General features: G+C 29.6%; 3 protein-coding genes, 1 long non-coding RNA gene, 1 other non-coding gene and 2 pseudogenes across 12 annotated transcripts; 4 read left to right on the plus strand and 3 right to left on the minus strand.

The window, feature by feature from the left end:
- The first annotated feature begins 2,893 nt into the window (after positions 1-2,893).
- Positions 2,894-7,458, plus strand: LOC111287352 (E3 ubiquitin-protein ligase RGLG5-like). 6 transcript variants are annotated; one of them, XM_089759936.1, is made up of 12 exons: positions 2,894-3,209; positions 3,925-4,346; positions 4,926-5,010; positions 5,094-5,234; positions 5,328-5,441; positions 5,544-5,641; positions 5,817-5,896; positions 5,971-6,076; positions 6,240-6,367; positions 6,472-6,700; positions 6,780-6,836; positions 6,971-7,458. In XM_089759936.1, the coding sequence occupies exons 2-12, from the start codon at positions 4,092-4,094 to the stop codon at positions 7,049-7,051; spliced, it is 1,374 nt and encodes a 457-aa protein (XP_089616062.1). In that variant the 5' UTR covers positions 2,894-3,209; positions 3,925-4,091; the 3' UTR covers positions 7,052-7,458. The 6 variants fall into 6 exon arrangements, with proteins under 6 accessions (XP_089616062.1, XP_022733594.1, XP_089616063.1 ...); XM_022877859.2 differs by having other exon boundaries at positions 2,894-3,167; XM_089759937.1 differs by having other exon boundaries at positions 3,080-3,209; positions 4,028-4,346.
- A 1,000-nt stretch (positions 7,459-8,458) lies between these two features.
- LOC149519343 (mRNA export factor GLE1-like) lies at positions 8,459-11,132 on the minus strand. The gene is made up of 4 exons (XM_089759938.1): positions 11,046-11,132; positions 10,363-10,446; positions 9,086-9,208; positions 8,459-8,903 (listed from the first exon to the last, which is right to left on the minus strand). The coding sequence occupies exons 2-4, from the start codon at positions 10,432-10,434 to the stop codon at positions 8,835-8,837; spliced, it is 264 nt and encodes an 87-aa protein (XP_089616064.1). The 5' UTR covers positions 10,435-10,446; positions 11,046-11,132; the 3' UTR covers positions 8,459-8,834.
- Positions 11,133-11,539: 407 nt separating this feature from the next.
- LOC111289014 (uncharacterized) lies at positions 11,540-28,395 on the minus strand. Of its 2 annotated transcripts, XR_016341722.1 has the most exons (5): positions 28,274-28,395; positions 28,000-28,171; positions 27,740-27,896; positions 27,500-27,617; positions 12,271-12,382 (listed from the first exon to the last, which is right to left on the minus strand). It is a non-coding gene; the product is annotated as an uncharacterized LOC111289014 (long non-coding RNA). The 2 variants fall into 2 exon arrangements; XR_016341723.1 differs by lacking the exons at positions 27,500-27,617; positions 27,740-27,896; positions 28,000-28,171; positions 28,274-28,395 and adding exons at positions 11,540-11,674; positions 11,834-11,904; positions 26,717-26,854.
- A 2,109-nt stretch (positions 28,396-30,504) lies between these two features.
- On the plus strand, positions 30,505-33,843 carry LOC111288286 (sieve element occlusion protein). The gene is made up of 7 exons (XM_089759939.1): positions 30,505-30,810; positions 31,152-31,259; positions 31,332-31,777; positions 31,911-32,020; positions 32,126-32,253; positions 32,405-32,893; positions 32,992-33,843. Exons 1-7 carry the CDS (start codon positions 30,634-30,636, stop codon positions 33,592-33,594), a joined length of 2,061 nt encoding a protein of 686 aa, XP_089616065.1. The 5' UTR covers positions 30,505-30,633; the 3' UTR covers positions 33,595-33,843.
- A 6,186-nt stretch (positions 33,844-40,029) lies between these two features.
- On the plus strand, positions 40,030-44,512 carry LOC111288230 (protein SIEVE ELEMENT OCCLUSION B-like; annotated as a pseudogene). The gene is made up of 7 exons (XR_016341280.1): positions 40,030-40,321; positions 40,433-40,525; positions 40,966-41,445; positions 42,002-42,080; positions 42,245-42,387; positions 42,605-43,098; positions 43,433-44,512. The product of XR_016341280.1 is annotated as a protein SIEVE ELEMENT OCCLUSION B-like (transcript).
- Positions 44,513-46,124: 1,612 nt separating this feature from the next.
- TRNAT-UGU (transfer RNA threonine (anticodon UGU)) lies at positions 46,125-46,196 on the minus strand. The gene has a single exon. It is a non-coding gene; the product is annotated as a tRNA-Thr (tRNA).
- A 3,178-nt stretch (positions 46,197-49,374) lies between these two features.
- On the plus strand, positions 49,375-50,483 carry LOC111288468 (transcription factor UPBEAT1 pseudogene; annotated as a pseudogene).
- Positions 50,484-66,262: the final 15,779 nt, after the last annotated feature.

Here is a 66,262-nt window from a genome sequence, read left to right on the forward strand (position 1 = left end):
CGTTCGACTCTAAATTAATAGAGATTTAAAATGATTATCGAATATCGAAAATCTTAAACTCAAAAAAAATATGTATATATATATATGAATATACACACACGATATCTTGGTTGAGATATATTAATTACAAGTTTCAAATTCAATTTGTATTTTGTTGAATGATTTTCTATAAGGAATTCTTATAAGCTTTATAAACATTACCTTTAAATTGCACCACATTATCTTAGAATATAGATATACCTTTCAAAGTAGATGAAGAGCATTTATTCTTGGAGTGTTTGGAGCCATGCAACCTAAGAAATTTCATCATAATTAAGCATTTCTGTTATCTCATTTCATCATACTTGTAAACTTCATTTGTTAGTGTATGGGAGCCAGCTAGTTTCTTTTATTTCTATTAAAAAATTGTAACCCTTTCAAAAAAAAAAAAATTAAAATTAATTATACATAAAGGTATTTTGGTAAAAGAACATATTCTCTCTTTATTTACTTCAAAATATTATAATAATGTACTTTAATTTGATCAAATTAAAATCATTGATATGACCGAAACCTATCAACATGACCTCTTAATTAAAGATGCCTTTCATTGTGTGATGTGATTATAATTGTATTTTATGATTGACTTCTTTAAAAATTTAATTATAAACACAAAATTAATTTCTTCACGCATTAAGTTTAATTTTAATATATCATTGACTATGAACATGACAAAACTAACAAACCATGGACTAAATAGATATGAAGACATTTTGTAAGAAAGTTTAGTAGGAATAGCAACATTTATAAAAAAAAAAAATTAATTTTCATTTGAATAATTTTCCCCTTTGAATAAATGAAAATTGAGCAAATCAAAAAATGGAGTGTAGACTTTTTCCCCTTTTTTTTTTTTTTTTTGTAATGAACTTCGTCACAAATTTAAAAACAGTGGGAAAAGAATTAGCTAGTCCAAAGCCAAATGATGAAAACTGAGAAGTAAGAAAGGAAAAGTCATTCATCACTGTCCTAAAACCTTTTGACCCAGAACTAGCTAGGAAATTTTCATCCGAGAATGTTGATTTTTTCTCCTTTTTTTTTTTTTTTTTTGAATATGGAATGCGATGCCTAGGTCAAGTCTAAAGTCTTGAACTCAAGTCTTGTTCATTTTAACTTTGATAAATTAGGCCATGATCTACCCACAAATTAATTAATTAATAGTCAATAAATGTGTCCGATTTACTAATAAAATTACTGTTTAAAGTTTAGGAAAAATTTAAATGAAATTTGTGAAGTATTTAATTAAAAATGATTAAATAAAAATTAATATTGAGATTTAAATCTGATAAATTAAAAGATTTGGTAAAATAGATCAATTGTATAAAATTTGAAAAGATTTTAATAAACTTTAATATATTTTTTAGATATGTAATTTTATTAAAAATTATTAATATAATGAATAGTTCTTAAATTACAGTGAAATATTAAATATGATATCTGAACTTTAAAATTATTAATATGATACTTGAATTATAAATTTATTAATTAATATGATATTTAAATAATTATTTGTTCATCACGTATTATTATTGAAAGTTAGTAACACTAGAAGTATCATATTATAGATTCATAAGTCAAGTGACATATTAAAAAATTTTAAATTTTAAATTTCAAATATCATATTATATATTTTACTATAATTGAAATATCATTCATGACATTAAAACTATTAAAAATTTTGATATCTTTTCATCATTAAATGAGTAGTAATTAAAATTTAATTATAAATAATATTTTTAATAATTATTTTTACATATTGTAGATCTTCTTATTCTATTATTCATAAACTCTATTAATTTAAGTTTTGATTTTTAAAATTTTTTTATGTGATCGCTTTTAATAAAAATATTTCATCAATTTCATCAACAAAACTTCATTTAAGTCTTATCTTTAAATTTAATCAACTTGATTTTTTGTACTAAAAAGCAAATAATTTGGACATGGTAATGAGAGAAAATATACAATTCCTATTCATATATATACTAAATTACTTTTTGGATGAGAGCTGGGCTATTTTTTTTTTTATATAATTGAGATTAATAGAATTTGAATCATAGTCACGAAAATTAAAATTTTAATATTTTATCAATAAATTACATAATTATTAATGAATTAAACTATTTGATATTGAAATTTTTTTATATTATATAATATTAATAAAATTTTTAAATTTTGCGAGCAACACAATGATCAAAGTTAACAAATAATGATAATTGATATAACAAAGATACATACATGATTAATAAAATGTTAGATTTTAATTTTAATAATAAATTTCAATCTCAAACAATCTTAAATATAAAAAAAATAATTAAAAATGAGTATTACTATTCTTTTTCTCTCCATTCCTTTCGAACTTGGGCTTTAAATAATCAACACAATGATCAATGCATGTTGTCATACCTCACTCGGAGGTCGAGCATATGGAAATGCATTACAACACCATAAACATACGTACGATGTTTTTTTTTTTTTTTTTTTTAATTCAAATTGAATGTACACTTTGCATTTATTTAATTAAACTTAGTAAATTTTGAGCATAATTTTTTTTTACAGCGTCGCATGAAATTAAAATTTCAAGAAAAAAATTTTGATAGGAAAATTTTGAGATTAGAATATTTCAAAACTTATTTTTGAAATTTTAATTACAATAAATATAATAAAAATAATTATCAAAGGTTGTTGATAACTCTGTATGGAAAGGAGATTAAGATTTGTGCCTTCTCTTTTTCACTGGTGAAAGCATTGTCGTTTTCGGACAACGTGGGGACAACTTTGTATCTCACAAGTTACCATTGCAACCTAAATCCGGATCAATATCTTCTAATAACAATCCTGTGGATCAATAAGGTTCCCCAGGTCCATTGACTTAAAGTCATCGACCGCATGGATATTTCGTCGCAAATGCACTTGGAAAAGACACGTTCACACTTGTCGTTCCACGTGCCGCAACTTCCCGCACACCACCCACCCTGCTGACCTTTCATCGCAACCCAACAATTCCATTGATAATATTGAAAGGGAAATCCTTTCATAAATTTTCGGCTCAAATTCATTTCTGTAGCTTTTCGTAACTAGCATATTGATACATGGAAGTGTCCTTCGATTACAGAGTAACTAAATCCGAACCGGTAATTCTCGCTCGAGCATGATGATTTTACACTTCTTGCTTCGTAAGTGTTTGATCATTATTTATTCATATTTTTTTTTCATTAAAAAAAAAATTACTTCTCAATTAAGCAAGACGAAGACCCAGAATCGAAGGGTCGTTGCGCAATATTAAAGTCGTTTGTGGCCTATGTATTCTAGCCATTACGGTGGACTATGGTTGGCGTGTAGATAAATATGATTTTATAGACTAAACTAATCAATTTGCTATAATAATGAATGAACGCAAAAGTGACCAATAGAATGGCAGCTGAGTCCTTTGGAATTGTGGATTATCTTGCTGATGATGTTACGTATATAATTCATATATATCACTTTCTTCTATTTTTATGAAACTTTACTTACCTATAATCGTCTATTGCGTGTTCTTCTCTGGAATATCCGCCAGGAATTTCTCCTCTTGTTGTCTTTTCTTTGAGTTTCTTGAAGTGTTTAATCATCAAATCTACTGTATTGGAAAATATTCTTTCTTAATAATCAATTTGCAAGAGCTTTCCAAGGTTGGGTAACCCTTGAACAGGTCCTTACCAGGACCAGCAGTCTTTCTGCATTTTGTTAGAAGTCTTTATTTCATATCAGTAAGTTACCATGGAAATTTCTTTTATGTGGAACAGTTAAATACTTTATTTATAGAATTACATTTTAATAACTGCACAACCATTCATATCCTTCGCCCTTTTCATTTGCCAATTCCTGATTAACGAATCAAGGTTATTTCAGGTAGCAAGATTTTGAGCATATACAATTATATATAGCAGCCATCTGGTGATTCTTGTTGTCCAGCTGGCAACGACTTTCAGGATGGACCTTATTTGGTTTGCAGGAGGTGATATCAATTTCTGTCAGTGAACTTTTGGAGTAGCTTAATTTTTTAGATTATATTGGTTATGGGAGGCAAAAGCTCAAGGGATTCCAGTGGAAGAAGGTATCGAACAAGCAGGTCAAGTGGTTCAGATGCATGGAGTCATTACGGGTACCCACCACAATCTGGATATCCTCAGGAGAATTCTTACTATATGCCACAGCATCACTATGCTCCACCTCCCTCGCATAATTATGGATCACAAACGACCCAGCGCGCGCGTAAGATTATGGAGAGGAAATACTCAAGGATAGCTGATAACTACCAAACTTTGGACCAGGTTAGCTTGTTGTTGCTGCAGTTCTTTTGAGTTTTTATCTCGTAAGTTTTTATTTTGGTTAATATGAACATGATAAATATGAACATCTGTCAGCTGACATGAAAGCCTAAAGAAGAACACGACCGTCAAACACATAAAACTAGTTTAGAATTGTGGAAAATTTGTTGTTTATTGAACTATTTGGATCGAAGCAGGGCGTTCGTCTTAAACTTTTCTGCCAGCTATATATGTTGCGGTTGAAAATTTTTTGAGCCTCTAGATGGATTATGTAGAAATTAAAAATGGTATCTGGATAGACTGCCAAAATTTAGTTGGAGTGACTGATAAGAACTGGAAAAGGATCAGCTCGTGGTTTTTCAGTTAGGAGATTCAATTAATTGACAACAACAATGTATTGTCTGTCTGCCTTGTGACAAATTTGGCAGTGGTTGCCAGCTTCTTCTTTAATTATTCTTCTACCTGGATGTGGCTGCTTTAACAACCCTGTTGCAAAATATTTATTTATCTATGTAGAACAGTTTGTACTCCACAATATTATAAAGTAATGACATGTTCAGACAACAAAATTGCTGATCACAGGTTACTGCTGCCCTTGCACAAGCTGGCCTTGAGTCCTCTAACCTTATTGTGGGTATTGATTTCACAAAGAGCAACGAATGGACAGGTATTACTTATTAATTCAATCTGATGCCCATAACCTTTTTAGATGACCTGCTATGCACCATGCTTAACTTCCCTGGAAACCAGGTGCGAGGTCATTCAACCGCCGAAGCTTGCATCACATTGGGAATGGTCAAAATCCCTATGAACAAGCTATATCGATTATTGGGCAGAGCTTATCTGTTTTTGATGAGGATAACTTAATTCCCTGTTATGGATTTGGAGATGGTAAAGTTCATTAAAAGTGTTTTCTTACTATTCTACATTAATTTGATTTCACTATTTGGATTATAAGATGATATTCACTTCATATATTTTCAGCATCAACACATGATCAAGACGTCTTCAATTTCTATCCAGAAGAGAGATTTTGCAATGGATTTGAGGAGGTGCTTGCACGATACAGAGAAATTGTTCCCCAGCTTCGACTTGCAGGTGCTTGATTTTGCTTGATCCATTGGATTATTCTTGTTATATACATCTTGAAGTTGAAACAGTTGGTTCTTACGGTAACTGCTTTATATTGGCTTATGGCAGGACCAACATCTTTTGCACCCATCATTGAAATGGCCATGACCATCGTTGAGCAAAGTGGCGGCCAATACCATGTTTTGCTGATAATTGCTGATGGACAGGTAATTCAACATTCTGACCATTCTGATGTTGGTTGGACTAAGAAATGTCAATAAGAGACAGAACTTAAATTTTACTCTTATGATGAATCATCTATAATACTGCTGATTCTGTACTTCAGTCTGGGTGAAATCTAGGTCTCAGTTTGCCAACACTTTTGTCTCATCAATGTTTTAGGTGACAAGAAGTGTTGATACACAGCATGGTCAGCTTAGTCCTCAAGAGCAAAAGACAATTGATGCAATTGTTAGAGCAAGGTAACTGTCATTTACTTGCCTCTTGCTTTAGATTGTCTAGCACCATATATCCTGACAAGGTCATTTGGTTGCAGTGAATTCCCGTTGTCAATTGTCTTAGTTGGGGTTGGTGACGGGCCTTGGGACATGATGAGGGAGTTTGACGATAACATCCCTGCTCGTGCCTTTGACAATTTTCAAGTGAGCAATTTTTGATGTCTTTTGTAACTTTTGAAGGCTATAATTTACTGCTATCTTCCAGTGTTGGTTTTTTTCTTTTTTTTGTTTTTTTTGGTACCGTTGAATGTTCTTAGATGTTAAAAGCCACTTCATCTAAAAGCCACTTTCTTTTTTGTCTTGCTAGTTTGTGAACTTCACGGAGATTATGTCAAAGAACATGGATCCATCCAGAAAGCAGGCAGAATTTGCTCTTTCAGCCTTGATGGAAATACCTTCTCAGTATAAAGCAACTATTGAGCTTGGCCTATTGGGGTAGTTATTGAATTTGTTATTTGACTGATGTTGCATGTTCATTTCTATAATTGTCATTAATGTATCATTAATTTCTATTTGTTTTATTTTCATTAATAAATCAGAAGAAGGAAGGGAAATACTTCAGAAAGGTTTCCTCTCCCTCCTCCCATTTATGGTACCTCTTCTTTCAACACCTCAAAGCCTTACTCTCGCTCAAGTAGTTTTCAGCAGAATGCATCTCCTTATTCTCGCTCAAGCAGTTTTCAGAACAATGTACCTCCTTATTCTGGATACGATACCCCAGCTAGCGCAAACACAGGTCCATCTTCGAGCTCCCTTTACGATAATCAGGTAGGCAAAACATTCCATTGAAATAACATTGTTGTTACTAGCATCATCATTCCACTGATACTACTCGCAAACTTGACAGGTTTGCCCCATTTGTCTTGGTAATCCCAAGGACATGGCCTTTGGTTGTGGACATCAGGTGAATTACTCTATTTCCCATTGCTATTACCAGGTTATAATCTACATATATATATATATATATATATATATATATATATCAAGTATTGACATCATTTTTTTTTCCTCTACTTTTTTTATCCTTCAATTTGACAGACTTGCTGTGACTGTGGAGAAGACTTAGAACTCTGCCCCATATGTCGGAGCACTATCCAAACTCGAATCAGGCTTTATTGATCAGCCTCCCTAATCACATTTTTCGTTTGGCAACAGCTGAATCGAGTGCTCATTTTCCAAAAGCAGGGAAAGGATAGCCATTATATGACCTGAAAGATTGATGAGCTTAACGTGATAGGAGAGGGTTATATCTCAACCTGATGCGTTCCCTTCTGGAGTGGGAAATATAGCTGCAATTAACAGGTGAAGTATGTGCTGCTAGCTTGGTGGATTTGGATCCATTTGGATGAATGGTGAAATGGGTATTAATGAAATCTAAAATAATAGTGGTGGTGAGATTAGTTATTATATCTGTAAGATTAAATATTATAATAATGAGATTAAAATTAACAATGAAAAAAATGTTTGTATGTAAATATAACGGTGAGTAGTAAAAAAAAATAATTATTAAGTATATTAAATTAAAATTTATGTATAATTGAATTTATATTATATATTTAATATTTTTAAAATTAATAAATTATTAAAAATTATTAAAACAAAGTAAAGAAAAACAAAGGAAAAAAATGATATGTAAATTCTGGATGTAACAAGAATATTATAATCATATAAGTATATATTTAGGCGTAATATAAAAGTAAAATGTAAATAATTGGGGTAATGTTGTTCATGAGTGTCATGATGAGCCACTAGATATGTTTTGTTCAGTGTTGATTGAGGGGAATAACGCGATTAAGATGCTCCATAATGCTGGTGGCAAGTTTGCCAAAACTCTTCCCGTGGTAAGTTTAACCTAATAAATAACTGTACAGTACCTCCGTTTATATCAAATGAAGCCTGGGACGTTGGCGTTATGACCAACAATTTAAAGCTGAAAATATAAGGGACACAGTCCAATGGAGGATTGTAGAAACATTGAAGCTCTCTAAATAGTGTAAAACTTATGGAGGGGGGCTTAGATGAGGATGATAATTTTGCACTGTCAAAGCAATTTGAACATAAACCTAAAGCCATACATTGTACAGCTGCTTATTTTGCACTAGGAAAAAAAACGTTTGAATTTATTCTCAAGAAAATTTTAATAAGAAGTAAAGTGTGAATATGAAATTTCTTCCACTTTCTCTCAGCTAATAATGCTTATTTTATATGGATTTTAAAATAAAATTTATATCGTAAAAGAAATGTGCATATAAAAAAAATATAAATATAAAAATTTGAAAAAAATTCTGAATGAGCTTGAGAATTTAATTTAAGACTTAAAGCTGTAAAATTTAAATTTGATAATTAATGCGTTCTGTGTTATTATCAAATTAAATTTATATCAATACATTAAATATAAACACGTTTTTATTTTTTTTAATTTATATATAATTTTTATTAAAATTTTAAAATCATATCATTTTTTTATTACCTTTATATTGTATAATTATATCATCATATCATATTTAAAATTTAAAATGATCAAATCTCGTAAATACCTATTTTTGTTATGTAATTTTATTTCTTAACCAAATATTTTTGTATACCAATACCATGAATACTTTAACATTATATAACTACATGAGAAGCTTGTTTCTCCTAAGTCACTTCCGCCTTACTTTTAATAAAAGACGAACAACAAAAAAATCTCAGTGCAGTCATTTAGTAGAAATATCTAGTTGGTTGATGATATTTATTTTGGTAATCTGAGTGAGACACCATGACACTTGATGGCAAAGAACCTTTCAAAGCCCTACCTTCCGGTTTTTGAAGGAATTTCTTGTCTTCTAAGTAAGACTCAATCTCGGCCATAGGAGGCCTTAGCTCACGATCTTCTTGTGCTCTCAAGGCATTTAGAAAGTTCTCAGAGATGATGTTCACTACCTTCTTTTAACTGAGATTTGTATTTTCTATAGAGAGCAAAGCCTGCCATCTGTAAACAATTGATCATAGTCTTAAACCAACGGGAATGCTGAATTTTGGCCATTTAGGTTCTTTAACTTGGATAGCCAAACAAGAGTTAATTCCAATTTTAGTAACTTTTTCCTGCATGTTCCAATTTCAGTGATTGCCGGTATTGATGCAAAAAGTAAATAGAGCAATGCATCAGCTTACTTGCAGGAATGCATTCAAAGCCACAGCAGTATAAATATTTGCTGGGAGTGCATTTAGGAACCTAGCAAGCCATGCCCAACCTTCCTTTAGACCGTGAACATTTAGGCCACCTGCAACATCAGTCTGCCAATAATGAAAAGTCTGCATTAGCTGATTCCTTGTTAATGACTCATTACACTACAGGAGAGAGGGCAAGAGCATCCACATCCATAACTAAGAATGAAGCATTAATCTCTTTTTGGATTAACAATTATATACCTCAACCAGTGCCCCATACAGCTTCATATAAGATTCTAACCATTTCAAATAATCCTTGGTACTTTCAATCTTTCCATCATCCTCTCGTTATCCAATAACCTTCCAGTAAGCTTCTTTGGATTCAAATGCTGACTGATACAGCAAATTACTACTTAGAATCCATATAACAGCAGCAGCAGCAGCAAAAGGAACAGAGGAGAGACACACTGGACACGATTTCATTTATCCACATTCTAACTTTTCAGAGAAGAGCCCAAGATCTTAGGCAATTTTTTTAATAATAAAGGAGTGTTAATACTAAACAAAACTTGAACTCAAAAGTTCAGCCAAATAAACATCATAATGTCAAAGGTGTAAATGTTTAACTGGATTCATTGAAACTCAAATTATACATTAATAAGGATATACAATAATACTAAAATAAAATATATTAAAAATTAGTAATAATGCAGCATTTATAAGATTTTTATAAGTTACTTCAAACAAATTCAAAAAGAAAACAAGCAATTTGAGTGATTTTTCACATCTTAAAACAGTATACCTACATGTTTAACTAATGAAAACACTTTCAAAAGGTTTTCAAATTAAAAGTAAATACCATATATGCACGATAATAGTCTAATAACGTAAACCATTGGAAAGAAAAGAGAGATGTGGTTCACATAAGAAGAAATGGGACGCTTGATGGATCATTTTAAACTTAAGTAGATCAATTGTGCATCAAATTGTCCAAATTTGTACGAGTTGCTTTAATATTATGAGATGTTCAGAAAAATTTATATATAAAGACCAAGAAAAGTACACACAATATATTTTAATTAATAACTTCATGTGATGTACTTATCTCGCCATATACAATCATCCATGGTCAACTTGAGAAACAAGGATGAGTTTGACTGCCAGTGGTTTTATTAATGCATTTTTACTGATCCATAAGAACATTTTAGGCTAACCAGTGCATGGCACATTGGAATGCAAATGAATAATAGATGCCTTAAATAAATTGAAAAATGAGATACCTTTGAGTATGATATATGCGTTGGGATAGTGTAAATGCAAGCTCTTTGTAGTTCAGCAACATGAAGATCCATCGCTTGTGGGAACTGGTAGCAAGGTTTATATTGCATTAGTAGTTAGAATAAGCCCAAAAATAAAAGTATATTGTTATCATAATAAAAAGAAAACATACCTTAACTTAGATATTACAAGAGACCCTGTCTAAGTTAAAATCCAATTTCTAATTCTAAGATCAGAGGAAAATCCCCCAAAAACCAACTTAGATTAAAGCTATTTAATTTGGCATAAGTATTTATGTATTTTAAAAATAAACTCTAGTTTCCTAAACCAACTACCTATAGGATATTCAGGTTTAAGAGTTTAGCTTGAGTCATTATTACATCCCAACCACTAGAGCACCAAAATCATTGATACAACCTAGGAAATCAAGGCTTCTAAAAAAGTAATTGACTACAAATATATACTCCTCGTGACTCTACTATGAGATGATAACATTATAGTATGTCAATGCCTAGTCATAAACTTCACATTACAGCACAGCAACTTTCTTAGTATCTAAGTCTGACTGTGAAGGGGGAAAAAAGCATATTTTTTATGGGTATTATGATTCATGTGCTCCCTCTACACCAACCTCATCCTTCCAAAACCAATAAAAAAAAAAAAAAAACTGTAAAAGAAGATGTACCTGCGATGTTACAAGGTCAATGGCATGACCACAGGCAAAGGCAGCATTATCAGGGCTTTCACAGTGAGAAACAACCGGATGTATCAACAATAGAAATGCATGACCATAAAATTTTTTAAAATACAAGCTGAAAGCACAATTACTGTATGTTGCAGTCAAACACTAAAGAACGAAAATTGGTGATCTATAGGAAATATTGTGACTTGAACCAATTTCTGAGATGTATGAGAAAAATATATATGTACCATTAACATATGGTGATATAAAGGAGATTTGAGATTGTAATTAGGTGCATACATGGCCACATTACTTTGTCATTTCATTAGAAAACAGAGAACTTTCTCAAGATATGCAAACTTGGCTTCATTGTAACAAGTTCTGTTGCTTTTGAGGTAAAACCAGTTTCCAACTTTGCATTTCTATTGGTTAGACTTTTTTATGTTTTGTTAACTTTATGAACATGTAAAAAAAATCATTTTTCTATAATGAGAATACAAAAAAAGGTTAAAAATGGCACATCATTTAGGGCTGAATAATTGTGATTACCTTCTTAGCAAAAGATGCAATGCCTGACGGTTTTAGGGCAGCAAGGATTGTTGAAAATATTTATAAGCTCACTAGCTTTTGTTCTGCAAAAGATGGTTTACATATAGGCTTATCAATCTAACAACATGAAACCTTGGAAACTAAAATTCAAGTATAGTTGCAAACTTGCAGTGAACATCAGCCATAATGCAGAAAATTATAACAAAAATTGACTAAGAGATAAATGGACATGTCCAGCTTACCTGACATTATGTTTTGTACCCCTTAGTTGTCTTGTCAACCTAGCAATATGCCATTCAGTGCTGCCAAAATCCTAAAAACAAGCAACACTAACCGACTGATGCATACAAACAAATCAACGCACTGAAAATAAAATTCTGCCAAATACTACCTACAAATAGAGAAAAGATGGTAAGGAAGCTAAAGTAATTTCCAATAATATCTATAACTTACATATAGCATAACAACCCTCTTTTTTTAGTAATTTATTTTTTCTTCTTTTGACAAGTACGAAAATAATAATATTCTCTAGTAGGGGCACATTCTGATATTTCCTAAAGGTAAGTAATTTACAGTTCAATATCAGAAAATGCAGGAAATTAGGAGTTAGAAAATATTTGTTAACTTACAAGGCAAAAGAATCCACAAAGTACAAATCAAACATGGCTGGGAGGAATACCTCATTTGAACTAGATCTCACTCTCAGTGGTTGGTTTCCTTCTTCCAACTCTTTTAACTTTTGTAGCCCTTCTCTAGGTTTAAAGCACTCTCTGCAGCCCTGAGCGTGTTACCTGCCATAATTGACAGTTGGCACTAAGATGAGCATAACAATGTTAAGTCAAAGAACTGAGATACTTGTTGTTTACCACCTTGAACAACAATCTCATATTCCAAAACAAAGAAACACATATACATATGCATTTACACATAAGCCATGCTGGTGAATGAGATCTATCAAGTGCTAAAACTCAAATGAAATATGGACAGTATAAAGAATATGCCTAGCAAGCATTCATTAGTAAAGAATATATATATATATATATATGTAAGCATTTCTGCATGTTTGTTTAGGTTCAGGGGTAAGTTCATATGCAAAAATGCATGTGAGTGTTTCTAAAACTGAAGATTCCCTCACATGGAAAAAGAATATACCTGCTGAATGTGATTTCTTTGTTTTATCAGTTTCAGATCCCTTGGCCTGAGCATTTAAAACTAGCCATTGGGCCTCCTAAAGATTCTGTTTGAGTCAACTTCAGAAGTATTAGCTTTCAAGGCTTTAGGTGCTTCACTTTCTGCTGCCTTGTAGAAATCTGATTCTCCTACATTAGGCAGCTTGATTTCCTAATTTATTTTGGGAATAATTCTCATTTACTCTTCTGAATTAGTCAACTATTCTGATTGTCAAGTTTTTAGGGATTTGTTTCTATTCTAGAATAGAATAATCTTCCTTCATTTTATTATTTTTTGTTTTCTGTTTCATGTAAGTTGTTTCCTAATAAGGAACTTCACTGTTCCTATTTATTTAGATGTACTCCTTCATTGTAGATTGAATAAGAAGAAATAAGGACAATTGTTCTTTAAGTTTTCTAAATGGTATCAGAGCAAGTCGGCCTAAACCATTAGTTTGTAACCACACGAGTTTCCGTTATGGCTAGTAGGAGTGAGAACTCTTCTTCTGCAAAGGTATGGCATGAGGAAAGTCACAAAAAGGTGATACTTCAACAAACCCTTCAAAACAAGTCTGCAACCTTTGGAACTAGTTTACTAGCACAAAAAAGTAATTTTCTAAACATGTTAAGTGTTCAACGGAAAAATACACAATTTTGGATTATTGATTCAGGAGCATCAGATCACATGACTGGAGATGCATCCTTATTCAACATATATAGATCTTGCTATGATAGTTTTGATGTAAAATTTGCTGATGGCTCTCTCAAAGATGGCAGGAACAAGTTCTATTATAATTTCAAAAGACATAACACTCAACTCTGTCCTCCATGTCCCTAATTTAAGCTGTAACCTATTTTCCACCAATAAGCTTACAAAAGATAGATGTTGTGTCACTAAATTTTTTCCCAACTTGTGTGAATTTCAAGAATTGAGCTTGGGAAGGATTATAGGCAGTGCTAGGAGGTATGTAGTGCTCTACCTTCTTCAAGATGATGCACTTGAGAGACCACAAAATTCTTGTACAACCTTAGCCTTTAGCACTAGTAAGGATGACCTTATCATGTTATGGCATTATAGATTAGGACATCCAAATATTTCATACCTAAAAAGGCTATTTCCCTCATTATTCAATTACATCTCTAAGGATTTTCAATGTGAAATTTGTTAACTTTTCAAGTACACTCGAAATACCTACCCTAGCATTTACTATAAATCATCTCAGCTTTTCTCAACGATTTACAGTGACATTTGAAGACTGTCAAAAGTTAACAATATCACAGGTTCTAGGTGATTTGTTACATTCATCGATGATAATACTCGACTCACTTAGGTATTCCTTATGAAAGAAAAATCTGACGTTAGCCAAATCTTTCAAAACTTCAATAGCATGGTACAAACCCTATTCCAAGCCAAAATCCAAGTCCTAAAAACTGACAATGGAAGGGAATACTTTAACTCTGTTCTCGGCTTTTACCTCACCAATCATGGCATTATCTATCACAACTCTTGCATTGACACTCCACAACAAAATGAAGTTGCTGAACGCCAAAACAGACATTTGATAAAAGTGACCAGATCTCTCTTGTTGACTTCTAATGTGACTAAATATTTTTGGGAAAAAGCTATCCTCACCACAACCTATTTGGTTAACCGAATGCCTTCTCAAGTTCTTGGCTTTAAAACACCTTGTCAAACTCTCTTTGCTTCTTACCCACAAACTTGGCTAATCTCTTTCATTCCCATCAAACTCTTTGGTTGCATTGCCTTTGTTCATATTAGCCAACAAAACCACAGCAAGCTTGATCCCAAAGCCAATATGCATATTCATTGGTCATTCCCCATACCAAAAGGGCTATAGGTGTTACTCACCCATCACAAAAAAATTTTATAGCTCTATGGATGTCAATTTCTTTAAGAATCTTCCATACTACAACAAGAATGATATTTCGGGGGAGAATACTACTCAGGAATATCAATTCTTAGCTGTTGACTTGCCAATTTCCCAACCAACCCCTTCAAAACCAAATTCCCAACCAACTCCTTCAAAACTAGAATACCAACCAGCCCCTTCAAAACCAAATTCTCAACCTACCCAACCTATCAGCTTTGCAGATTCTCAAACCCAACCCGTTCAAATGATTTTTAACTCTACAAACCCCAAGGTTATGCAAAAAAAAAAACAAAAGAACTGATAGTCTACTCAAGGAAACAAAAACCAGAAGAAAAAGTGGACAATTGTACACAACCCAGCACAAAAAATCAACCTGATTTGAATCTCTAAGAACTTGAAACCAACATAGATAATGTCCCTGTTGAATCTGAAACTGAAACTTGTGAGCTAGTTGGTGACCTTGACATTCCAATTGCATTAAGAAAAGGTGTAAGATCATGCATCCGTAACCTATTTGCAAGCACATCTCATATGACAGGTTAAATCCAAACTTTCGAGCCTTTACTACTAATCTTGACAATGTGCAAATTTCAAAAAATATTCAAAAAGCCCTCAATGAACCAAATTGGAAGGTAGCAATTCTTGAAAAAATCAAGGCACTAGAGAAAAATAGGACATAGGAAATTTTAGATTTGCCCAAAGGGAAAAACTTGATTGGATGTAAATGGATCTTCACAATAAAGCACAATGTAGATGGAAGTATAAACAAGTTCAAAGCTAGATTTGTTGCAAAGGGGTTCACTCACTCCTATGGGATAGACTATGAGGAGACATTTGCTGGATAGCCAAACTCAATTCAATTAGATTTCTATTGTCACTAGCAACCAACTTGGATTGGCCTCTCCACCAACTTGATATCAAGAATACATTCTTAAATGGTGACTTGGAGGAAAATGTCTACATGGAAATTCCCCCTAGTTTCGAAAGGCAAGACAACATGGCTAAAGTGTGCAAAACTCCGAAAATTTTTGTATGGACTTAAACAGTCTCCTCGAGCTTGGTTAGAACGGTTGACCAAGGCAATGAAGAGGTATGGACTCCTTCAATGTCAATCTAACCATACTATGTTTGTTAAGTTCACCAACAAACGAAAAAAAGTTATTCTTATTGTTTATGTGGATGATATCATAATCACCAGAGATTACAAGGAAGGAATAGATGATTTGAAGAAACTCCTTGCAAAGGAGTTTGAAATAAAAGACTTGGGGTTTCTTAAATATTTTCTTGGGATTGAAGTGGCTCAATCTAAGAATGGAATATCAGTGTCTCAATGTAAGTATGTACTTGATCCACTCAAAGAAACCAGCATAATTGGATGCAAACCTGCCGATACACCCATGGACTCAACTAATAAAATTGGAAATGAAAATGGAAGCTCTCTCATTGACAAGGGGCGATACTGTGGCAAAACACTTATTTACAGCTAGTTATAATCTTGTAATCTGTATATTTATATTTATATCTCTAGAATTAAGTATTTATATCCCTAGAATTAAGGACAAAAAATTAAGATAGACAATCCCTCAATTATAGGATCAGTTTTTTAGGAAGATTTAATTTCCTAGTTTAACCCTTAGTTAGTTGTATATAAACCTAAGGTTCTTGTATAATTCTTAATGAACAGTTTTTCAATATACATTCAGTTTTATTCTTAGTTTTTCCACATGGTATCAGAGCTTTAAGCTCTTCTTGACTTCAATTTTAGGCCTTCATTGCCGAACCTTGTTTAGGCCTTCATTGTCGAACCCTATTAAAGCCTTCATAACCATTCTATTTCTCCCTTCTTTAGCCTTCATTGTTAAGAGTCATTTCTGGTTATATCTTAAGACTTGTTTTAGTTCAAAGAAAGATATCACTACCATCTAATTTGAGGAAATGTCAATTGAAAAAATCACTGGAGTACTACAGATGTCTCGAAAACAAGAAGAGTTCGACAGAGAAGAGATTGAAAAGCTGAGAAACCTATTAAAAACCCTTAAAAAGCCTACTGTGGTATGTTCCTTAAGTAAGGTCTCTAGTTCAGGTAAAGCTTTTGGTTCTCATGGATTAAATATCTCGATTAAGTCTATTACGAATTCTTGGGTCATTGACTCAAAAGCCACAGACCATATGACACATTCTTCACAGAAGTTTAGTACATATACCCTATGTCCTAGTAATAGGAAAATTATTGTTGCAGATGATTTACTTACTACAGTGGCAAGATTAGGAGATGTTCAAGTTAATCCCTTGTTTATTGTCAAAAATGTTCTTCATGTTCCTAGATTGTCTACTAATTTGATATCTATACAAAAACTTACCAAATATATGAATTGTAAAGTGACTTTTTATCCCTCTTATTGTGAATTTCAGAACCGGAGTTCGGGAAAGAGAATTGGACTTACTAAGGAGAAAGATGGACTATACTATCTTGAGACATCAAATAACATAAGTAATATCAAGAATAGTTTACCTTTGTCATTTCTTTCTAAAAAATCTTCCAATAAAGACAAAATCTGGTTTTATCATTTTCGTTTTGGACATCCTTTTTTTGAAACTTTGAGAAACGTGTTTCCTTCTTTGTTCAAAAGATTAAATGTCAAAGATTTTCATTATGATGTTTGTGAATTTGCAAAGCACAAATATGTGTCTTTTTCAATTAGTAAAAAAATGAGTTCTACTCCCTTTTACTTGATTCATGGTGACATTTAAGGTCCTTTTACAATTCCTAATATTTTTAGTACAAGATGGTTTGTTTCATTCATAAATGATTGTACCAGGGTCTCTTGGGTTTTTTTACTTAAATCCAAATCAAATGTGAATAATGTATTTTTAAGCTTTCAAAACATGATCCAAAATCAATTTAAAGTGAAAATCAAGAGATTTAGGTCGATAATGCAAAAGACTATTTTAACTAGAGTCTATCCACCTATTTTCAAAAGAAGAGGATTATCAATGAGTCATCTTGTGTTAATACTCCACAGCAAAATGGAGTGACAGAGAGGAAAAACAGCCATTTACTAGCCACAACCCAAGCTTTCTTTTTTTAAGCAAATGTACCAAAATCTTACTGGGATGAAGCTATTCTCACTGCCACACACATTATAAATAATTTACCTTCAAGGGTTTTGGGATTTAAAATTATGAGAAAACACTTATTTACAGCTAGTTATAATCTTGTAATCTGTATATTTATATTTGTATCTTTAGAATTAAGTATTTGTATCCCTAAAATTAAGGACAAAAAATTAGAATAGACAATCTCTCAATTATAGGATTAGTTTTTTAGAAAAATTTAGTTTCCTAGTTTAACCCCTAGTTAGTTGTATATAAACTTAATGTTCTTATATAATTCTTAATAAGCAGTTTTTAAATATATATTCAGTTTTTTTCTTAGTTTTTTACACAGTTTTATTTTTTAGTTTTTTCACATGGTATCAAAGCTTTAGGCTCTTCTTGGGAAGCAAAATTTTTCAGCCTTTATTGTTGATTTCTATTTTAGGCCTTCATTGCCGAATCCTTTCAAAGAAAGATATCACTACCACCCAATTTGAAGAAGTGTTAACTAAAAAATCACTGAAGTATTACAGATGTCTCAGAAACAAAGAGAATTCGACAGAAAAAAGATTGAAAAGTTGAGAAACTTATTGAAAATCCTTGAAAAGCCTACTGTGGTATGTTCTTTGAGTAAGGTCTCTAGTTCAGGTAAAGCTTCTGGTTCTCATGGATTAAATGTCTCGGTTAAGCCTATTACGAGTTCTTGGATCATTGACTCAGGAGCCACAGACCATATGACACATTCCTCACAGAAGTTTAGTATATATACCTTGTGTCCTAGCAATAAAAAAATTATTGTTGCAAATGGTTCACTTACTACAGTGGCAGGATTAGGAGATGTTCAAGTTAATCCGTCGTTTGTTCTCAAAAATGTTCTTCATGTTCCTGGATTATCTACTAATCTGATATCTATACAAAAACTTACCAGTGATATGAATTGCAAAGAGACTTTTTATCCCTCTTATTGTGAATTTCAAGATCAGAGTTTAGGGAAGATGATTAGACTTGCTAAGGAGAAGGATGGACTATACTATCTTGAGACATCAAATAACACAAGTAATATCAAAAAGAGTTTATCTTTGTCATTTCTTTCTAAAAAATCTTCCAATAACTACAAAATCTGGCTTGATCATTTTCGTCTTTGACATCTTTCTTTCGGAACTTTGAGAAACATGTTTCCTTTTTTGTTTAAAGGATTAAAAGTCGAAGATTTTCATTGTAATGTTTGCGAACTTACAAAACATAGACGTGTGTCTTTTCCAATTAGTAACAAAAGTTCTACTCCCTTTTACTTGATTTATAGTAACATTTGGGGTCCTTCTACAATTCCTAATATTTCTGGTGGAAGATGGTTTGTTTCATTCATAGATGATTGTACTAGGGTCTCTTAGGTTTTTTTACTTAAATCAAAATCAAATGTGAATAGTATGTTTTTAAGCTTCCAGAACATGATCCAAAATCAATTTGGAGTGAGAATCCAAAGATTTAGGTCTGATAATGCAAAAGACTACTTCAACCAAAGTCTATCCACCTATTTCCAAAAAGAGGGGATTATCCATGAGTCATCTTGTGTTAATACTCCACAGCAAAATGGAGTGGCAGAGAGGAAAAATAGCCATTACTAGCCACGACCCGAGCCTTTCTTTTTCAAGCAAATGTACCTAAATCTTACTAGGGGAAAGCTGGTCTGACTGTCACACACATTATAAATAGGTTACCTTTTAAGGTTTTGGGATTTAAAACTCCTATGGAACTACTCTTACAATTTTATCCCAACTTTAATACCACAAACAATCTCACACCTAAGATATTTGGTTGTACATCATTTGTTCATGTTCACAATCATAACAAGGGGAAAGTTGGATCCAAAGCAATTAAGTGTATTTTTGTGAGGTATTCCTCAACTCAAAAAGGATATAAGTGCTATCATCCTCCTACCAAAAAATTTTGTGTTTGCAGATGTCACTTTTGAAGAAAGTAAACCATTTTTTACTCAACCTTATCTTTAGGGGGAGACTTAATTCATGGAAGATAAGGATAAAGACTTTTTTTTGTTTGATTTGTCCTCTTCTTCAACATTTTCCCATTAATTCTTCTGAGTCGAAACCTATTTTTGCTGAGCCTAAGTCAAACACTGAATTTGAGTCTATACCCATTCCAAATACTGAAGATGTGACAAAGGATAATATTGTTCTTGATTCTATGAAGGAATTACAAGTGTACTTAAGAAAAAAAGCTCCAGATCCTGAACCAATGCTAGTCCAAGAACCTGATTCTACTCTGAAAATGAGGTAACTACAATTTTTGACTCTGTTTCTCAAAATGAACATGAATCTCCTAAAACTATAATTAGTGATTATGATCTGCCTATTGCCATTAGAAAAAGAACCAAAAAATGTACTAAGCATCCACTATACCCAATCTCTAATTTTGTGTCATTTGAAAAATTTTCACTATCCCACAAAAATTTTCTTGTGAACCTAAATATTATTTTTGTTCCAACTACATTATCCAAGGCATTATCCAATGAGAAATGGAAGCAAGCCATGAAAATAAAAATGAAGGCCTTAGAGGAAAATCAGACATGGGAACTGGTAGAGTTGCCTAAAGGAAAAAATCCAATGGGATGTAAATAGGTTTTCACTATAAAATACAAGGCGAATGGTACTGTTGAAAGATATAAAGCCAGGTTAATGGCTAAAGGCTACACTCAAACCTATGGAGTAGATTATCAAGAAACTTTTGCTCTAGTTGCCAAAATGAATACAGTTAGGATTTTGTTATCATTGGCTGCAAATTACAATTGGCAGCTTCAACAATTTGATATAAAGAATGCTTTTCTACATGATGATTTGAAAAAAGAAATATATATGAAGATTCCACCAGGATTTAGAGGTTATCTAGAAGCAAACAAAGTATGCAAGTTAAAAAAGGCTTTATATGGCCTTAAACAATCTCCTAGGGCTTGGTTCGGGAGATTTGCCAAAGTGATGCTAGCAATGGTTTATAAACAAAGTCAAGGAGATCACACATTGTTTATCAAGCACTCTAATTCAAGGAGAGTCACAGTTCTATTAGTGTATGTTGATGATATAATTGTAACTGGAGATAATGAAAAAAGAGAGAATCTCTAAAATAGTGTTTGACTAGAGAATTTGAGATAAAAGAGCTAAAGAGATTGAAGCATTTCCTAGAAATTGAAGTAGCTCACTCACGGCATGGTATCTTCATCTCACAACAGAAATATGTGATGGATCTTCTGAAGGAAACTGGGAAGCTCGCATGTAAACCTGCAACTATCCTTATAGATCCTACTCATAAAATTGGAAAAGCTAATGAAGATGCTGCTATAGATAGAGAGATGTACCAAAGATTAGTTGGAAAACTCATTTATCTCTCACATACTAGACCTAATATAGCATATGTTGTAAGCTTGGTAAGTCAATTTATGCATAGTCCTAAAGAAGTGCACCTACAGGCTGTCTACTGTATATTGCACTATTTGAAGGCCAATTCTAGAAGAGGTATCTTATTTAAAAGAAATTCGGAGCTAGTTCTAGAAGCATATACAAATGCTGATTATGCAGGTTCAATAATTGATAGAAGATCCACATCAAGCTACCGCACTTTCTTAAGTGGTAATCTTATAACTTGGAGAAGTAAAAAAATAAAATGTGGTGGCAAGATCAAGTGCTAAAGCAAAGTTCAGAGCAATGGCTCAAGGAATTTGTGAACTACTATAGTTAAAGATTATCCTAGAAGACTTGAAGATCAAGTGGGATGGACGAATGAGACTCTACTGTGATAACAAGTCGGTAATAAGCATTGCACACAATCTTGTGCAACATGATAAAACAAAACACATTGAAGTAGACTGGCATTTCATAAAGGAAAAACTAGAGAGTGGGTTGATTTGTACACCTTATGTATCAACCAAAGGTCAACTTGCAGATGTGTTGACTAAAGGTCTCAGCAGTACAACATTTCAAGAAATTATTTCCAAGCTGGGGATGAAAAACACCTATTCACCAACTTAAAAGAGAGTGTGACGAAACACTTATTTACAGTTGGTTGTAATTTTGTAATCTGTATATTTATATTTGTATCTCTAGAATTAAGTATTTGTATCCTTAGAATTAAGGACAAAAAATTAGGATAAACAATCCCTCAATTATAGGATTAGTTTTTTAGGAAGATTTAGTTTCCTAGTTTAACCTCTAGTTAGTTGTATATAAACCTAAGGTTCTTGTATAACTCTTAATGAGTAGTTTTTCAATATATATTCAGTTTTTCTCTTAGTTTTCTGCACAGTTTTATTTCTTAGTTTTTCCACAAAAACTCCTATGGAACTATTCTCACAATTCTATCCCAACCTTAATACCACAAACAACCTCATACCTAGGATATTCGCTTGTACATCATTTATTCATGTTCACAGTCATAATAGCAGAAAGTTGGATCCAAGAGTGATTAAATGTATCTTTGTGGAGTATTCATCAACTCAGAAAGGGTATAAGTGTTAACATCCTCCTATCAAAAAATTTTATGTGTTTGCAGATGTCACTTTTAAATAAAGTAAACCATTTTTTACTCAACTTTATCTTTGGGGAGAGACTTCATTCATGAAAGATAAGGATAAAGACTTCTTTTTGCTTGATTTGTCCTCTTCTTCAACATTTTCACCCATTAATTCTTTTGAGTCGAAATTTGTTTAAGTTAAGCCCAAGTCAAACATTGAATTTGAGTCTAAACCCATTCCAAATATAGAAGATGTGACAAAGAATAATATTGTTCTGATTCTACGAAGGAATTACAGGTGTACTCAAGAAGAAAAGTTTCAGATCCTGAACCAATACCAGTCCAAAAACTTGATCCTAACTCTGGAAATGAGATAACTACAGTTTTTTATTCTGTTTCTCAAAATAAGCATGAATCTCCTAAAACCATAACTAGTGATTATGATCTGCCTATTGCCATTAGGAAAAAAACCAAAGAATGTATTAAGCATCTACTATATCCAATCTCTAATTTTGTGTCATTTGAAAAATTCTCACCATCCCATAAATTTTCTTGTGAGCCTAAATACTATTTATGTTCCAACTACATTATCCAAGGCATTATCCAATGAGAAATGAAGGCAAACCATGAAAATAGAAATGGAGGCTTTAGAGAAAAATAAGACATGGGAACTGGTAGAGTTGCCTAATAAACAAAACCAGTGGGATGTAAATGGGTTTTCACTGTAAAATACAAGGCGGATGGTACTGTTGAAAGGTATAAAGCCAGGTTAGTGGCTAAAAGCTACACTCAAACCTATGGAGTGGATTATTAGGAAACCTTTGCTCTAGTTGCCAAGAGGAATACAGTTAGGATTTTGTTATCATTGGCTGCAAATTACAATTGGCAGCTTCAACAATTTGATGTAAAGAATGCTTTTCTACATGGTGATTTGGAAGAATAAATATATATAAAGGTTCCACCGAGATTTGGAGGTCATCTAGAAACAAAGTATACAAGCTGAAAAAGGCTTTATATAGCCTCAAACAATCTCCTAGGGCTTGGTTCGGGAGATTTGCCAAAGTGATGCTAGCAATAAGATATAAACAGAGTCAAAGAGATCACACATTGTTTATCAAGCACTCTGATTCAGGGAGAGTCACAGTTCTATTAGTGTATGTTGATAATATAATTGCAACTGGAGATGATAAAAAAGAAAGAAAATCTCTAAAATAGTGTTTGGCTAGAGAAATTGAGATAAAAGAGCTAGAGAGATTAAAGTACTTCCTAGGAATTGAAGTAGCTCACTCACGGCATGGTACTTTCATCTCACAACAGAAATATGTTATGGATCTTTTGAAGGAAACTGAGAAGCTTGCATGTAAACCTGCAAATACCTCTATAAATCCTAATCATAAAGTTAGAGAAGGTAATGAAGATGCTACTGTAGATAGAGAGACGTACCAAAGATTAGTTGGAAGACTCATTTATCTCTCACATACTAGACCTAATATAGCATATGTTGTGAGTGTGATAAGTCAATTTATGCGTAGTACTAAAAAAGTGCACCTACAGGCTATCTACCGTATATCACACTATTTGAAGGCCAATCCAAAGAAAGGTATCTTATTCAAAAGAAATTCAGGACTAGTGCTAGAAGCATATACAAATGCTGATTACGCAGGTTCAATAACTGATAGAAGATCCACCTCAGGCTACTGCACTTTTTTAGGTGGTAATCTTGTGACTTGGAGAAGTAAAAAACAGAATGCGATGGCAAGATCAAGTGCTGAAGCAAAGTTCAAAGCAATGGCTCAAGGAATTTGTAAACTACTATGGTTAAAGATTATCCTAAAAGACTTGAAGATCAAGTGGGATAAACCAATGAGACTTTACTGTGATAACAAGTTTGCAATAAGCATTACACACAATCCTGTGCAACATGACAGAACAAAACGCATTGAAGTAGACCTGCATTTCATAAAAGAGAAACTAGACAGTGGGTTGATTTCTACACCTTATGTATCAACCAAAGGTCAACATGCAGATGTGTTGACTAAAGGCCTCAACAGTGCAACATTTCAAGAAATTATTTTCAAGTTGGGAATGGAAAACACCTATTCACCAGCTTGAGGGAGAGTGCGGCAAAACACTTATTTACAGCTAGTTATAATATTGTAATTTGTATATTTATAGTTGTATCTCTAGAATTAAGTATTTGTATCCCTAGAATTAAGGACAAAAAATTAGGATAGACAATCCCTTAATTATAGGATCAATTTTTTAAGAAGATTTAGTTTCCTAGTTTAACCCCTAGTTAGTTGTATATAAACCTAAGGTTCTTTTATAATTCTTAATGAGCAATTTTTTCAACATACATTCAGTTTTATTCTTAATTTTTCAAACAATTTTACTTTTTAATTTTTCCACAGATACCAAAGACTAGTTGAAAAGCTTATTTACCTTTCCCACACACGACTTGATATCAAGTTTGCAGTAGGGATGGTGAGTAGGTACATGAATAATCCAACCAAGAAGCATCTTAATGCTGTTCATCACATCCTACAGTACTTAAAAAGGAGTCCTGGTGAAGGTTTATATTTTAAGAAGTCAATGGATAGGACAATCGAGGTGTACACAAATGCTGACCAGGCTGGATCAGTAACAGATAAAAGGTCCACTACTGGATATTGCACTTATATTTGGGGAAATTTGGTCACTTGCAGAAGTAAAAATCAAGCTGTTGTAGCTAGGGGCAATGCTGAGGTTGGGTTTAGACCAATGTCCCATGGTATTTGTGAAGGAATTTGGCTGATGAGGTTACTTGGAAAATTAAAAGTTCAAACTGTGACATCTATAACATTGTTTTGTGACAATAAGGCTACTATAAGTATTGCCAAAAATCTTGTTTATCATTATAGGACCAAGCACATAGAGTTGGACCAACATTTCATAAAGGAAAAGATAGAAAATGGGTCAATCAAATTGGCCTATATCTCTACAAGTTCACAAATTGCAGATAATCTGACTAAAGCTCTTCCTAGAAGCATTTTTTACAATTTAAAATCCAAGCTAAGTATGATTAAAATTCATAACCCAGCTTGAAAGGGAGTGTAGAAATCTGATTCTCTTACATTAGTGCAGCTTGATTTCCTAATTTATTTTGGGAATATTTCTCATTTACTCTTCTGATTTAGTCAACTATTCTGATCGTAAAGTTTTTAAGGATTTGTTTCTATTCTAAAATAGACTAATTTTCCTTCTTTTTATTAAATTTTTTTTCTGTTTCATGTAAGTTGTTTCCTAATAAGGAACTTCACTATTCCTATTTATTTAGATGTACTCCCTCATTGTAGATTGAATAAGAAGAAATAAGAACAATTGTTCTTTAAGTTTTCTACACTTTTGCAGCTTTACTCTCAGCTTCCAAAGCAACTCTATTGATTTCCTCAGCTTTAAGTTTAGTCTACACCTAATACATAAATTTCTAATAATAAAGAAAATATCTTCCAAATGAAAATCCTAATACACTGGGTGTACTTGCTTAAAGGATAAAAGTAATTGAAAAATATAGTCGCTAGCAAAAAAATTCATCTATAAAGAAATAAGATTTCTTTTGTCAATGTCAAAATCTAGAAAATGGATCACAAATGGGAGCAGAGATCTACTATCAGGATTCAGGAAGCATAACAAGAGCATTAAAATACACAAACACAGAAAATAAAATTGCAAAATAACTTACTTGAACTCTAGCAATTACCGAGTTCTCTAAAGCTTAATTAAAGAATATTGGTCTGTCTCTAATTTTATCCTCCCAAGCCCAATGGTAAACAATAAAGGCTTTTTTCATGAAGTATGAGCAAAGTAATGAGGCACCTAGTTTTGTGGTTTTCTAATTGAAAACCTAAGCGTATGAGGGCGGAGCCTTTGCAGTACTAACCAGTCCAATTATCATACTGTCATTATTCTTATGTACTTTGGTCAAATTAAAGTGGTCTAGAGATATTCAAGAAGTAAGAAACCATGAAAGGTTATTGTGTTCTCCTTTTCTCCAAATCTGTCTCTCCATGGATGTATATCAAAGAACTAAACCATGGAATTTCTCCTTGGTTTTTTCTTGTTGTCTTTTATGGCTTGCCACTGCAATGAAGCATAGCTCTAGTATAAAGGAAGTACAAAGAGCATCAAAAGTACAAAGAAAACAACAAGCAAGGTGACAAGCCACATTTTTTTTAAGTCTGGCAATAGCCAAGTCCTTTTTAAATTCTATCAGACAAGTTTTCTTAAAAAATTAGATGCATGAGAACCTATCAAAAGAGAACTTCAACTGCCTACAGAAAGCCAAGTTAGTTCATGAATTAAAGTTAGCAGAAAGTAACCCTTCTAGCTGGATGAACCAAAGATACCAAAAGGTGTAGTGCCACATATGCTGTAGGGCTAATAATGCTACATCTAATGCCTGCAAACAAACCTCTGTCTCTGCTTTGGCCTTTTCTTGGCATAGTCTTTCTTCTTGAAGAGCTTTTTCCCTTCTCCTGGCTTCTTCATGTGCTGAATCACTTCGTATTCTCCTCTCTATTTGTGATTTGAGTTCATGGTCCCACTGGACAGCAGTCAAGTAATTATCAAGCCCTTCTGCACTGCAGTAATTTCATGAATTTAAAAAAAAAAAAAAGAAATTGTTTTCAGAACAGCAAGCACCAATACATGGTCTTGGAATCTCTTTAAAGCTTTAACAAAATTAATCCATTATAGTCTAATCCCAAAGTAATTCTACCTTACTGTCATTCTCAATTACTTTTAAAAATAAATATCCTAGTAATTATTAACTATGAGGATCAGTTAGCATGCCGATAATGTAGTTTGAAACAGCATCAATAGATATGACCCATTTCTAACTTCTAAGGAAAAAGGAGCGCAGTGGTGAAAGAGCAAACAATCCAACTCTGGAAATTATTTTTCCAAAACTGAAAAGTAATTGAGTGAAAAACAATGAGAAACAGGAGATGCCTGCTAACATTATCCTGTGCAGAGGAAGACTTTTCACTCTCACTCATCAAATCTGCCTCTAATGCAGAGACTCTGTTCCTAATTTCTTCCTGAAATGAAGTCCATTCCAATGCTATATCATAATCCATAAAACGATGATAAAAAACAAAGGAATACACAAGAAAGAAAAATATCAAGTTCATAAAGAACACAAAACAAAAGCAGTAGACTCAAGCACTGCTCAACTCGAGCTAATCCAACACACCTTAACTCCAAGTTGATGCTCGTGAGTTAATTCAAATAAACCACTCTCCACCAACCCCACCTCATTCATCAAGTAAGTTTGGACTTCAAGACATGGCTAATTGTCAGAATCACTATTGCTGCCATTGAAAGTTAACATTTTTACAAGAAAACCATGAAAAATTATCTCCTTGACTGTGCATTCAAATGAAAATCTCCATATTTAATAAAATTAAACAAATGGGTTAGCATAATCCCATACCTAAAATATCATTCGTCGCAATTAAAACGTGTAGCTTTCACTAAACCTCAATCATGAACCTCCTCAGTCACACATTCACTATCCTCAAACTCCTCATCAGATATTCTCATTACAAATGCATTTGGGCTCCTCTTGATGCCTTTTTCCCCATAAAATTCTGTTTTTTTTCATAGATTAAAAGAACAAAGAAAATCTGCTTAATTCTACTGACACAAAACAGAAAATTCAAAGGTGAAAAAGAGAACAAAAAAAGAAAATACCTTGATTTGGTTTTTCAAAAAAAAAGGCAAAGGAACAGAAAAAGAGACATTGAGCTTCTTTTCCAAGGAATCAAGCTCCGACAACAAAGCATCGAAACTCCAATCTGAGTCGAGTTCAAGACCGATACCTTTAACGGTTTGAGGGCACCGAATTTCCAACTTAACAGCTCCCCTGAAATGTCATGCATTTTATAAATTAAATTAGCGAAAAAAAAAAAAGAAAGACCACAAATTGAAATTCAAAATAAACACAAGAGAAAAAATTTTAACTTACATTGTGAAACAATCCAAAGATTTTGGGAATTTATAAATTTAAAACCCTTATGATTCAACTGGAAGATGAAAATAAGAGTAAAACACTAGAACCCCATTGTTTTTTAATTCCCAAAGCGAAGCGCCAAGGCCGATTTCACAGTAACATTTTAAACATCTTTTCACTCCAGCGCCAGATTCCATGGATCCACTTTACGGACTACCACGTTTGGATCCGTTGGGTCATAAAACCTATGGGTTTGAACCCAAAGGTGTCCAATTTTTATTAGGCTGGAAGGAGTGAAAAAAAAGTGAAAAATTTAAAAATTGAATTAAAATTATAATATTTGATTCAATTTAGATCGATTTTTTATTTAATTTGGATAAGTTTAAATATTAAATATATATATATATATTAGGTTCGGATAAGAGATAAAAAATAAAAAAGAATAAATCAAATTATATATTTTTTAAATTTTTTAAAATAAAAATAATAATTTTATATTAAAATTTACTTAAATATATTAAAATTTTATATTAAAATAATATATAAAAATTAAAAAAAATTAAAAATTAAAAGCCAGTAAATTAATCTAAATCGAATTGGTAAAATTTGACTCTATTTAAATAAAAGTTTGATTCAGATTCGAAATAAATTTTAAATTTTCATAATATTATACAATATTTCAAAAAATCGAATCAAATATAATTCGAACCGAATTATTATCATAGATACTTCTAACACTTCCAAAAAATGGATAAAAAAAGGAAAAGTACAATAAAAAGTAATAATAAATTAGTAATAGAGTTTTTTTTTTTTGGGTTATAAAGCCACACTCATTTAATAAAAATTATTTTTTAAAAATAATTATATAAATTAATTAAATAAAATTTTAATAAAATTTGTATTTAATACATTATTAATGTATAAATTTTATATAATGATATAGTCAATACATCATATGCTATCATTTTGTTAATTTATAAATTTAAAAAATTATAAGTCTTAAAAGATTAAATTGAAAAAATAAATAATTATTTTTATTCAAATAAATAATTTTTTGTACTTATCTTTAAATGTTTTTAATTATATAAATTTATTAATTAATATAATGACATCATATAAAATATATAGAATATATAAATTTTATACAATAATAATAATATAGTTAATTCAAATCTAAGATGGTTAATTAAGTCAGTTGAGATACTGTGGTGAATATATTTTACATGATCAAATTGCAATGGTAATTTCCAAAAAGTAAGTGGAACCTTTATTCTTCTCATGATCTCTTCACATACAAGATAATCATATATAAGAATTTTCATGCACTTTACAAGAAAAGCAATCTCGATGTGGCAAAAATAAATCTGCTTAGCACCTACAAAAGGAAAAGGAAGGCTCCCATAATTTCGATAGAATATTTGGTCCCCACTGTTCTTCAAAGCTAAAGCTCACCATAGACTATAAAAGATCGATCTTCACCATTTAAAAGTAATAATAATATAATATTCTTCTCTACCAAGCCACCTCCTTCAATTAATTCAAAGCACCAATTTCGACAACCAAGAGAATATAAAGAAAGCAACATCACGGTAGCTCAATTCTTTGTGTCACGCAGCTTCTTCTTCTTTGCTCTATCGGGTAAACAAGCTATTAAGAACATTAAAAGGAGATCTCTTTCTCTTTATAATCCTCTGTAGGACTGAACTCTCCTGAGACATCCATTGTTGCATGGTCCCCTTTACGCTTGAATGCTTAACCCTTGGCCGTTACTACAGCTAATATCAACATATCTTTGGTTTTATAACATGCCTTCTTTTTACGCGTTTTCTATGTTTACTACGGATAATAAATAACGAAAAAGTTTGTAACCTGAAGTTTAAGTGGTCCTTGCAACAATCCTTAAGAGATGACAGGTTTAGGGTTTAAATCCCTTCTCAGCACTTAAAGTCCTTTTTTTCAATTTTCATACTAAAACCTTCTTTATTTAAGAAAATTCAGAAAATAAATAAATAAATTACAGTATACATAGCTGTTGGCATTTGTAGCTACTGTTAACATGACTTGTCTCTTCAGAAACCAGGACAGGCACTTTTGAATCTGCTTTGAATTTGATTCGGTCCACATTTAAAATTCTTTAAGTGATCTTTAGTTATTTCAACAGTTTAAAGGAGGAAACATGGTAATAGTCCTATCAGCATTCCTTTATGTTAAACTCATGCGGAAGACCTTGATTATATATATAACTGCAATTTGGAAAGCAAAGTATGTTTATCCCTTTTTTTTTTTTTTATCACAGAAACTAAAATAACAAGCTTATACAACATCTTACCTCAACTGATGTATCCTTTTGCCTTTGATTCACCATCACCTAAGCCATGACCTCAGTTGAAAGTGGTAGCTTCTGGCAACGTTCCAAATCAAATTTAGATGATGGAATCCTGATAAAGAAGCTCCTCCTTAGCCATGACCCTGATGGCCGTCGCCTTGATTCTGAGATGCTACTCTCTGCAGTGGAGAACATCATGTTTTATGCGACTACATCAGAAGCACTAGTAACTTCCTGCCTGGTTACATTGTTACTTCGAATTTAGATGTTTACTCAGATGGCTTGCTTGAATACTTATAGTTTGAATCACAACGTATGAATTTTCAGAGATCCAGGCAAAGAAGTTTCAGGATATAGAATTTTGTATTTGTTCTTCATTTTGATAACTCTGTCAAACCCTTGAAATAAACTGAGCCAAAATGCTTTATAATGTGTAATATTCAAGAATTGACATATCATTTGTGGTCTGATCCCTTTTGTTTCGAATGTATGATGGGACTAATTGTCTTTTGGTATAAGGAATTCAAGTATGTTATTAATGACCTTGATCTTGTATTCCTGGCACAGGTTTCTGAAAGTCCTAAAGAAGCAAATTTAAAGAGTCATATTAGCAACATTGAACTGATTGGATCACAAGAACCACTAGTGCATACCATCTATAAAATTGCACATGAGGTTATTCTCTCTCTTTTTCTCTGGTTCCCTTGCATTTAAAAATGTATTAATTTTCTTTTATTGTGATTGCAGATGCTTTGCAATTGCCCTGGTAAAGGAGATCTTCATACACGAGCGATGGTCTTGTTCGATTTGCTGGGAAATTATAGATGGGAAGCAAAAGTGGCATTAGCACTTGCCGCTTTTGCAACAAGCTATGGTGAATTTTGCCTGATAATGCAGCTACGCCCTCGTATCCCCTTGGCAGAATCAGTTGGAAATTTTAAACAACTTCCTAGTAACATAAGCATGTTGAAGCCTCAATTGAAGGCCTTAAGATTGCTTTTTAAGACAATGGTGGATTTGACAAAGTGCATTATCGAGTTTGAAGGTCTGGCAGTTGTACCCGTAGAACCGGATATTGAGAACCTAGCTGCAATGAAGTCTGTAATCTATGTTACCGCTTACTGGATCATTAGAAGCACCTTGGCCTGCTCTTCTCAAATCACAAACTTGAGGGCCATGAAACCTGAGCAAGTGCATGTTCTGACCTGTCATATAATCTAAGAAAATGCTGATTTTCCCTTTATATGTTCTAATGATTTTTTCTTCACGTATTGAGGCCACATAGTTCAAGTTTAACAACTCTACTAACTTCAGTTACTTCTGCAGATATTCCAATATAATAATTGCGGCGTGGGAGCTCTTAAGTCTGGATTACAGGTTGAGCAGCATATACAGTCGCCTTAGGCAGTCGGTGGATGCTTTTCGTCAACAAACAGGTCACCGTCTGGATTGTTTAGAATGATTTGGAAGCCTTTCATTGATTACGAGAGTACATTTTTATGCAATAGTAATTCTGATACATGTATTAGTATTGCTTACAGGAGCAAAGCTGCAGCAGAAGCTGGTGAACCTTTTTAAGGAGTCCCATGTCGACAATGAAGAGGTGCTTCAGATGTTATTTTCTCTAAAAGATGACTTTCCGCTTAAGGATTGTTTTGCACAACAAAAGGTAAAGTTTTCTTTCTTACATCATTTAGTTATAATGAAGAAGAAATCATGGCGTTCTTCTTTCCCTTCACTCTAAAATGATTTCATCATTTGGCATTTTATGATTAAAAACTCTGTTTATCTTATTTAACAACTCTTAGATTCATTGACAGTTACGTGTCTCCGAGTTGAAAAGCAAGGTTGTTCTCCTTTTGGTTTCCAAGCCAGATCTTCTTCCACTAGAGCAGTTGTTTTTTCTAGTCCACCAAACATATGATCATCCTCACAGAAAGAAGGTAGAAGGAAGTTACGCCATTATATGGGTTCCCATTTCAGTTTCTGATACATGGACTGATGCAGAGGAGAAATGGTTCAACTTTTTATCAAACTCAATACCATTTTACTCAGTTCGACAACCATGGTCTCTAAACTCTGCAGTGATTAACTTTATGAAACAAGAATGGAAGTATGGAGATGAAGCCATTATGGTAGTTTTGGATTCAGAAGGGACGATTACTAACTTGAATGCGCTTGATATGGTATTCATATGGGGTTCTGAGGCATATCCCTTTTCGCTTTCAAGAGAAAATGAGCTGTGGGATGGGCCGCACTGGACAATGCAACTTATGACCAATGAAATTCACCCTATCCTTACTCAATGGGTAAGATACTGAACACCAACTAACACATCTCTTAATGCATATATATTAAAATAAACTTTTTCTTTCATGTTCTACTCATTGCTTTGAATTTATGTCAGGTTGAAGAAGGGAGAAATATTTGCATTTATGGAAGTGAAAACTTGGATTGGATTAGAGAATTTAGTGCAAAAATCAAAGAAATAAAGGATGCAGGTGTGCAGCTTGAGATGATATATGTTGGAAAGAACAACCCAGATGAACATGTAAAAGACATTTTAATCACAATCATTGGAGAAATACACAGCAACTTACTCTCTTTCACTAAGGTACAGCTCTTCTGGCTTCGTTTAGAGAGTATGAGAAGATCAAAATCCCGTCTAGGGAAAACTGCCAGTACCGATCATATTCTAGCAGAGGTGTTGGCCTTGCTGTACAACGATGATGACAATGGCTGGGCGGTAATTGGGAAAGGATTGTCGACAGATCTTGTAAGGGTTCAAGGGGGTGAAATCATTCAATGCTTGAATCTGTTTGGACAGTGGGGAGAAAATGTGGCACAGTTGGAATTCGTTGGTGCTCTCAGAACTGTCCTTGAACCGCCTCTCCTTGATGGGCCTTGCAATCACACAGAAGTTGTTACCTATTCTCAAGGATTTATTGAAGGAAGCATAGTATGCCAGAAATGTAAGCGGCTTATGAAGAAGTTTACCATCTATCAGTAATTGTAATAGAGATTTTCTGACTGAAATAACATTTGTTTAAAGGAATAATAGTGATTTAATCAGCACATTCTATGATTATTTTTGAGGCAAAAAATCAGCATTGCAAATCTTTTATAAAGGAAGGAAAGGGGAAAAAGAGGAGTTACAGATCATTTTCTTCCTCTTTAAATGACTATGAGGGATTCAAGTTAACCAGCATAGTTTTGTTAGGATTAAAATCCTATTTTTCAGAAAACTATAATAAAAAAAAGTGCAAAAAAAATTTTTTTTTTTGAACTAATTCATCCTCAACATGTAATTCAAGTCCATTTTGCAACTATTGAAGAGTTTTTTATTACGGCGAAAGAGAGATTTATACTGTTATTCCTTTAAATATAACATAAATAAGATGATCGTGTATTTGTTCCAGACAATCGATGTCAGGATAATAATTAAACTCCATGCAACTCAACAATGCCCAGTAGGTCCTTGAAAATGTGAAAGACAAGCCCTTCCTAGTTTAAAAATGCATTCAACTACAAACATGGAATTAAATGTAGGTACGTACGCTACTTCATCTGCATTTCAGAAAGCATGAAAATTTTGTCATCTGTAAACTGCACGCTAACTTTGGAAGAAGGAAAAATATACTCTACTTACTAAAATTTCTATTACTGGACAAAACAGACCTAGAGATTTGTCAGTACATTTCAAAGGAATTAGATTGATATTGACGCATTATCCCGAGTTAAAATTTTATTATTATTTTTATTTATCGATTTTTTTATAAAATTTATTCAACTAGAAAAAGGATAAAAGTTTTTAAAAAATTACATAGAAATGATATGTGGATATAACCAAAAAAAAAAAAAACTCATAAAGAGTACTAAAAAACATTACAATTGAATTTAAAATATTAATTTCTTAAATTAAAGCATCATATAATAATTTTATTAATATAACATACATATATAAATATAAAATTAAATAATAATAAAACATATACTTTTATATATATCTTAAAACAAATTTGAATAAAGCACTCTAAACATATATCCATCCAATATCATATCTCATAAAAAACTCTACCTATGCCAACTCGATTTTAATTTTTTTTTAAATAAATTGTCCATTACCAGATTGGGATGGATTGAAATCTATTAGATACTTATTGTTTTGTCATCTCTATTGATTAATTTTTTTATTATAAAATTTATATAATTAAAATATACAAAAAAAAATAAAATAGAAAAAAAAACAAATTTATTGGTTCCTTTTGTTGCAAAATTTATGTAACTAAATTTTTTTTTTTGAAGTATAGCGTGACACCTCCATTGGATTTTTTTTAACAAATTTATCTAATTAAAAATATAAAATTTTGAAAAAAAAATAACGAAAAAAGAAAAATAATAAAAAATAAAACAAAAAAAAAAGGTGTCACATTGAACCTTAAATTAAAGATAAATAAAAGTTAAAATGAGTAAATTTATATGATGGATGAATGAATTACATTTTAATTATATATAAATCTAGTACTTTTATTATATTAAAATATTAAATAATAAATTTATTAATATAATAATATATAAATATAAAATAAAATAATTAATTAAAATATAATTATATATAATGGGTTAAGACAGAAGACTCTAAGCCACTCTAATCCAAATCGGATTTAAAAAAAGGAAAAACATTGACTCAATCCCAGATTTTTTAAAAATCCACACATATTGAATCGGTCAAATTGAAAGATATGTGATATGAGTTATTTTGTCGTTCTTACATTTATTAAATTTTTTATTACAAAATTTATTTAATTTAAAAAAATCAAAATTCTTTTCTTAAAACAAAAGAAATGACTGAAAAAATAAAAGAAAACTAAATGGGGATTGCACTTGCATTTATTAAATTGGGGTATTAAATATAATTTTATTAATGTAATATATATAATTAAACGAATAATAAAAATATATATTTATATATAATTGGGCAGGATGAAATATCTTAAACTTGTATCTAACATGATCCTAATTTAAAAAAAAAAAAAAAATTGATCCGATCTCAAATTCAAAAAAAAAAAAAAAAACATCTATAGGATCAAAAAATCAAAACTCATCAAATACAAAGTCGTTTTGTCATATATGCTTCTCTTGACATTTTTCTTTAAAATTTTACTTATCAAATTTTTATACAAAATTTATCTAATTAAAAAATAAATAACAAAAAATATGAAAGACCAAAAATCGAAGTATGGTTATATGTGCACACATTTCTTGGCTTTTTATACAAAAATGGTTTAATGTAACAAATGAATACAAAAAGAAAAAGAGAAAAAAAAGAAAGAAAATTGAGCTGTTATGCTATATCAACAACGATGGCTTTTTTTTTTTTTTGAAAATTTATATCATGAATTTTAAAAAGTAAGAACAGAAAAAATGACTAAAAAAATTTTTAAAAATCAAATTTGAATGTAACATTGACACTTTTGTTAATATCATTTTCTTTAAAAATTATCAAATTAAAAAAAAGTAACCAAAAGATATATATATATATATATATATGTTTTTAATAATAATATCAAACTGGCTGATATTTAAAAAATTTAAATAATTAAAAAATATTCATTAAATATAAAAATAAAAAGTAAATAGAAAAGAAATAAAAAAGCAAAAAGTAAAAAAAAAATCAAATGATTTGATTTGTGATATATTCTTAATATAAAGTGCATCAAAAAAATAAAATCTAAAAATTATTTGTTAAATATATAAAAAAATTTTAAAAATAAAAAATAAAAAATCCATGTGCATACCATTAGTATTGAGTAAGTCTCAAATAAAAAATTTAAAATTTAAAAAACTATTTATTAAATTTTTATATAAAAGAAAAAAAGTAAAAGAATGGTAAAAATAAAGTAAAAAAAATGGTATAACTGGATCCTACACACAAAAAAATAAATATTTTTTTTTAAATATTTATTTTTTATTATTTTTAGAAAAATTAATTAAATATAAAAAACCCAAAAATAACAATAAATTAACAATAAAATCAAATGGGACCCACATTAATTTATTTTTAAAAATAAGATAATTAATTAAATACATATAAAAAATAAAAGGAAAATAAAAATTAAATAACAAAAAAGAAGAAATGAAAAATAGAAAAACAAAAAGGAAAAGAAAAAAAAAGGAAGCATGATTGTGCCACTTGTACATTTATGTGTAGGTCAAAGGGTAACTCAAAGTTAATAAAATTAATAATATGGATTTGTTTAATAATGTATATTGATAGAAAAATTTTTCATCTGCTCAAAACTTTCCGTTTATGATCAGCATATTCCAGCGCTGTTGAAAAGACATATTCATTCTTCCAGATAATCTAATAAAGGTTGCCCTGCATCACCCAGTGGCCTGAATCAAATCTATTATACTTTCCTATGTAGCGTGAACTTCAACCCTTGAGGGCTCGAAGCCTTTAACTTAGACGCCAAATCTTTTTTTCCCTTTCTTTTTCTCTTCTTCGTTATTGCAGGCGTCTAACTGTGATTAAGCTGACAGGTTCTTTTGCTTGTCTGTGCAGTAGATGGATGCCTTATGGTAACTGCTTTGTTAGGCTTTTTCTTTCTGGATTCCACGTTGTAAGGAAAGTTATTTACCTGACAGAATAAATTTAGGTGGCTAATCTTTAATAAAGTTATTCCTGGCAAATCAACATTCTGCAGCTCCTTGTAGCCTTGGGAATTCTCCATCTTCAAGCCCTATAACTTAAGAAATCTTTAATATTTAAATTCATTATCAAATAACAAATCAAGATTTAACAGCAAATTATATATCAAAGGATATCAGAATTGTTTTGAACGGTACATATCATATACAATTTTTTTTTACTACAATCCTATAATTATTCAATCACAACAAAAAATTAAATGCACCACTTATAACTATGGATTTCATATAAAATTTTGATTAACCCCACACAATTCTAAATTAGCATTGAGCTGTTGAGGCGGAAAAATGTGCTACTACTAATTTACAACTTGAGCACCCAGATCAAGAGCTTCGTATTCTCGATCATGCTTATAACAAATCAGGAGTGCACTCAGAGAGTCAGTACGAGGTGATTTGGATCCCAATTGTAAACAGATCCACTCCATTTGATGACACAAAGAGAAAGCAATTTGAGTCTCTACATGCAACCATGCCATGTTACTAAGTTGGTCATCATTCCATGATTGAACCAGCGGTGATGAGGTTCATTTTGTTACTGATATGATTTCAATCAAATGTTGTTCGTTTTCTCCATTTTGTTTTCTCAATTAGGTAATTTATATTTTATCAAGAGCAACCTAGTCATATATAGCAGAACTAACCAGGCAAACTCAAAATCTCTAGCTTTAAAGATCAGTCTACAAGATTCATAACCTATTATTTATGCTGTTGAAAAAGCTCATATTCATTCTTCCATATAAGCTATATATACAATCCAAAATCAATGTAACACTGAATCTGCTCAATTGTAAAAGTCAGAAAGAAGATGAAAAATCAATAATGATCAGTCTACTTGTGCGACTATTGCCTTGCATCATCTGACACCTAGATCAGATTCAATTCAAATCTACTATCTATGTACTACCCCCAAAGAATTTGAATTTGCTGTATTTTTTTTCTTTTTAATTAAGAGTGGGCTCCCTACCGACCACCGTGATCAAGTCGAAGTCTTTTTTATTTTTAATCAAAGCAGTAGACACGACCTTAATTATACCAACGTCTACCATGGGTCCGTGGGCTTTTTCTTTTCTTCTCTTTATTACTTGACACTGCCAGGCTATAAAGCTGCTTGAAGTCGAATGCATCCTTATGTTTTTTTTTTTTTTTTAATTAATTTAGGATTAATTTAGATGAGCAATAAGATTGATTTTGGTGTGATTAGAATTAACAATAACAATAAAATTAATTAATGTCGTTAAGAAATTAAAATCAATGTGTTTAGATGCAAAATGACAAATATGATAAGATAAATTGTAGTAAACAATTATTAAAAATATTAAATTAAAAATTACGTATAATAAAAATTTTAAATTATTTAATATAAATTTATTTATTAAATAAATTTATTCAAATTATTTATTAGTGTATTAACTAATAAAATTTATTATGTTAAATTAACAAAATCATTTAATAATTTTTAAATAAAAAAAAGTTATAGATATATTTTTGTCATAATAATAAAATTGAAAAGATAAAAATGAAAAGAAGAAAACCTACTGGTAAGTCACCAAATAGATAAAACAATAACTAACTGATGACCGATCATTTGCCATACGTGCATTTAGATGCAAAAATTGTGATAGGCGCACCTTTTGATTGCAACTACAATGATGCCTCAATCAATTGATTTCATTAAGATGATCCCAGAATCATGAAAGTTGTTCCAAAGATTACAACAACGAACACAGGGGGGCCTGATAATAGAAAATAATCCTTGAAAGATACAGGCATATCCTGATAATATTACAAGCAACGAAACAAGTGGAAACAGGGTACGAAAAGCCATAGCTGTTGGACAAACAATTTGCTTCCAGGTCTCATTCCTCGCATTATAAACTTTTATTTTTATGCCTTAAAAGACGCAAGGTTCCTTTTGTAATGATGCCACAACAGGAGGACTGGTCAATCACGTTGGTGGTATTCTATGTTTTGAAAATTAATATCAGTCTCCACTGGTTTTTCTTTGCTTTATTTGCAAGGAAAAGTTATGGTGTAAATATTTTGGGATTTCCGGTCTTTTCTGTACTTAGATTCTTTTTTATTTAGTAAAAAAAGGTTTTCTGATTTTGTCAAATATATATTTTCTTTAGATCATTTTATACAAATTTATTTATGTTAATTCAATAAATTCATGAGAAATTAACTCTTTACAACCTCAAAATTAGGATATACTATGATTAAGGATAATAACAGTTTGAATTAAATCAAATTTGATTTTTTAAATAATTTATAATATTATGAAATTTTAAAATTTGATTTAAATTAGATTTTTTTTTAAATCGATCTAATCTGAATATAATTCTATCAGTTATGTTCGATTCATCAGTTTTTAAATTTTAATTTTTTATATATTATTTTAATAAAAATTTTAATATATTTAAATAGATTATATATAAAATAATTATTTTTATTTTATAAAAATTTAAACTTTTTATAAAAATTAATAAAAATATATAATTCAATTCGATTTTTTTTTTAATTTTTTACATTTTGATCTGAAATTAATATATACAATTAATATTCGACCTTAATTCGAAACAAATAATAAAAATTGACCCAAACCAAACCAAATACTATAATTTTAAATTAATTTTTTATTTTCTCTATCGTTACTATAATAATTAACAATATAATATATATTGCCAAGCCCATATCCAAAAGCCTAATGCTTTACCTTTTCCTCTTACAGGAACTATATAAGGAACTTTGAGCCATAGTAAAGGTAACCCAACCGAAACCTTCATTTTTAATTTGCTCTCTTAAGTCCTCGACAGAAACCGAACATTAACCCAAATGGAAACCTCAGCTGTGTCTTGCAAGATGCAATCTCTAAGGAGGGATAGACGCAAGTTCTTGACCTCGGATGATACACCGATGATCAAGCAAATCATGTCCACCCATTTCCTGATGGTCGTGAAATTGATGCGAAACCTATTCTTCATATTGTTGAGGACATATTACTCCGTATAAACGATGTTCCTGCGGTAAAATAAACCGTACTGCTCCAGTATGCTTTTTCAACTATACCTATGTTAATTATGGCGTGGCTGATGATGATCAACATTAACATTTTTGCAATCTGGAAGCACATGCAGCCGCTGGACTCACTGGATGAAAGGGCTCGCTCTTCTGGCTTTGAACAGATGCTCGAACTTTTGTCATTCACCATAAGCCAAATTTCATGCGAGGTTGTGTTATTCTAATTATTATACATAACTTGTCATTAGGAAGCGGTTTCATCTTTCACGTCAGCATGGTCTCCAGGAAAAATGTCCATCTTTTTTCTTTGCTAAACGAGGCTTTTTATTAATAGTTTTAATACTAAGCCTGCCTAGTAAGGTTTTGGGCCTCAAGCTTGGTATTGTAAGCTTATAACACATATGTCTATATGTATACACACACGATGGAATTTGGTATTACAGACGGAAAACTTTTAGATTTTCATTTTTTAATGGAAAATTTTCTTTCTAAATTTCTGACCGTAAAAACTATTCCCGACGAAAATTTCATAGGTAAAAACTTTTTTTCTACTGTGAAAAAGGAAAGAACTACTGCTAGAAGCCTACAATTAGAGTTTTAATTTTCAGTTTTTAGTTTTTTTGTAACATTTTAGAACAATATATGACAGATAACCTACAAGTGCTCCGTCGGTGGAGAAGCACATGCAGCAACTGTAGATATCTGTAACTTAATTAAAAGCTACACGTGGGATGCAAAGGTAGTTCTAGCCTTGGCTGCATTTGCTGTGAACTATGGTGAATTCTGGCTGGTTGTCCAGCTTTACGCTGCGAATCCACTTGCCAAAAGAATCGCAGTCCTCAAACAATTGTCAGAACTTCTTGAACGAGCTGACCTTTTGAAACCGAGATTTGAGGCTCTTACCAACCTCGTCAACGCGATGCTTCAAGTGGCCAAGTGCATTATTGACTTTAAGGATCTTCCCTCGCAGTACATCAGCCCTGAAGACTCCGCATTCTCAATCGCCATCACCCTTATCCCTACAGCCGTTTATTGGACCATTCGGAGTATAGTGGCTTGCACATCACAAATTCAGGGCCTTGTTGTAATGGACCACGAGTATGTCATGCCATCTCTATTTCCTTTTCTTGTCTTATTTTTATTTAAGCTTTTTTATTGTTATAAATTTTTTCCCTAAAATTGTTAAAAAGTAACAGTTAAATTTATTATTATGAATAAAAATGAATAAATAATTTAAATACAACAGCAAATCTGATAAATAAAACTAAAACCATATGTAATAAGTCTTCTACAAACAATTGCACAAAATTTTAATTATTTAATGATATATTATTTTCAGTTTTTTTATCATGCTAAAAATTTAAGGAATAAAAGGGAAATATTTTTAATATGGTTAGACCTAACAATTTTAAACACATATAAAAAGATACATGAGAGCAAGATAGTTTAAAATTTTGATAAAATCATATGGGTTTGGTAAAAAAAAAAAAGTGTTTTAAGTGTGTTAATATAAATTGTACCATTATAGTTTAATTTTCGTATTAAATATGAAACAAATGTAATCTGAATACATAAATTAAACTTATTAGTAGTGAAAGAAGAAAGAAGAAATATATATATATATATATGTGTGTGTGTGTGTGTGTGTGTTCGGGTTTTCTTTTGTTTCCCTCGTCAGGTTCGAGCTGTCAGGCTTAGCGCATAAAGTCAGCAGCATACACAGCCATCTGATCCAGCAGCTCAATCTGTGTCTTCAACATGTTGGTAAATATATCCTTTCACTTCAATTCCTAGGTTTCACATCGAAGTTCTACAAATAGCAGCTGATATATAGATGGTGTCATCACTTCATTCTTGTCACTATGAATATAATTAACTATGATCTTGCAAGCATTTAACCATGTTAATGAAATTGATCTTTGGTGCAGATGAGAAAAGGCATATGGAAGCATATCAAACGCTTGTGCGCCTCTTTGACACAACCCGCATTGATAATATGAAGATTCTTAAGGCTTTGATTTACGCCAAGGATGACTTACCTCCAATTGTGGATGGAATGACCAAGAGAAGGGTCTGCTTAGTCTTTCTTTTGCTTTCTCCCTGAATTGAAATATTTCGTCCACATGACTTGAAAACACCATGTTTCAAACAGCTCATAAAACTTTGATGTCGTAGTATATAAAGTATAGACTGTAAAACCACAATTGTGTCCATTTAAAAGTTAAAACAAAGACTATATTAAGAATGTTGTGAAGAATTTGCTTAAGACCCATTTGTGATGGAAACAGGTTAGCCTTGATTTGTTGAGGCGGAAGATTGTGCTACTACTAATTTCAGACCTTGAGGTGCAGCAAGAAGACCTTTCTCTTCTCGTGCAACTGTTTAACGAATCACGACTACATCCAATGAGGCCAGAAAGTCAGTACGAGTTGGTTTGGATCCCAGTTATAGAGCGGTCTACTCCATGGGATGCAGCAAAGCAACATAAATTTGATTCTCTTCAAGCATCGATGTCGTGGTACTCGGTTCATCATCCTTCCATAATTGACCCAGCGGTGATTAGGTACATCAAAGAGGTTTGGCGTTTCAACAAGAAGCCTTTGGTTGTGGTGTTGGACCCGTTAGGAAAAGTCGTGAATCCTAACGCCATGCACATGATATGTTTATTTGGGGAAGTCAGGCATTCCCTTTCACTAGTGCCAGGGAGGAAGCACTTTGGAAGGAAGAGACGTGGAGGATAGAATTGTTGGCAGATGGCGTTGATATGCAGTTGCTCAATTGGGTATGTACGGTCCTAATTATTTGCTACAATAGTAAATTATTCGTAAATATCGTTATTTTTTTCATTTGCATAAGTGAGATTTTATTTAGGCAAGAAACATGTAAAATACAATTCTAACCACCATTTACATGATCTATTAATGGAATGTTGGACTTTTAGTTTCTGTAATTAGATTTAAATTTTAAAAACCTCAAGCATAAAAAAATATAATTCTAAATCATTTGTAAAAACAAATACATGTTTGAGTGTTCAACTTAGTAACTTCTATTTTAATTAATTACTTTTTTTTTACTAACATTTTTAACAATTATATATTGCTCATTGGGGATTGCAGATAGCAGAAGGGAAATACATTTGCATGTATGGCGGAGAGGATAGGGATTGGATCCGCAAATTCACAAGTAAGGCACGAGATGTTGCAAACGCTGCCCGTATCCGATTAGAACTACTCTATGTGGGAAAAAGCAATGCTGGGGAAAAAATTCGAAGTAACTTTGGTCTCATCAACGCCGAGAATCTTAGCGATGTACTTTCAGACCTTACGCTTGTATGGTTCTTCTGGATGCGGTTAGAGAGCATGTGGCACTCCAAAGTCCAACAAGGCAGCACCGTAGAAAACGACCCCATTATGCCAGAGGTAGTAAGAATGCTTAGCTTTGATAGCAGCGATCAAGGTTGGGCCGTAATAAGCAAGGGATCATCTGAAATTGCAAGGGCAAATGGGGAGATTATTTTAAAAAGCTTGGAGGAATATTCAGAATGGAAAGAGCATGCGGAAGCGAAAGGTTTTATTCCTGCACTAATTGATCACATCTACGGGCCCCACACCGAGCATCACTGCTCTCGCATCATAATACCCGGCACTTCTGGAAGCAGCCCTGAAAGCTATGAAGCATCAACACAACTCCGACCTCGACGTATTCTTGTCAGATACGTGTCCGACACGGACACCCGTTCGACTCTCTCGGCTACGTATCCGATACTGCTGGATACGTTAGAAAATTTGAAAAACGAAATTGCTATTTTGGACACGGAAATGAATGAAAATTTTCTTGCTACCGGCGATGAAGGCACAAACAGTTGATGCCACAGTTTACTCAGCAGAGAAATTGAAGAAGAGAAGAGAGGGAAAGATTTAGAACAAAGCAATCTTTTTTTTCTTTTGACCTCAGATTGTGCCGATCTAATTGGATGAGTCTGCAATTGATGGAAAAAGAGTTCATGAAAAGATGATGCAAGTAGAGTCGGCAGGAGATGAAAGGGGAAGAACAACCAAAGCGTTTATTTGAAAAGGAGCATGGGGATATTAGGGGGTCAAACTCAAACAGGAATTTGTTTAAAAAAAAAAAGTGCGGCCTGGGTCAAATAATATATTGATTATATAATATTATAAAAGTTTAAAATCTCAATTAGAATTGGATATTCTTTTAATTCGAATTAAAATTTTCGATTTGGTTCTATTTGATTTTACTGATTTTTAATTTTATTAATTATTATATATTATTTAAATATAAAATTTTAATATATTTAAAATAATTTTAATATAAAATTATTAATTTTATTTTATAAAAAATTAAAATATATATAATTTGATTTTATATAAATTTTTTTATTTTTCATCTATCCAGTAAAATTTGATTCAAATTTAATATATATTTAATATTTAAATTAAATTAAATATTATAATTTTAAATTAAATTAAATATTATAATTTCAAATTAAATTTTAAATTTTTTGATTTTTTTTCACTCTTATTTAATATAAGCTAAACTATAATATTTAATAAAATGATTTTTAAATTTTGGACAGGTGTCTCTTCAAAAAGTGTTTATAATATGATAAAAATATATATAAGTTAATATTTAATATAATATAAAATTATTTTAAAAAGTAACAATAGCGAAATATTTTTTAAAAATATTTTAGTGCATGGTGGTTGTTTTTCATTAAAATTCATAAATATTAATATATATTTATTATTGTCTTAATTAACGTATCCTGCCGTGTTTTGTCTTAATTTTTTAAAAATGATTATTTATGAGTAGTGTTTTCGAATTATAAACAAACGCCTTTTTTGGAGAGTATTTTACTTTATTTTTTTAGTTAATGAATTCTTCAATTCAGAATTTAAAACATGAAAAAAAAAAAAAAAGGCAAAAACACTGATACTACTATTTTAGGAAAAAAAATGTAGATATGAAAATATATATACATAAATATAATTAATAATTTGTGATTTAATGATAAAATGTTAATAATAAAATATTAAAAATTTAATTTTAGTATAATCATAAATATTTAAATCAAGTGACAGGTAGAACATTGTAAGATAGAATATAAATGATATATTAATATTCGTAAATTATTTGAATTCGATTAAAATAAAATTTAAATTCGACTCGATTATTATTAAGTCGAACTTAAATAATTTGATTAATCGATTAAATCAAATTTAATTATTTTTATATCTAATTTAAATAATTCGTGAATTTAATTAAATTTTTATATTTAAATATATTTTTATTATTTTAATTAATAAAATATCTAAAATTTTAACTCAAATATAAATAATCGAGTTCGAACTCGAACACATATAATTAAGATTTTATCAAATATAAGATTCGAATATATTAATTAAATTTAATTAAATGAATTTAAATAACTCAATTTTTATATTTAATCAAACTCAAATTAAAAAAAATAAAATTTAAATTGAATTTAAATTAAATTTTAAATTAAATTTAAATTTAATATTATATCTATTCTTGATCGAATAAAATCAAACACACGTCGCTGTTTAAACCTGGCTAAAAATAATTAAATCATGCTTCGGAAACATGAACATCCCTCGAGAACTTTGAAAACAGATCTGATGGAGTTTTATGCCGGTGGATGTGGCCGAGGGCTGGAAACCCTATATTCATAGAAAATGACTAAAAGGCCATTGGACTTGAATTTGGTTTTGGGTCCTATCACGGGCCCAAAACTTCAACGCACCTGAACAAAATGAACATATAAAGCGTAAATGCCCCCACGCAGGATCGAACTACGGACCTTCAGTTTACAAGACTGACGCTCTACCACTGAGCTATAGGGGCAGTTGGTAAATTAGTTAGGATATAGAATGTAATCAATCAATCAGCTGTATTAATTGAAAACCTTTGGCCTTCATCCTTTTTTAGTTTATTCCTTTTTATGTTTATTTTATGTAGGGAAAAAAAAAGGAAAAGGATATGAACACTAAATACTAAAATTTTACTTGTCCTGCTACTTAACCTGATAAAACATGCATGTTATGGATATGTATAAAGTCAAGTAGAAGTAGATATAACCAAAAGGTAAGTTGTTTTACTGCTAATTTTCTCAATAGGTAGCAATTTATTAGAAATTCATATTCTTGAGATCTTAGTCACGCAAATTCTACCCAGAAAAAAGATGAGAAAGCTCTAATGAAAGCTGTTGCAAACCAACCTGTGTCTATTGCCGTAGATGCTGCAGGTGGCAAGGATTTCCAATTCTACTCGGAGGTAATTAAATTTTCAACCCATTAAACAGATAAATAAATGCAGTTTGGTGTCCTTTTAGGCATGCAAAATGAAAATGCAAAAGCAGAGCCGATGCATTGAAAATGCCTAATAAGCAAATATTATATTCCACATAACTGCAAAATTTGTTGTAGGGGGTATTCAGTGGAGACTGTGGCACTGAGCTGAACCATGGGGTGGCAGTGGTAGGATATGGAGCAACCCTAAGTGGGACAAAGTAAAGGATAGTATAGAACTCGTGGGACGGTGACTGGGGAGAGAAGGGTTATATAATTAAGAATGCAACGAGACATTGATGCAGAAGAGGGGCTGTGTGGTTTTACTTTGGAGGCCTCTTGCCCTGTGAAATTGCATTCTACCAACGTTAGAAAGGCTTCCCTCAGCCCAGCCCCAAGGCCGATCATGAACTATATAATTCAGTCAATCGTTTTGTTGGTCTTGGAACACGTATGGACTTTATAAGCTGCAAATTCTTCAAGCTTTTATCAATCAGCCCTTTCATTTGGGTTTTTATCAAATATCTCTGATGGATTATTCTCTAAGATTCATGTTTAATTAATTAACTAACCAAAACCCAATTATCTAATCACTTTTGTTGGATTAATTTTATATTAGACTTATAATTAATTGCCTTAACCCAAATTAATTTTAGTCCCAACACACACATTATTATTTTATGTAAAGGATATCACAATTTAAAATAAAAAGAGTTTTTATGTGTTAAAATTTCAATTTTAAATCTGTTAAATATTATTTTTTAAAAATAAATTATATAATCTGTATACTTTTACCTCTACAAATGCATCTTCTCTCTACTTTTAAATGAAGGCACATGGAGAACCTGCATGGCAGTGGCCGCCACTCTTCGCTTCGTCTGGGAATATAAATGATAAAATCTAAGAGGATGAAAACAACTTTCATGGACCAAAGAAAGCCCACCAGTATCGTTTGAGTTCTCTTCTGTAGGCGATCATTTTCTGCATGGAGTTGGTCTACTTGGGTCCTTCTTGTCATGCCAACAGTTTGCTAATCCTAAGTAATCGTCACGGTTTCTCTTTAATATAAGTAGTCAATTTTTACTTTGTTTCAAAAGTATAAGCAGATAAATTGATTTAGACTGCATAAAAAATTTATTTGGATCGATTCGAAGGAGAAATATGTTAGACAAAATCCAAAAATTCTTGCCGATTAAACAAAAAATACAATTAAGATGTTAATTTGATTGTTGGTTAAAATTTTATAATAACATAAATGAAAAAGTTACCTTTTTAATAAAAATAGTAAAATATAATATAAAATTTTTTTTATATGAAATAGTATAAAATTTGATTTATAAAAAACTAGTACTATTTTTCATTTTGTTCCTTAATTTTTTCCCTTTACTCTACTTACATCAACATGCATTCAAGCAATATGTACTGTTTTCCAAACAAGATCAAGTTTACTTGTATCATGTTGACAACCTTAAATGTTTATTTCATTTTGAACCAAAACTGTAGTAAGAGAATTATAAATTTAAGAAATCAAAATCAGTAATTTATGCAAACCTTAAAAAAATATACTAACACATGTTAATAACTGGTGCTGTCGCATAGAAACATATCATGTGTTCACAATTATAGCTTTAACTTAGCAAAGCTTTACGGATAATCAATTAACAATGTATATATAGTTATGTGGCGAAGGATTCATCCATGTGCCATAGCCGTCATAACAATTGTTTGTTTTGTAATTAAAAATTGAGGGGGGCTGGAAATTAAAAAGTATATATATATATATTTGTAAAGATATATATATATATATATATATATATTTATATGCGCATAGGCATTTGGATAACATGCTAACAGCAGGAAGAGTCCTATGAGCTGTAGCTCAATGATATTAGTGTCGACTCTGAAGCTGAAAGTCTTGAATTCGTGTCTCTAGTAACTTAAAACAGGCAAGAAGAGAAAATGCTACAATGTATGCTGCCTAATCAGATAATGTGGCACATTAAGTTCAATTTTGAGTGCAAGTTAAGCCCACCATTGCCAGAAACTCATTCGAAAATGAAACATGTCTTAATCTATACAGTCAGGATTTCATGTTTAGAACCATGCAATCTTAGGCCTTTCATGGAAGTCGATGTTTAAAATTATTCCTTTTCATTCAGGGTTTTCTTTTTCATTTACCTGATGATTTTCTAAAGACGTTAATTCTTGGTTAAAATTTTGAATGGCTCGAAAAAAATTAAATGCTGTAGCTAGCTTGAATAGTTTTCCTGTAACTTGTGTGGAAACAAGGCAAAATTTTAGCCTCAATAGATTGAGGATGTCGTCTAGAGGATCGGCGGCCGTGATAGATGCATGCATCTTTGTCCCTAAGTTTTGTGTACGTGATCAAGTTTTCATATGTGCTTTTTTCATCAGAACATGTTCGAACATGATCTTTAGATACTTCCTTAAGAAAGCAATCATCATGGTGATGGCAAATGTGGTTCATGAATGTCAGAAGAAAACCTACATTATCCCAACATTGGGATCTAAAATGTCTACTTTTGTTAACGCATATTTTGACAAACTACATTAATCTTCAGCCGCATAAATTCCTCATATAGTTTATGCGTAGCGTAGGTTTCCTGTCTGGAAACACGGGCTAACCACCATGAAACGGCCTGGAGGCTGGAAGTTTCTATAAAGTGGAATGCCAATGTTGATTGAGCTGGAATGAAGAAATTAAGGACCCCAATTCACATTATCCAGCTATGCATTGAATTTGGAAAGTGGGGAGGAATAATCCAGGGTGTTTTGATGAGATAAGGGGTGATGAAAGGTGGTGGTTTAGAGAGGAGGTCTGGGGTTGGATGCTGGTGTTGTAGAATCATGTGGTTGCATGTGCTTTTAGTTGGAGAACATGCCCAAAGCATCAAGCAACACCCACTTGGCTATCCCCTTTTCATTTATCCCATTCCCTAGAAGCCTTCCATGAAATTGTTCCCCTGTCCCTACCCTTTTGGGCTATCATTTAAATTATTTGAATTATCCTGATTGCCCACCAACCCAGTACCCCCAAGGAATCATATAAAAGCTCCCAATGCTGCCGTTGCTGCTGTACAAGGTCTTTGTCTAGGCAACAAAAGGTTGAAAGAATTTTGAATCATGGGAATTTCTCCACTTCCCCTCCTTTCATTTGATTCGAATGGTATCCATAGCAATGAGGAAATGTCAGTATCCAATGGTTCTCTGTGGAGCAAACTTTTAGAAGCGCAGGCCAAGAGAAGGATGAGAGTGAAGAAGCAGAGAATCAGCAGCACCAGGAAAAAAGTAAGGCATGTTAGGCCCAGAAGTATTTTGATGAAGCTGAGGGCACGTCAAGAAGGTTCTAGAAGGCCCGTGAACCATATTGAAGAGAAGGTAAAAACCCTGAAGAAGCTAATTCCGAACAGCGAGTCCATGGGCTTGGATGGGCTTTTAAGGGAGACGGCTGAATATATTTTGTCCTTGCAAATGAAGGTGAACGTCTTGCAGATTATGGTGAGACTTTTGACGGGTCCTAATGAGTGAATAGATGATATTCATTTGTAAAAGGCTAATATATCATATTCTTATTCTTTTGTGTTTCATGTTGCTTCTTGGCTTCATGTTGTTAAGATTTTAACTATAGCTTGGCTCGTTCTATTTGTATGAAAAATGGCTTGAGATGGACACCTGAATTTTCTATTTGGATCTGTTTGTTCTTCCTTTACACAGCTAAAGCAAAACAAAAATATTTTTGCCAATTTTTAACCAGCCTAATTATGTTGCGGGCAAATTCGAACTCTTGCCCTCGCTAACGAGAAAATCATAAAAAATAAAAAAAAAGTTTTGCCGATGACTTCCCTAATTAGTAGTATAATTGAACCAAGCAAGTGAATACATTACCAAAACCTGCCGTTAGTTCGATTTTAAAATTTGAGACTTCAAACTATACTAGACCGTGTTTTATTTTTCATATTTAAATTCATCTCATAATTTATTCAAACAACTTGAGTTCAAGTCAGTAAAATTGTAAATATAAATATTAAATATTATATTTTTATTATTTATTTATATATATATTAAATATATTAAAAAAATTGATTATATTCATAAATTTATCATACTTAAACACTCAAACTCATTTAAACTCATTACTTAAGGAATTCAAATTCACTTTGATTTGATAATGAATAATAAATAATTCAAATTTAAAATAATTTAAATTCGTACAATCAAATTCTAAATCTTTTGGAACTCGTATCAAAAATTAATTCTAATTGAATACAACTTAAATAAAAAAAACAAATGGAAACCACCCAAACCCGTCGAATTACCACTTGCAAATGGTAGTGATGGTTTCCAGCTATATTGTACTTTTAATTTCAACTTTTTATTGGGTTCCAAAATAAATTCTGATTAAAAAAAAAAATGGGAAGGGTCGAAGTGGCCAACCGTGTGGCATTGATAAGCTCAAAAGGTATACTCCATCCCTCACACGCACGACAAATTTTTTACCACTGACTTATCGTTCTCTTCGTCTTCGCCCTATTCATCAGTCAAACACATTCTTGGTTACTGCAACAGCTACACTTGGGAAAGGGTAAAGAACTCCTGGTTATGCATTCTTTTCTTAGATTTTAGAGTTATGGGCCTTCTTCACTCGTATCTTTGTCAGTCTTTAATTTATGACAAACAAATATATAATACAAGTATACAACCTGAGTAATCGAAATATCTCACAGTTGAACAAAATTACATTATCCAAATTACCCCCTGAGGTATAGTTTTTAACTCAACATTATAAATAAAAACCGGGGTCAGGGAGGCTTCCTGAAAATGGAAAACAACACACAGCTGGAGCTGATCCTGAAACATGGAGATATGATTCATTTCGATCTTGTGTCTGATTGCATTCAGAATATAAATTTGTCTTGCATGGAATAGGTCAACACAGTTAAAACTGTCAGTATTTTTTGACACCAACAATACGAGGTTGAACTGCGTTGGCAAACAAAAAAAAGAAAAAAAAAAAAACAACCCAAATCCAAACCGGCACCAAAGAGTGGCTGGATAAATGAGAGACGTGAAAAGCATTACGTGGTCCACGTGTCGAAACCCCAGGTTCATCACCAAAGCTGATTGGAACAGATTGTGGCAGAGAAATGGAGCTACAAGACAAAGACAACAATCAAAATTTGAAAAGCTTCAATGCCACATGATAAGATCAGTAGCCATGGACAAAGGTTCACATGGGTCATGGAGATGGTGTCGCGAATTTCTTTTCTTTTTTGGTTCAGTTGTTGTGTAAGTTTGAAGTTTGGGTTTAGCATACGAATACAAAGATTGGATGAAAGGTGGGATTTCAGGTTGGAGTGGGAAGTGAAGGTCAAAGGCTCTTCTTCTTCTACGGCCACGGCCACGTGACCATACGTAGTCGCCAGTCGAACAGGTGAAAGGGTTTCATTCTTTACTTGTCAGCAATTCACGTGGTCTTGAATTACTTACTGCAGCTACTACAATTCACGTAGATAACCGAGCCAATCTCTTTCATCTCAGGTGATACTGTTTAGAACGATTGACCTCACTACTCAATAGCTACTACACTCCCTTGTTTTACCTCTTTGCTTTTTACCCTCTTGTTCTTTTCTTTTCTTCTTTCAACCTCTCTATCAGCTTCTTCGCATTCGTTGGATGTTATCAATTGTCATGTAACAAATAACTACGTACGCGCAGCTAAGTGGATGTTACTTCCTCCATCTCATTTGAAATAGAAATTCATAATTAAAAAGTTGCTTCTGAAATTGACAGTGAAAGTATCAGATTTGATGTAACAAGAAAATTACTCCATCCATCTCTATCTATCTATAATATAAATCTTGCTAATGTACGGTCACAATCTTCATCTTAAACGTGTCGCATGATGCTGTCACATTTTTTTTTCTTTTTTCTTTTTTGTTTTTTCTAAAGTTTGTTTTTTCATATTTTTTAATTTTTGTCAAAGTTTTTAAAATTTTATAAATATTTTTAAAAATTTTATAAATATTTAATTTTTTATATTTTTATATTTTTAATATTTAATTAAATTTTTAAAAATTATCACAATAAATAAATAATTTTTAAAAGATTTTTATTTTTTAAGATCCACTTATGTCAAAATTTTTTTTTATTTTTTTACCCTTCTTTTACTTTTCTATTTTATTGTTTTTCTATTTTAATTTTTTTATACATACTAAAGTTATGCCACATATGTATTTTTTTACTTTTTCCTTTTCTAAAATTTTATATGCTTTAATAAATAAATCTTGCTAATGTACAGTCACGATATTTCACTTTAAAAGTGTCACGTGATGCTTCGTATTTTTCTTTTCTTATTTTTATAAGTTTTTTTTTTCCATTTTTTATTTTTTTTCAAAATTTTTAAAATTTTATAAATACATTTTTTAAAGATTTTTTAAAGATTTAATTATTTTTATTTTCCATTTTTTAATATTTAATTAATTTTTCTAAAAATTACTAAAAATAAATAAATATTTTTAAAAAGTTTTAATTTTTGTGTAGGATTCACTTATAATAAACTTTTTCTTTTTTACTTTTTTCCCTTCATTGCTTTTCTATTCTTTTATTTTTTAAAAAACATTAATAAATTTTTTTGACTAATTGGATACCAAGGGCGTGTCACGTGTTTGTTTTTTTTTCTTTTTTTCTAAAATTTTATATATTTGATAAAGATTTTTTAATTTTACTTTTTTTAAATGGTTTTTCTTTTTTTCCTTTTTCCGTTTTAATATTTAACTTACTTTTTTAAAAATACAAAAAAATAAATATTTTTAAAAATATTTTACTTTTTAGTGTGTGGGACCTGATAATACTAAATTTCATTTTTTTTTGCTTTTATTTTTTATGTTTACTTTTTATTTGTTTTTCTTTTTATAAAAAATTTAATAAAACTTTTTTGGGATTTTAAAATTTTTTTGTGAGACCTATTTTATACCAAGAATATCTCATGTATTTTTTTCTTTTTCTTTTTTTTTCTAATTTTTTATATATTCAATAAATATTCTTTAGATATTACTTTTTTTTTTAGATCCACTTGATATCAAAGGTATGTCACGTGTCAAGCCACTTAGTTTTTTCTTTTCATTTTTAATTTATTTATTTATTTATTTATATTTAATAAATATTTTTAAAAATATTTTAAGATTTTTTCACATGTGTCAATTTGATATTATTATTAAAAATATATTATTTTTTTAAAATCTAATAATTTTAAAGATAAGGATATTAGTAAAGATATCGATGACACATCTAAATTTGATATTTTTTTAGATTTTTATCTTTTTGTTTTTTTTTAAAATATATGATATAAATTTTCAAGAGAAGCTTATCATTACTAATGTTGGGTGTCAACTCAACTTTTTCCCATTTTTTATTTTGTTTTTGCTTTTAATTTTTTCTCTCTTTTTTTTTTAGTTTTTTATTTTTTTTATTTTTTAATTAAATCATTCTTTTGAAAAATAACCAATGAATGTGTATATATAACATGCTATTTCATTTTTTCTTTGTCTTTTGCTTTTTTTATTTTTTAATTAAATAAATTTTGCATTAAAAGAAACTAAGAAATAAATTTTTAAAGATAAATGTTAATGTACATATATATGACTAAACAACCCTGTATTCGATGGTTTTCAATTTGTATGGATCCAATTGGTGCATTTTTTTATTTGGGATTGGATTGAGACTTTTTTTTTTCAAAAATCAAATGTCAAGTCAAATACGAGTTTAAAATGTTTCATTTTGTCCAAGCATATATAAATTATGTTTTATTATTTATTTAATTTTATTTGTATTATATTAATAAAATTATTATTTAATATCATAATTTAATAAATCATTATGACATCTCAAATCCATTTTCTTTTCTTTTTTTTTACTATTTCCTTTGTTTTGTTTTTAGTGTTGACTTTTTTAATTAAATAAATTTTATAAGAACAAAGTCAATAGAGGTAGGAATGTCAAATCCAATGTGCTTAAATTTGCCTTGAACCAGTAGGTGCATTTTTAAAAAAATTCAAGATTAAGTTGAGATTTTTTTTTAAAAAAAAATTTGATTCAAGTTTGATGTAGGTTTCAAGTGTTTTGCCCCTCAAGTATATATAAAAAATTGTATATTTTATATTTTATTATTTATTTATTTTTATTTTTATATAGATTTATATTAATAAAATTATTATTTAATATCTTAATTCAATAAAGCATTATATTTGTAGTTAATTAAGATATATTTATATTAAAAATAATATTTTTTTATGAATATTATACTGATTTAAAACCATTGAATTAATTCAGATCAATTGCAAGTTATAGATTTGGGTGTCGATTTGGAATCAAGTATAAAAATAATAACTTGATGTTAGGTTGAAATTAAAGTTATGTTGAAGTATTAAAAAGTTAGGTCGGAGTCGGGTGAGCATAAACCTATCTCAACCAAACCTGTTTGGCTTTTTTTTTTTTTTTTCTTGAGCATATTCTTTTTTTTTTCATTGTTTTACCTTTCAATTTTTTTGTATTTTAGTATTTCTTATCAATTTTGGAAAGATAAATGGAAAATAAAAGTATCCATGTGATACCCTTTTTTGGCTTTCTTTTTTTTCATCCATTCCCCCCCATTTTTGTTTGTGCTGTTTTTTTTTTTTTCAATAAGATAATTTTTTTAAGAAATGGAGTCAGTGGAAGTAAAGCTGGTAAAGCATATCGTATCTGACAAGTTTTGACTCGCTAATCCAATAAAAATAATTTTTTAAATCGAAATTGATTTGGGGTGAGATAATATTTCCTTTTTGAAAATCATAAATGAGTCGAAAACAAGTTTAAGGTATTTCACCCCGTCCCGATGTTTATATAAGCATATATTTTTATTATTTATTTAATTTTAAATTTGTATATCTATTATATTAATAAAGTTATTATTTAATACTTTAATTTAAAAATACTATATTTATAAATAGTTAAAATGTAATTTATATTAAAAAATAACATTTTAATAAATATTATATTATTAAATTTATTTTTAGTCAAGTTGGGTTAGATGTAGGATATGTATATATATATATATCTCGGGTCAGGCTCGAGTATAAGAAAATAATAACTTGATATCAAGTTAGAGTTGGGACGAATATAAACTTGTCACTACCTAACTCATTGTCATTCTTAAGTAAAGAGGCTCACGTAACACTCCATTTGACTCTCTTTCCTTTATTCCTTTTTACTTTTTTTTTTAAATTTTTTTTAAAATTATTTATTTTTATTTTTTATTTATTTTTGTAAAGATAAATTTGAAAGAATATATTTTGATTTAATTTGTTATATAAAATATGAGAATAAATTGCATACATTATTCATAAATTATTTAAAAATTTTTATTAATGATTTATTAAACTCATCATAAACATTGTTAATTATAAATAAAAAATTTGGAACCACAGCAAAGTGCGATGCTAGTCCAATACTCAATCATATATAATAGTAAATTACAACATACATAGAAACCAGAAACCTAATAAAATTTTTTTATGTGGACATTTATGTAGATGATTTCTTTTTTTTTTGACACGTAGAAAAATCTCTAAATTTTTTTTATGATGACATGTAAGAGATTTCTTAATTTGGAAGACATTTGTCAAAAAAAAATATTTAAAAAATATTTAATTATCTAAAACATTCAAATATATGTGGAAGACCAATTCAACTATTTTTAAGTTACTAGCAATAAAATATAATTTAAATATATTCTTTTTTTAAAAATAAGTTTTCAAATAATCTAAATATATTTTTTTTCAATTTAAAATTTTCAAATAAAGTGTTATATTATCTTTTAAAATAGGTTTTCTAATAATATAAATATTTTTTTTAAACCTAAAAATCTCAAATATAGTGATATTATAAAGTGTATTTCTTAATAATTTAAATACGTCATTTTAAATTTGAAATTGTAAAATATAATTTTTTATTTTAGAGATTTTATAATAATAATTTATTATTTGATTATTTTAAATTTAAAAAGAATAAATATCACATAAATTAGAAGATAATAATTTATTCTTTAACGATACTCTCAATGTTAATTTTATTTCTCTATTTTTTAACTTTTATGTTTGCAAAGAAATGATTTTTTTAACTTGTGAGATGCACTGAATTTTTTATTATATTTTTATAACTTTTTTTATATATAAGATACATTTTCTTTTACTTATTTTTTTAAATTATAAATAAAAGCAAATAACTAAAATGTATTACTAATTATAATATAATTGTTTTATATAAAGGTAAATTCATGTCATTTTATTTAAAATTATTTTTATAATTTAATTCTTTTATAATATCATTTGTTTTTTCTGAAACTGAAACGTAAGTAGTACAAGTAAAAAGTAAATATTTTTTACACTTGAAATTGATTATAACATCCTGTAAATGGGAATTCACGTATTATCATTGATACCTTCTTACAATATTTTTAAAATAGTTGTTTAAAATTTAAAATTATTTCATTTTAGTTTTTACAGTAACATAATTTTGCATCAAATGTAAAGTTTAAAACAAGTATAAAAATTAATTTGGTAAAGTTTTAGATGTTGAAGATCAAGATATTACTAAAACTCATATAAAAAATATATATGTGAGTATGCTATCACACATATTATTTAAACATTTAAAATCATTTGTTTCCAAATAAATTAAACTTATCTTAAAATTATATAAACTTGCTAGTGTATAAAAATGATTACACAAGATAAAAAATGGCACAAATTGAATAAGTTAATTTAAAGTGATGAAACTTTTAGTTTTCAATTTAATGTTTTGTTGGTGTACTCATTAATACTATTTATATTTAAATTTTTTGGATATTTAATTTTTTCTCAAATATTTATTATATGTTTTGAAATTTTTAATTTAAAAATTTAATTTTATTATGTTTTGATAAATTAATTATTTTATTTGTAGTTTACATATATATATATATATATTAAACATTTAAGTGATTAAATAATATTAATTTATATACTTAAACACATTTAAATAAATAAAAATAATTTGTGTATTACATGGGTAAGAAGATAGTTAAAGTTACTAATTTATGGTATTGTGCTCCTCATTTTGCCTTGTGTCAGTTACATTTTTTTTAATTTTTTCTTTTAAAAGTTTTAATAAATATCTTTGAAAATTTTAAAAAATATTTTTAAAAGATTTTATTTTTTATGTGTGAAACCCACTTCTATCAAATTTATTTTATTTTTTATTTTTTACTGTTTTCCCTTTTTTTTTTTTTTTTTTTTTTTTTTTTTTTTTTTTTTTTTTTTTTCTTTTTTTTTTTTTTTTTTTTTTTTCTTTTTTTTTTTTTTTTTTTTTTTTTTTTTTTTTTTTTTTTTTTTTTTTTTTTTTTTTTTTTTTTTTTTTTTTTTTTCCTTTTTTTTTTTCTTTTTTTTTTTTTTTTTTTCTTTTTCTTTTTTTTTTTTTTTTTTTTTTTTTTTTTTTTTTTTTTTTTTTTTTCTTTTTTTTTCTTTTCTTTTTTTTTTTTTTTTTTTTTTTTTTTTTTTTTCTTTTTTTTTTTTTCTTTTTTTTTTTTTTTTTTTTTTTTTTTTTTTTTTTTTTTTTTTTTTTTTTTTTTTTTTTTTTTCTTTCCTCTTTTTTTTTTTTTTTTTTTTTTTTTTTTTTTTTTTTTTCATTTTTTTTTTTTTTTTTTTTTTTCTTTTCTCTTTTTAAAAAAATTAATAAATATTTTTAAAGTCATAAAAATATATTTTTTAAAAATTTATTTTTTGCGTGAGACCTACTTGCACCAAACTTTATTTTTTTATTTTCTTTTTACCATTTATAACTTTTTCCTTTTGTAAAAAAATATTAAATAATGTTTTTTAATATTAAAAAAATATATTTTAAAAGATTTTATTTTTTTTGTGTGAACTCACTTATATGAAACTCTTTTTGCATTTTTTTTACTCTTTTAACTTTTTCCTTTTTTTTAAAAAATATTTAATAAAGATTTTCTTTAATTTTTTAAAAATTATAAAATATTCATTTCAAAAGATTTTTTTAATGTGTGGGACCCACTCATATCAAATTTTCTCTTTTGATTTTCCTTTTTAACCTTTTTAAAAATTTTTCTTTTTAAAAAATATTTAATAAATATTTTCTAAAATTATAAAATTTATAGTGGGACAGATTTATATCAAACTTCTTTTTTCTTTTTCTTTTTTAATCCCTTTTACTTTTTAAAAAATATTTAATATGTTTTTAAATTATAAAAAATATATGTTTTAAATATTTTATTTTTCATGTCTGAGGCCTATTTATATCAAAAAATTTTTTGCTTTTCTTTTTTTTTTTTTTTAAAAATTTTTCCTTTTTCCTTAAAAATATTAATAGATTTTTTTAAAATCCATTGGATACCAATGGTATTACATACTTTTATTTTTACTTTTTATATATTTAATAAATAATTTTTTAATTTTATTTTTTAGTCTCACTTGATATTAAGAACATGTCACGTGTTAAATAATTTAGGTTTTTTTTTTTCATTTTGATTTTTATTTGTTTGCTATCTACTTTTCATTTTTCTTTTTTTAAAATATTTAATATTTTAATAAATAATGTTAAATTTTTTTTAATATGGGTCCATCTATTATATAAATTTGATTCATTTGAATTTTTTTACACATTTGAAATTTCAACATGCCATCTTATATATATATATATATATATATTTTTTTTTTTTTTTTTGTTTTTACACTTTTTGTTTTAACTTCTTATAAATTTTTTAAAAATTTTTTTAGATAAATTTTATGAAAAAAACAAAATAGGTGCCCTCGGGACACCTTAATTTATTTATTTTCTTTTAATTTTTTATTAGATCAATGTTGCAACAAAAAGGGCTGATTCATAATAATGACAAAATAATGAATCCTATCCCCATTCAACCGGGATATCCACGTAAAATTCCAATGAGTTTTTTTTTAACTTACATTTTTTTCTTGATTTTTTCCTTTTTTATCTTTTTAATTAAAGTAATTTTGCATAAAAACTATGAATGTATCCATGTGATACCCAATTTCAGTTTTTGTTTTTTTTTGCTTTTTATTGTTTGGTATTTTTAATAAGATAAATTTTATAACGCGATGTGCCAATTAATAAAGATGTTAAAATAATTTGTATCTTACGTGTTTTTATAATCTCAATTAGGATAAAATGATGGTTTTTCAAATTTGAGATTTAATTGAAATGAGTCCAATTTTTTGAAAAAAAAGGCAAGATAGATTGTATAATGTTTTATGGTGCTTTATTTAAACCCTTTTCAAAGTGTATATAAAAATATATATTTTATTATTTATTTAGTTTTATATATTTATTTGTATTATGTTAATAAAGTAAATTTTTTATCTTCATTTAAGAATTTTTTTGTTTTAAGTTCAATATTTTATACCAATGTAGCACTTTTTATCTATTTTTTTCCTTTTTAACTCTTTTTTTTTCATTTTTTTGTTTACCCTTTTTCAACAATTTATGTTCTTATTTTATTTTTTTTTCATTTTTTGATTAATTTTATGAGAAAAGTAGGCTAATTAAGATATAAGAAATTATTAAATACACTAACAAGAAAATTTTTAAACTTTACAAATGTTGTTAAGAACATAACACTAACACATACTCCTTAAAGAATATTTTAAAAAATAAAAAAATTTAATTAAAAATAAAAAAGATATGTGTCAATTTTTTAACATCGTTTGTGAAATTAAAAATTTATATTGACAATGTATCAGTACAAACTTTTAAGGTATATAATTTTCATACCCATTAATTTTTTTCTTTTTTAATTTGATAAATTTTACAAAAAAATTTACATTGACAGTGTGTCATAACCTATAGATCCGTTTATAGTTAGACATAATCTAAGGAATCACCATTAATATTTTATCTAGATGTGATTGGCCACTTAATGAATCTATCTTTTTAAGGAGCTTTTAGGCTTTACTAAGGGTCTCTAAAGAATATGCTTTGACATTTTGAACAGAATTAGGTTTGGGAGTTCAATTACATGTTAAGAAGCTCATAGCACCCTACAATGCCCATCTTAAGATGGTACTATTTAATTTTAAATTATCTTAGCAATCATCTTGGTTTTAATGGTTTTTATTAATATTAGAAATAATTTTTAAGACTCTCCATCAATCTGACAAAATTTTTAAAAATACTTTTCTACCTCAAGAGTATTCAAGAATCTCACTTATTTTATTGAAGAGGCTCCATCATTAGAAAAACTTAATCATTTACTTTTTTTGTTAAATTTTATTTTATTAAAAATATATCTAATTCTTCTACCATTTGAACCAAAATTAAAAATATTTTCTCACTTAGAAATATCTTAGATAATCATTAATTTATGGTTACTAAAATTTCATTCTCCAAAATTTTTTTTTTTATTTTACAAGTTTCATTTCTAAATTTTTTACCATTTGTGCCTAATTTAGAAAAAAAAAACCTTCACCTGAAAATCTCATAGAAATTAAACTATTTGTGATTTTTCTTTAGATTTCATTCTTGGACAATTATCAAATATTTTCACGCAAACTTTAGTTAATTATTATTTTTAATTTGGAAAAGAATACAATTTCTTTTATTAAAATTTCATCCAAATTAATCTACCATTTAGGTCAAATTTAGAGAATTTCTTACTTAGAGATTTCTTAAAAAATTTGTCATTTAAAATTTCGAAGAACCTCATCATTGGATAATTTTTAATTCATTCCCAAAATTTTATGAAATTTGTTTATGTATTTTTACTATATTTTTTATTATATTTTATAATTTTCTTCTTTAATTTTCCTAAAAATTAATCATGCAAAATACTTTAAAAATAAATAAATGAATAAAATAAAATAATAGCATAAAACAAAAATAAAAGAAAAATACCAAAATAAAAATTGGCTCGACTTGGCTGGTGTAGTGTGGCTTGACTACAGGAAGGAAGGGCGATAAGATGGCTCGCATATTGGCTCAGCTTGGCTGAAGCTAAGGAGGCTAGGAACTAGTTTGCCTGTTAATTTTGCAGATTAAAGCACTCGGGTCAGGTCAACCCAAATGAAAACACACGGATCCTTAAGGGAACTAAAACTCAAAATGATGTCATTTCTTTGTGATATAAAAACCCAAGTTTCCTCTTTTACCTCAGATTTTTCCCAACCAATTCTTTCTCTTCCTTTTTTCCTTTGTTCTCTTTCTAAAAAAGGAGATGAACTCTGATTGAAACTTCATCGAATTATGAAAAATGTCATTGGAGTCTAGAAAGTTTCATCAAAAGTTGGGTTTAATCACTGGGTTCTGAAATTTCCACACCAAAAGTTGGGATTTTTGCCAAAAAACTTGAATTTTTTGTCGAAATCTTCAACAAAATTTTGGAAATTTCCAGAATTTCCCAAAAATTCTAGATTTTTTTTTTTCAAAATGCTAATTCAACTTTTAAACCACCTTTCAACCTAGTCAAATCTTCAGTTGCACAAAAGCCTCCAAAAAATCTATGACAAAACTTTGTTTTCCTTTCAAAATTTTTTTAGTTGTTTACTAATAGCCTTTTTTTTACTTTTTTCATCCTCCAGAACCTGTTCTTCTCTATTGATTTGTATGTTTATTTATAGGAACTCTTAGATGAGTTTTTGATTAACTACGATTCCATCTTTAATTAGATTTTTGTATTATCGTGAAACTAAAATTTATCCTTTACAGATTAAATCCAACTCTAATTCTAATAATACCTATTTTTTTCATCGTAAAACATTTTTTTTATTAAATTGAAAAGATAAATAAACTATATATAAAATGAATTTTAAACATTGGACAAAATGAGGTGTCTACAACTACCTTTCTTTATGCATTTTCTATGAAATAAGAATTATGCAAAGATATAAATAGCTATTACGTCTGGGAGTAGCTTCACAACAATTACAAAATCTCAAAATTTCGAAGATTCATAATTTGAAATATTCAATAACTTAACAATCCAACAATCAATAATGTAAATTGCAACTCAAAGATTCACAATTTGAGATATTTAAGAACTTCATAATCCGACAATCATTAATGCAAGTTAAAACTCAAAGATTCACAATTTGAGTTCAAATAATCACCATTTTTGGAATTCAAAGGTTCACAATTCAAAGATTTGTAAGACTTTTAGATTCATAAAAAATTTTAGTTTTGAAAGAATTTTCATATTTGAAAGGGTTAAAGATTTGCAAGAATTTCATATTCGTAAGAATTTAAATTCGTAAGATTTCAATTTCGTAAGAATTTGATTCTAAAAATTTTAGATTCGTAATAACTCAGATTCACATCAAAATTACTAGGCTCACATCCAACATTTAAAGGTTTACATTTTCAAATTTTAAAGATTCATACTAAAAGTTAAAGATTTTTATTTGAAAAACTTTAGAGATTCACTTTCAAGATTTCAAAGATTCAGATTAAAAAATTTTAGTGCTTCATATCCGATTTCTCATTGAAAAAATTTAGAATTTTATCCAAAATTTCAAAGCTTTTTATTCGAGTTGAAAGATTCATATTCGATAAATTTTAGAGTTTCACATCTAAATTCAAAGGTTTTCATTAAAAAAATTTAGGGGTTCATATATAAAATTTCAAAGTTTCTCATTTGAGTTCAAAGATTCACATTTGTTAAATTTTAGAGTTTCACATCTAACTTAAAAGGTTCTTATTTAAAACTCAAAGATTCTCACTTAAAACTTAACGAATCTCATTTAAAAAAAATTTAAAGATTTTTATTTAAAACTTTTTAAAGATTCTTATTTAAAACTTCTTAAAGGTTCCCATTATTTTTAACTTAAAAAATGCTCCTTTAAAATGCTCCACAACTTTAAAATTTTAAATGTTTTCTTTAAAAACATTTTTCCATTGGAGGATCCCAACTTTATCTTAAAAAGCTTTCCTCAAAAAGTTTAAAATTTTTTGTCATGAAAATTCTTAATCTTTCATCAAAGTGAAAATTTTATATATAAATAATGTTATGATAATGATGCAAATGTTTTCTTAATGACATACAACAATTAAAATTCTCACAATAATGCAGATGCGATATTTTAAACATGATTCAATGTTCACTACATGACGCAAATGCATGGCAAACCAAGATTCAAATATTCACCAAATTATATACATGTATTGTTTAAACAACAATGCAAATGCAATGCATGTAATGCAAATATCATTAACATTAATGTCATAAATTTCTAATTAATTATGGTAATATAGTTCTCAAGACTCTACCATCTCATATTTTTCTTTTAGCATCTCGATACTAACAATTTCAGAACAAAATTCATTAACTGATCCATATTATTTCTATCATTTAATCGCAACTCACAGGCTTCTCAACACTATCAATTTCAGAATAAATTTCATTTACTGATTCATATTATTTTCATCATTTGATCATAACTTATAGGTTATGTCTACCAATCCATTACCATGTCATCACTTGGTCATCCCATGTGTCTTTTCAAATCATCTTATCAGGTTTCTTCCATCTTTTCATTTTTTTTGCCTCCTGGATTTTTTTTCAAAAAAATGCTAAAATCTTTTCTAAATATTATCATTCATTCATTATCATTTCAATTCTTAACGAATATAATGCAATCATATATTTTTTCTATTTATTCTTGGGATGCAAAAATTAGAGAGTACAAGGTGAATTAGGAGAAATGTAATCAATACAAGAATAAGTTCGATAAAAAATAAATGGGCAAAAGAATAAATTTGAAGTATATCACTAAGGATGGTATTAAGTGGTACAACAATGTCCAAACAATGAATATTCAAATAATTCTTAATATTAATCCAAAATTCTTTTTCAAAAACTTATCCGTTATCTTTCAAAATTATTTTGAGCTCATCCAATTTTGCCCCAGCTTTGGAGGATATTTGAATAACATTTTTCATATGTTGAATTATCCATCCAACTCTTAGTTCAAACAATTTTTTACGCAAATTACCTTTTTGGGTTTTCTATTTAAGTATTCTTTTTCTCTTATTTTTCTTTAATTTTTTTCAAATTTTTCAAAATTTTCATTTTTTTCACATTTTCATTTTTTTGTCATTTTTTCACTTTTTTCATTTTCTTTCACTTCATTTTTTTTTCATTTTTTTTTCACTTTTTCACTTTACTTTTTTTTTTTTACTTCATCTATTATTGATATCTCTCACATATCAATCTATAAAACATGAGAACATAGTATGATTTCATTGCTTCATCACAAGCATACCTTAGCTTAATATATGATCATTCAATTCGAGCATTCACATTTAATCAAAATAAACTTTTAAGGGTTGTAATGTAAGCTATGGTGATGGGTCATGAAAGAAATAGATAAAATAGGCTCACAACAAATGTTTAAAAGGTTCAAATTAAAAGATCATTTCTTATCATGTGATGTAATTTGGCACATTACCCCATTCTGCATCATTTCACTACTTTTTTTTTTTCATTTATCTTATTTCTCACAAAAGGATTCTCATTACTTTGCTCCAAATCATTTATGGCATTCATTTCTTTCTCTTTTTTTTGTTGCTTTTTATTTTTGAGATTTTTTGTGATCTTTTATTTTTTTTTTCAAGTAGGTTCTTCCCAAAATTTATCCTTGGTAGGGGGTTCTTTTTAAAAAAATCATAATAAGCTCAAAAGAGATAGCAATGGATGATTTTATGAATGGTGAAAGAAAGACAATCATTTTTCATCTCAAACATGAATGTTTTCTTTGAAAATCATTTATTGAACAAAGATAACTCATAGATCATTATAAAAGACCGCATATTTTCAAGCTATATCTCTTTCATATCTATTAACAACTTTTTTTTTTAGTTTAAATAATCTTCATAGGTTGAACTTTATCAATGTGAATGAGCTTCCAAAATTAAATCTAAAAATTATTGTTATCATTGTCTAAACATTCATCATTTAAAATTTAAGAATGAGAATAAAAAGTTATAAAAAAAATAAAGCATGGAATAATGGTTTGAATGAAAGAAAAAATGTAATGAAATGCATCAACTTGCCTTTTATTAAATTATAAAAAATAAAATCTTAGTACATAAAAAAATTTAATATTACTCCGAAAGAAATCTTAAAATGACAAGCAACTTTTAACCAGACTTAATATTCTTGTCTTTTTTAAAATTATGTCCTTGTATGATCAGAAGAAGGGTTCTTATTGACATCAGGTCCTCCTGATTTGTCGAAACTCATCAAGTCTTTTTAGATCAAACTTTGCATTTTATATTTGAAAGTAAGGCAAGTTTCAATAAAATGACCTATGTTCCTATTATGGTAATCACATGTGGCATTACCATTTGGGATAAGATGGCTTCAATGGTTCTAGAATAACTAAAGATAACAAGTCATTATTGACCAGTTATGAGAATATCTTAGTGTAAGTCATGAAGATAGGATCAATGTAAGCTCTTTCTTAGTTATTTTAAGATCTTCTCAAACCACTTACTTGGTTGTTAAGTCTTAAAGTTGATGTAGTGATATGACTAGACCTATATGTAGGTATTTGAAAG

The sequence above is a fragment of the Durio zibethinus genome, chromosome 4 (genome assembly GCF_047325235.1).
Source record: "Durio zibethinus cultivar Kanyao isolate XHJ-2024 chromosome 4, ASM4732523v1, whole genome shotgun sequence".
NCBI lineage: Eukaryota > Viridiplantae > Streptophyta > Magnoliopsida > Malvales > Malvaceae > Durio > Durio zibethinus.

Bases quoted from the DNA above. Each gene is read 5' to 3' on its own strand.
- LOC111287352 (XM_089759936.1), top strand. From the start codon at position 4,092: ATGGGAGGCAAAAGCTCAAGGGATTCCAGTGGAAGAAGGTATCGAACA. The intron at 5,442-5,543 runs GTGCTTGATTTT...GGCTTATGGCAG, and splicing joins TCCCCAGCTTCGACTTGCAG to GACCAACATCTTTTGCACCC. The intron at 6,077-6,239 runs GTGAGCAATTTT...TTGTCTTGCTAG, and splicing joins GTGCCTTTGACAATTTTCAA to TTTGTGAACTTCACGGAGAT.
- LOC111288286 (XM_089759939.1), top strand. From the start codon at position 30,634: ATGACCTCAGTTGAAAGTGGTAGCTTCTGGCAACGTTCCAAATCAAAT. The intron at 30,811-31,151 runs GTAACTTCCTGC...TTCCTGGCACAG, and splicing joins CGACTACATCAGAAGCACTA to GTTTCTGAAAGTCCTAAAGA. The intron at 32,021-32,125 runs GTCACCGTCTGG...TATTGCTTACAG, and splicing joins TGCTTTTCGTCAACAAACAG to GAGCAAAGCTGCAGCAGAAG.
- LOC149519343 (XM_089759938.1), bottom strand. From the start codon at position 10,434: ATGGATCTTCATGTTGCTGAACTACAAAGAGCTTGCATTTACACTATC. The intron at 9,209-10,362 runs GTATCTCATTTT...CATTATTGGCAG, and splicing joins CGCATATATCATACTCAAAG to ACTGATGTTGCAGGTGGCCT. The intron at 8,904-9,085 runs GTAAGCTGATGC...AATTGTTTACAG, and splicing joins CTTTGAATGCATTCCTGCAA to ATGGCAGGCTTTGCTCTCTA.